Source organism: Bidens hawaiensis, unplaced genomic scaffold (assembly GCF_021521415.1).
Source record: "Bidens hawaiensis isolate Kalapana, Puna unplaced genomic scaffold, B.hawaiensis_p1.1 tig00021268_1, whole genome shotgun sequence".
Classification (NCBI taxonomy): Eukaryota; Viridiplantae; Streptophyta; class Magnoliopsida; order Asterales; family Asteraceae; genus Bidens; species Bidens hawaiensis.
The window spans coordinates 132,565-197,626 of NW_027493292.1; the positions used below are offsets into that span (position 1 = coordinate 132,565).

The 65,062-nt window shown below is 34.6% G+C and overlaps 3 protein-coding genes across 3 annotated transcripts; all 3 read right to left on the minus strand.

The window, feature by feature from the left end:
- Window positions 1-17,730: 17,730 nt before the first annotated feature.
- On the minus strand, window positions 17,731-26,298 carry LOC143563091 (nucleotide pyrophosphatase/phosphodiesterase-like). Its single transcript, XM_077050716.1, has 13 exons — window positions 26,253-26,298; window positions 25,956-26,191; window positions 25,246-25,337; window positions 24,821-24,890; window positions 24,609-24,731; window positions 24,391-24,483; window positions 23,025-23,154; window positions 22,862-22,943; window positions 21,901-22,033; window positions 21,610-21,815; window positions 20,309-20,434; window positions 19,147-19,456; window positions 17,731-18,181 (listed from the first exon to the last, which is right to left on the minus strand). Exons 1-13 carry the CDS (start codon window positions 26,296-26,298, stop codon window positions 17,876-17,878), a joined length of 1,953 nt encoding a protein of 650 aa, XP_076906831.1. The 3' UTR covers window positions 17,731-17,875.
- A 5,542-nt stretch (window positions 26,299-31,840) lies between these two features.
- LOC143563083 (vinorine synthase-like) lies at window positions 31,841-35,519 on the minus strand. The gene is made up of 2 exons (XM_077050709.1): window positions 35,380-35,519; window positions 31,841-32,975 (listed from the first exon to the last, which is right to left on the minus strand). Exons 1-2 carry the CDS (start codon window positions 35,517-35,519, stop codon window positions 31,841-31,843), a joined length of 1,275 nt encoding a protein of 424 aa, XP_076906824.1.
- A 16,940-nt stretch (window positions 35,520-52,459) lies between these two features.
- On the minus strand, window positions 52,460-52,993 carry LOC143563092 (uncharacterized). Its single transcript, XM_077050717.1, has 3 exons — window positions 52,755-52,993; window positions 52,692-52,701; window positions 52,460-52,576 (listed from the first exon to the last, which is right to left on the minus strand). Exons 1-3 carry the CDS (start codon window positions 52,991-52,993, stop codon window positions 52,460-52,462), a joined length of 366 nt encoding a protein of 121 aa, XP_076906832.1.
- Window positions 52,994-65,062: the final 12,069 nt, after the last annotated feature.

The window sequence follows — 65,062 nt, forward strand, 5'->3', positions numbered from 1 at the left end:
GAGCTTGGCACATTTCACGAGGTCGGCACGCAAACCGAGGCTAGTGTGTGTGAGAAAGTGTGTGAAATATGTGTTGAGATGTGAGATGGGAGTGTGCCGTGAGCTTCCCCTTTTATAGCCAAAATTGGGTACCATCGCGTAGCACGATGGTCCCTTGCATTATGGCATCGCGTAGCGCGACCCCCACTTTTTTCTAATTTATGGGGAAAAGCGTCGCGTAGCGCGATGGGTCTTGAAATCAGATTTTTCACTTTTGATCCTTCGGCTTTGATAACTTGCCACTTCTTGGTCATATTTCCATTTTCCCAAAAATACTAAAGCGGCCCTTATGCGGCTCGCGGCGATGCGAGCGTGCGCCATCAAAACGCCACATTACGCCCATCGCCCGAGTCCGAGTACGTTGGGTGCTTCGCACCGCTAGGACTATGAAGAGTGATTAGCCACATTAAAACATTTCTATGGAAACTTGCTTCTTTATAAAGAGCTTCTATTTCTTTGTTTGTTTCCATGTGGGATGAAAATTCAATTCCTTATTTATGCCCATGGAGAATGCTTCCCTTTTCTTCCATCTTTTCATGTGGAATGGATTTTTCTTATTTCCTTAACATAAGAATGCTTTGTTTTTCTTATCTTATTCTTCCCATTACTTGCCTTTGAAATTATTTTTAATCCTTCAACTTTCAAAGTTGACATATTTGGTTCAAAATAAATATGGCTTTTTCCTAGATGTTACATTAGTTTACATCAAATTTGACATACATGACATGTGCAATTATTGTTTTGGCGTCTACGTAGAAAATTTAATGTTAAAAGTGCAGGGGTACACCATCTGGTTCATTCGTCTTCCTTTTTCTTGGTTTGCAAAAATGTGTGAGTTTTCATTAATTTAGTTCTTAGTGATTTCTGAAAGTCAACAGTTTTGTTTGGGTCAAACTAACAATATAAATACAATACAGGTCACAACGGGCATATTTTAATCCACTTAATGTGAATAAATGTAAAACTAGAAGGTGCAAAATATTATCCTTAACCGGTTCACCCCACAAATTGGCAATCATAGGAACAACAACGTCAACGGACCACTATGGATAATGTAATGCTTGTAAAATTTCTTTGAATTGAGATGTAAGAGAAGAAAGTGAGTATGTTAACGGGCATATTTACTAGTTTAGTGTTACTCAACTATGTTGCGGATAACCTCTTTATGCATGGTGCTTTCTGTTGAGGATTTAAGAATTTTGGAAGTTCCCCAAATGAATGGTAAAACTGCATTTCTAAATGTGGATTTAGAAGAAGAGATTACATGGATAACTTGAGGGTGTTTCTCTGCTCTTGGAAAAGAAGACAAAGTATCTAAACTCGTTATAAGAAGTTTGAACACTTCATAATGGAAAGTGCATTCAAGATAAATGAGTGCACCAATTTTGTGAGGTAACGTGCTTCAACGTGTATGTGTGGCTCAATGTTTTTACGTATATTTTTCCCGTTTAACAGCCCGAAACAACGCACTGGTCCTATGAAAACTTAGTTATTTTTTTCAATGTTTTACGTTTTGGTCTAATTTTACGTGTTAACACACTGTAACGAGCGCACGTGGTTGAACATTTTTACGTCTACTTTTTGTTTAGTTTAAAACTCCTATCACAAAGTGGGGTTAACACCCCCTCAACACATAGGTTTGATAAAATGTTTTAACGCTGCCTTTTTCATAATTTAACACCCTTGCCGCAACGAGAAGGCCTAAATACTAGTTTGTTACAAAATTCCCTTTTTAATGTGTATTTTTCAGTAGCTATAGGACCTTGATTTAATACAAACATTTAATTCATTTGACTACATAATATGATATAATAATTATGTTTTATATCAAATCAAACACCTTTTTATTATAATGACGTTTAACCTCTTTGACCATTTTGCTGCGTTTTCTTGCTACCTTTCCGTCCCTTTTCTCTAAAGCCAAAAAATCAACGTTCATTAAATTTCGCGAGTTCATTGTGAAATCAAATAACTAAATAAAGTAGGATATATTCCGTGTGATATACGGGTGGTTAAAAAAATACTAAAAAAATTAAAATGAATAATATATATAATAGCATATCTTATGAATTCATAAGATATAATAATTTTCTAAAATACACAGATTAGTAAGAATAATTTGTATTTGTATTAGAAAATAAAAATGAACGGTTGTGAATCTTTACCAATTAAAAAAAAGAAAATGTTGCCATTAATATATTTTAGTTGAGTTGGTAAGCCACAGCCATTTTAAAAGTAAGCCCACCAATAATATATTTTTCATTTTATCATTCATAAAGTGGAAATTGTAAAAATGAAAACTTGTATAGTTGACAGTATGTAAGGGTCTAGTTGAATGACACATGAAAAGATTGTGTTACTTTAATAATATAGGTAGATATGTTAGTAATAATACATCCAAATGATTTCATTAATTATTTTATGGCCATGCATTAGGAAATCTAATACATCTTTAAGTCGTCTTTGGCCATGCATTAGGAAATCTAACACGTCTTTAACGACGTGTTAGTATAACACGTCGTTAAAGACGTGTTAGATTTCCTAATGCATGGTCAAAGATGAGTTAGGCCTCCAAACACATGGTCAACGACGTGTTAGCATCAAACACATAATCAAAGACATGTTAGCCTTTTGTTTGTTTGTTTGTTTGTTTTTAATATTATATTATTATAACTAATTTTACTTATATGTGATTTTTCTTTTATAACTTCTAATCTAAAAATTTTTATGTTATTTCGAATATACCGAGAAGAAATGCGTATTTTTATCTACATGTTGACAAAAATTTTATTTAAAACCGTGCGGGATCAAATTTTATTGAACATTTCGATATTGATTTGACACGGCTCGAGTTGGAGTAAGTTTATGTCGGTCCGTAGATAAAAATAAGCATGTCTCATCGGTATATTCGAAATAAGATAAAAAAATTTATATTAAAAGTTATAAAAGAAAAACCAAATATAAGTAAAATTAGTTACAATAATATAGTATTAAAAACAAACAAACAAACAAAAGGCTAACATGTCTTTGACTATCTGTTTGATGCTAACACGTTGTTGACGATGTGTTTAGAGACCTAACTCATCTTTGACCATGCGTTACGTCAAAGACGTGTTAGATTTCCTAACGCACGGTTAAAGATAAGTTAAAAGAAGACATTTTTTAAATTATTAAGTTTGGGAGACAAAATTGAAATCTATTTTTAAAATAGAGCCATATTAAGAATTTTCTCTTGTTTTATATATTTTTGACCCCTTCTTGGTTCCAGCATATTAATTCTATCTCCATCGTTTTCTTTCACTTTCAACACAAAAAAGTCCACAGAGTATTATCATCTTTGCAACTTGTGGATGAGTTTGATCCAACACAAAGCCGGGACCTTAGACTCGATCGTCTCAATTATGGGCGTTGTATTATGGCTCATTCATTACACGTGTATATTTCGAGGCGTCCTATATTATTCTAGATCATTTATTAATTATGTTGTCATGGACTCATGGTGCCTTTTTAGAAAGTTTGAATACGATGGTATCAAATATCATGATGGTAAAAGACATTGACGTAGTATTTAGGATAATTTGTTGTGTATATGGTAAAAACACACAAATTGAACGGATGAAGTGGGTTTAAGCCTAATGATTATCTTTTCCAGGGCAGGTGCATTGACTTGTTATATTTTTGGGTTTTCTCTTTCATTTGTTATAGCGAGTATCCTAACAAACCAAACTGATACGCCGGCACATCAGCAAAGAATCGAACACATCTCAATACACTTTTATCCATATTGCGACTATATTTTTAGGTATTATCTTTCGTTTGCTATAGCAAGTAGATACCCTTTTGGCCATATGATCGAACCTAAATTACGTTGCGACGTTCTTGTTTTTATCAACATTTGATTATATTTTTTTTTATTATAAATGGACTTTGCACGATAATGTACAACTCACTAGTAAGTTTTTTTCTTTTTCCTTTTTTTTTCAGGTTGAGCACCAGTGCCTAGTGTCATGGTCGTTGAAACGATGCCTTACAAATTTTAATACGGTTCTCTATTTTGTTTGCTACAATGAGCGTCGCAGTATGTGAGTTTCCCGCCGTGAAGCGAGGATCAAATATCCTAGCTTATACAGCTACAATCGAGTGATTTTTCAACATCATGAAAAAGGTCTGTTGTTAGTTTGGGTTGGCATGCTTACAGAAGTATGTTACATTATTTACAAAATAATATGTATTTAAGGTATTAAATGTGTTAAAGCTATGTTTTATAAACTCATTTGATAGCATTTATCGTGTCATTTTAATAATTTCATAAAATTTGTCCTTACCTTCTTAAATTTATATCAAATAAATATGTATTTGGTTGCACCACGTATCACAAGTATATGAAACCACGTCCAGTGGCTTCTTTTTAGATGTCGTTAATGTGCTGCTAAATTTGTATCATCATTGCATTAGTCATTGTTCACTAATTTACAACTTCATTTAGCACATCACTAGATTTTGTAACCTCGATCCTATCATGTGTCACTAGTATGCGATAACTTTTCCAATCCAAAAACAGGCATATATTCCTAAGTTCACACATATAGCATACACATCCATTTACACTTATACACATGTCCTAGTCTTGCATACATGCGAGTAAAAATAAAAGACAATTCGTGTGATCGAGGTATACCCAAAACACCTTCCAAAGAGAGTCGAAATGCCTTTTGATTCCTCAATAGCAATCACGACATATTCAAATTGTCTGACTAAACTACGGAATATTTTCTCAACTATTCGTTAATCTTCAATGATTTCTCTATTTAACCTTAATTAATTAGTTAACATGGTCACACAAATTTCAATATTCTTCAATGGATTTAGATTCCGTCATCTTTAATCCGTTGGATTCACCTCTTATGGTTTGTAACTTTACAGTTCTGGCCCGTTAGTTCCCCATGTATGCTTTGTGTAATATCTCCCAAGCATCTTTTAAAGTTCTAGATATCATAAATCTTTCAAATTATGGTTCATTAACGGCTTATAGAAGACAAAGTGATCTTATCATGGTTCTTGTTTTCCCCAAATTCACTTATAAGTGCAAGAGCGGTTTCAATTCGTTCCCTATATATGTCGTCAATATAATGCTCTACAGATCTTGACATTCAAATAAGACTTTCATTTGTTTGTTCCAATGGTAGTAGTTTTGGCCGATTAAATTAGACTTGTGGCCCTGTGGGTGTGGATCAGTGGGCAATTCCCACTGGTCCTACGTGGCAGCCCCCTCATTTAAATGAGGCTAGTGAACACCATCACCCCCCCCCCCTTCTCATTTCAGTAGTGACATGAGGCCACTAACCACCATGGTCATGCGGACCATGGTAGGATCGATTTTGTCATTAAAAATGGGGGTGACGGCGCAGTTTGTTATCCGGTTACCTGTCTCTCTATTGTAATTGGATCATTTTATTATAATACAGTAGACTAGCTATTAAAAATTATAATATTAAATAATGAAATGGTGGAGAATGATAGAAAATGAGGGGAATGATCCATACCCCTCGCTAAAGGGCGAGGAAGAATGAGGAAGGCAAAACTGAAGTGGCGAATGAGAGAGCATGGTTCAAATAAACCATACCCTTTAGCCTTAAGCAGTTGAATTTGTAAACCATTTGTGTTGTTTGTGTCATACTTGATCCTTATTGGGATACCAAGACTTGACTTCGATCTTGAACATGAATACTGATGTGTGATTACCAGAAAGATGCATCATGCATAAACAAAGTTATGTTTTTTTTTTCTATATTATTGGCTGATAGAAGCAAAGAGGGAACAATGGGTTGCTTGAACAAAGTAAATTTTGATAGAATATGAAATTGTGTGAATTGTCGATTAGATTCAAATGCCAGACAATCACATGAATATATATGCATGCTTAACAATCACATCGTTCAATAACTATCCTATCTTAAACAGGGTTGACCCTGAGAATTCACGTACCTGGGCCGAGTCGAAAAAAAACGTCTGTAAAGCCTTAACGAACTACATAATGTATACTGTTTTTTTAATGACGATTAAAGTCATAGCAATAAACATAACAATTAGTAAAATAGTGGGCTTATAAAAGTTTGGGTATTCTAAATATATATAATACAAGGGATTGATTAAAATTTTCGTACCCTATAAAGCACATGTCTAGAACGGGCGCCCACATTGCCGACCCTCAGAGCCTCCCATGATCTTAAACGACGCTAATAGGCATGTCATACAAGAATTACCCTTATACAATATGAAACATAGTTCTAACATATTTAATACAATAATTTAAATGTCATATTGTTGTATAAGTTAAGGATTTGTGTATGAAATGTTTTTAGGACATAAGCAAACTAAAAAGACTTTTGAAAAAATTATTATCCATTTGTCCACCTAAAAATTTGGGCCGACTCTTCCTGTATTGGCTATACTTACTTGTAAGACTGGACGCTATGGAGCACCGTGATGGAGGGAGAAGGGTGCGGAACACCGCGGAGGGTGCGGAAGGGGGGAGCGGCCATTTAGACGACCGGCGCGATGATGCTCTCTCCATCTCTCACATACACACATACATACATATATATATATATATGGGGCACCTAATAGGCATTAAACCATAGCAGGACGGGTTTCGATGCCCCGTTTTCTACGAGACGATGACGTGGCGTTGACGTGGCACTGTTGAGGGGCTTCGCCCTCACCATAACGGATAGCCTAAGCACCCACAGAATCAACAAAGAGAGGAAAACCTATCAAATTCAAATTTGTTAACATCTTGTGTGGTATAAAAATTATTTAATTCACAATTTTTTATTGAAAATTTAAAACATAAATCTTAGCCGAAATAAATTAAAATACTTCGTTTTAAAAAGAAAAGGTAATGGAATTTAATTCCCATCCATAACAAAAATAAAATAAATAAATATATTAATAAAAATAGAGGGTTCTAAATTAGTTAGAGAGTTTTTTTGTTTATGGCGGGCTTCCTCTTAAGGATGAAATAGAGATAATCGGGTGGGTTAGTGACTCATCAGTAATTCGAATGACCGTTAAGACAATAGGTTGTAGTCCCAATTCATCATTCCTCACTGTGTCACGTAAACGTTACGTCAAGCTCCACTTAATAAAAACATCCACAATAACATGTCTTTTTTTATTTTTATTTTAAGATTTTACATATCATCATTTTTTTTTCTATTGTGAGCGTACTTATTTATTTATTTTTTTGGTGTGTACTTATTTATTTATTTTTTGGTGTGTGTGTGTGGGATGGGGGGGGGGGGGGTTGAGGTGGGTTCAAACTTCAAAGATGGGATTTTTTTAGTTATAAAAGGTAGAAAAAAAAGTCGGAGTTGGGCTCTTTTAAAGGTGACGGGGGTTGTGCAATTAATAAAAAAAGAATTTGGATAAACGTAAAAAATAGTGATGATGTGGATATATATATATATATATATATATATATATTAGGATATCTTATTGATTGAGTTTTGGGTGTTTCTAAAGACTGTTATTTTTATGCGAGAGCCGAATATGGATGCTTTTTTGTTGTTTTTGCGCCTCTTCTTTATTGTGAATGATCTCGAGCAAATACTCCTCAATTCACCAATTTTTTCATTGTGCCATGTCATTCACCAGCTAATACTTAAAAGCAAAATTAATACTACAAAAAAATACCGACTGAAATTAAATAAAAAACATTAATGATTAAAAAAGGTATAAACGTAAAATTAAAAAAATAAATAAATTTCGAGTACTCATTCTTGTTAGGTAGTTGAAAACGTAAATACTTTGCCAAACTTACCGGTCCGAGCATGTGCCAAAGTCGTTTACAATACCAACAAGATATTTTTTTCAAAGCAAAGATCATTTTCTTTAAAATTTATACCGGGAAGATCAGAAGAAAAAAACATACAAAGTTGTATTTAAGTTTTTTTTTTTTCAATATACAAACTTGTGTATTTTTCAAATGCTAATTAATTAAAACAAACGAGGGATAACATAAGAAGTGGGCAGTGAATTAGTCGGAGGAATTCCCCCGAATATTCTAACAATGGGTGGTCCTAATATATGGTGAGTGGGGGGCAAGTGCTACCGTTTGACTGCAGCATCATCTTAAAATCATTGAATTCGAGTATCTTCAACAGTGAATGTCATTTTATTTTCCAAACCTTTCCACATCATCACCATCTTTTCACTTTTCTATCATTTCTCTCCTCTCCCTTAGGTAGCTTTTGGTATAAAGGAATAAGAAATGGAATGAAATGATTCATTCCAAAAAAATAAAAAAAACCATATTTGATTGTCATGTGGTAATGAAATGAACCATTCCACAAGGAATGATACTCCTTCCAAATATAGGATTTTCAATTCTTTAAGGTATATGTGTTTTTTTTATTCATTCCTTCAAAGAATGAAATCAATAATTATAACAACAATAATAATAATATATTACGATTATTATGATTTATTTTAATAATATGAATATTTATATTATTAATACTTATATTAATATTTATTATTACTATTAGTAATTATTATTATAATTATTAATCATAATAATAATTAAAGAATGATCATTCCATTCCTACATGGTAACCAAACACGACAATAAATGGTAATGATTTATTACATTCCTTTGTCCATTCTATTCTCACGTCCATTCCATTCACTTATCCATTTCATTACGACATACCAACCAGAGCCTTACTTTTATCTCACAAGCATCCACTTTAAAAATACAATACAAACTTTTCTCTTCTCTCTCTTCCACATGACTTTCTTTCCTCTTCATAGATTTCAAACCCTTTATAAATTTATGATTGGAGATGCCTTATTCATACCACAGTCTAGAAAAGAATGAAGAGAAAATTCTTAAAATAGCTTTTTTTAAAGAGAGAAAGCTCAAAATAGTCATTTTTTTCTAAGAATTATTTAGAATTTGAACTCTTAAGACGTGTTGGGAAAAGATAAGAAATATGAGGGAGTAGGCCAAATCTTTAAAGAAAGTTAGGGAGCAGACCAAATTTGGAAAAATATTCAAGGTAAAGTCCAAATTATTTTGAAATGTTGGAGTAAAAGTTCAAATTTTTCCTAAACTTTTTTCTCAAAAAAAACCCACCGTTCGTCTTATACCACCACCACTACCGCCACCATCCACCACCACCACCCACCGTTCGCCACCACCACCACCCACCCATCGTCCGCCACCACCATCCATCACAACCACCCACCGTCCTCCACCACCACTTTACGTTTTCTCATACTTCTGGTCGGATTCAACGTTCGGTCCAGAAGACTTTTATTCTCGTAATGAAATTTTAAGGCTACTGACCAAAACCCGACTTCCGAATCGCTGTTCGGATTTTGGTCAGTACCATCTTGCTTAAATCTTAAATATAACATAACTTGAGTTCTGAAGTTCCGTTTGGATTGATTCCAGCGGCAACGAGTTCATTTTTATTTATAGTGCCATATCTCAAAGTTTCAGGTTCTGATTGTTTATCTCGTTTGACGCGTAGTGGACGACTCGCTTAATTATTAACTCGCTTAAACCTTAATATATTCACTTGCCTTTAATCTAAGGTGAGTTTTATCAATTCCCTATGTTTTGAAGACATATGCGTATATCATATTATATATATATATATATATATATATATCAAGCAATAACAAACGTATAATTGTATGTGATTGATCAAATATACTTGTTATGTGCTTAATTGTTTATGTCCGCATTCGTGTTCGGAGAGGTCCCTCATATCCCCTTGTATAGGGTTCTCATATTATTGACCAACGCCCGATTCGCTTGGCAATGGTTTAATCGACAACTTATTTGCTCATGGTTTGATTTCATTACCGCATTTATTACGTTTTGCTTATTTCTCTTATTTATTATATTAACATTATTTTATTACTGGTGATAAACTCACTCAACATGAGTTGTTGACAAGCTCTGTTTTTTACGCATATACAGGTTGCCATTGAATTGAAGTTGAAGTATGGACACTTAGCAAGACCTTAGGGTTTTATCAAAGACAAATATAATTTAAATTTGTTATATACATTTGTTTGAATTGTTTTGCTATATTTGGATATTGTGTGTACATTTGGAAATAATTAACTTCATAGATATTTTCACATTTTATTTATGATAGTATCTTCGAGCTGTGAGCAATCGAATCGCGCCCCAGCATTTCCGCCTTAGGTTGGGGTGTGACAACTAACACCACCATTTCTTGAAACGCGACCACCACAAATCCACAACAACCTCACCACATCCATCGAACTACCGCTACTATTAAAGTTGAATCATATCATAATTTTGACTGTCCACTCCAATTTTTGACTCCATTATTTGAAATTAGAGCAGATTGAAACAAAATTGATAGTGGGCGGTTTGATTATCACAAAATTATAGTCATCTACATCTCTGTCTTCCCTTAATCATACCTTAAAATCATTAGGGCGATTTTGATTTTACTCTAGCAACGGGAAAGAAGAGAGTTGAAGCCGATGGAAGAAAATGGGAAATGGGGGTTTGTGTGGGTGTGTACGGTTAATGCGGCGGCATTGTGTGTTCAGATCCACGGTGGCCGGAAGTTGGCGGCCGGGAAGAAGAAAAGATGAAGTGGGTCGGGGAATAAGAGGAGGTAGTGGTTGAGGCATGTGGGTGGTGGTAGCAGATTGTGGTTTTTGTATATATAATACACGTATTGTAATAGCCCAGCTACCGCCACACCATAATATTGTCCGCTTTGGGCGGGACGTACCACCATCGCCTCACGGATTTGCTTTAGGTTGCCCAGGTGGAGACTTCCCAGGTACCCATCCTGATACTACTTCCACCTGAGCATGCTTAACTGTGGAGTTCTCCTCTCATCCACTACCATTAAGCGCCCAAAACGCGTTATGATGGGGAAGGTATCCACCTCCTTATAAAGAAGGCTTAGTTCTCCTCCCCAACCGATGTGGGATGTCACATGTATATAATGGTTTATGTATGTATGTGACATATAGCAGTCCATGTTAACATTTGTTCCAAATAAGCTGTAACACCCTGTCTTAAGCAAAAACGTCCGAGTGTGACATACAGATTGTTCAAAACACAAGGGACATTATTAAGTGACAATATTATCATTAATTAATTTACAATTCAAGTACAAAAGTTTGAAACAAGAAATACAAGGAAAATAAATACAACTAAACATTTTGTCTATTTGTTTAAATAACCTAAGTCTAGTGTTTTCTTCAAGTGTCATCCTCTAAAGTTTGTACATGTAGCATATGCATAAATAATGTCAACTATATGAATAGTTGGTGAGTTCACACAGTTTGATATAATACGTAAAAATCATACAATTCCATGAAACTTGTGAGAAATATAACTAAAGCGCATGCGATGTCCTTTCCAGTCGGTAGCAACTAATGTACTCGGATCGGGGGGCCCTTTTCCACTCAAAAAAATGGTCCTGAGTGCAAGGGAGCGCATGATCATATTTATTGAAGAAACCACTTGAAATTAATGCACGTAAGCAAGTACATACACAAGTCCATGTAAAGAATTGTAGTTTGTAAGCGAAATTGTAAATACTTGAAGTTTGTAGGTTACATATGCTACTCCCAAAAGTAATAAAAGGGTGGGGGGGGGGGGGGGGGCGATGTGAGAAACTCACTTTAAAATTGATGAATAACTTGAAATAAAAACCGAAAGCGCGTTAACGAAACTGAAGCGATCAAACTTCACGAACTATAAATAAAATAAAAACGAACATTTAAAGTCTACCTAACGGGATTGAAAATGCTGTAAATATTTGGTTAATGAGAAATATCCATTATTTTAATATTATTTTGAGCCATAGATTATTTTAATATTTTTCTAAGTCTTAATGGAAATGTAATGATTTGAATTGTTTTAATTCCATAACTTAATTGCTAGTATGAACAATAATTGCAAGGCATGGATTTTATCTCGAAAAGTAATTATGTTATGGATTAAAGTTAACGAAATGAAAGCTAGAAAATTATAAACTCATTTTGACGGTTTAAATTATTTTAATACTATAGTAATTTATTATTAATAAAAGACTTTAATATTTATGGAATACGAATTCTATTGGTCAAATCTATCTCGAAACCGTTTACGTTAGTGTATTATAAAGATTAACGAAATGCAATAATAATATAATATTATATTAACGGGTCCTTACGAAACATTACGAATATGAAAAAGTTGAATGAAATTTGGACAAATTAATTTGTAAATAAATTTTATTTTAAAAATAATTTTATTTGATTTTTGATAATTTTTAATGATTTTTAAACAATTATTTTGGTTTATTATGTATAAGAAAAAAGGTTTTTAAAAAAATATAAACAAAAACGGCCTAACCCGGGTTTGAACCGGGGTCCTTCCATTCATACTCTAGTGTACTAACCACACAATCTAGCTTGCAATTTAGTTTAGTAACGAAAACAACTTATTATATATTATTGTTACATATCATCATCTTCTTTACCAAAACCCTAGATTCTAATATGGTTATTTTACTCTATGATCGTTAAAATTAGTTTAGGGCTTTTATTAATCGAGTAAAAACTAATCAAAACCATATAAATTTTACCTCTAAAAGTTCTTGATTTATGGTGAATGACGAGTGGCTGGAATTCTAACTTTGACGAACGATTTCGTGATATATAGAGTATATTAGATGGAAATGAAGGTTGGTACGGGTTTAGACTGTTGTTTGGGTCCTATTTATACTACCCATTGAAACGTAGGATGATTAAAGGTCGTTAATGAGATTTTAATAAGATTCCAACGAGTTTGGTATTATAACGGATGATTGACGGACGTTATAACTCAATTAACACGTTGATTATGGTTGGTTATTGACGTCTAAAGTCGTTACACCGAATTAACGGGTTAAACTGCGAGGTTTGTAGGGTTTTTACGGCCCGCCGGCGACGTTTTCTAGCGACCTGAGTTGATTAACGGAAAACCGAGCAGGGGGGGTGTTGGCTGATTATTATTATCATTATTATTATTAATATTATTATCATTATTATTACTATTATTATTTTAAATACAATTTACATATTTGGTCCTTGTATTATAAGGTTGCTTTAAGATCGACAATAAAATATATTTACAAATGTAAATCTTGAACTTTGAAATATAATTAAAATAAGAAATAAATTATAGATCTTAGATATTTTATTATATTATACCCATATAGTTCGTAATCATTTAAAAAAAGAACTTTAAATCCCGTAGTTTGATTTTTGAGCAAAATGAAAGAAAGAAAGAAATAAACGAACGAACATAATTCCCCGTGAATATTATATTAATACTAAATGATGAACAAAATACATTGAAGTGAAACTTGAGAATATAATAATATATATTTCTACGTATATATTTATAAATAAAATAACCAAAATTTAAAATGGGTAGGGTTTCGGGTTTGAAAAGTAACGAATATTACATAAGCGTTCCAAGTCAGCAAAAAACTAAAGAGATTAGTGTTCAGTTAGTTTGGGATTGTTATAGGAAAACAAGTTGAAATTTGAAATTGTCAAAAATTATGTTTGAAGTTGAGCTTAGCGTCGGCCGATAAGGCAAAATTAGGATTATTAAAATCCAGTATTCCTATAATAAAAGCGTTAGTATACAAACACAATAAAAGTACACAAAGATTTTTTTAATAATTTGAAAATGACTTATAAATCACATATAAAGAACTGTGTTCTTATTTCTTTTCATATTAAAACAAAAAAAAAAAAGAAAAGATGAGTATACCGAAGAAAGAATTAGAACCTCACTCTTAGGTAACTACGGGCTTTACAGCCGGCTTATAGGAAACAAAACTAGGTTTTATTATGCATTCGAAAACCCTAACTTATAACTCTGGTCTCCGGGTACCTCTTATCTAATTTCTTAACGTCTGTGTTCTTTTTAAAATTATGATAAAGAAATTATTAAAATAAAAGGTAATTAACTATATATATCGTCTTGAGTTCAAATCTCTAGAAAACAAAAATTAGCTGTGAAAAAATAAATAAATATATTGTCAGCTGTAATAAACTGATTAATTATGTGTTATTGATTTGTAGTTAAAAAAAAGGATAAAGCATCATATTTTGGTTAATAATAATAATATTTTGAAAAAAAGGGTCGCAAGATAAGTTATATAAATTACTATACGTATTGAACACGATGTTACGTATCGGTATTGCGACTAGATCTGAGGCTCGTAATAACGTATTTACAAATGTATCTTCATGTAGCATATTGATCATCAATAAAGTATTCCATTAACGTATGAACACGATTTAACATATCGGTATTGTGACTAGATCCGAGGCTCAATAACCTTTTTACAACTAGTATCAGAGTCGGCGGTTGCTCGTGATACGTATATTTCGTGTTCATCAAGGTCCGAAAATTGTTTGATCGATTTGAATCAATTTAGTGGACAATTGATGAAATTAATGCTTGATTTGATTTCGTGAGATGAAACCGATGCTTCGTAACATACTCTGATGGTTAATCATGGTGATTTGACGAATCTGCCATGGACGTTTTAGTTATTGTGTGATCGGATTTAGATCAGATTCATAGATTGAATGATAAAATTGATGATGAATTTGTTTTCAGAATCAAAATTCGAAGCATTCTGTATAATTTGGTGGTTTAATGGTGTGATTTGATGAAGATTTCCGCCATTGACAGCCATGGATGAGCTTGAGTTTCCAGATTCCGGCGACTGTAACTGTTTTTTTCCCACGAAATTCGGTTTTCCTGCTACAGTAACCACTCTAACGGCTCATTCGTTAAACTTAAACTCATTCGTTAACGGAGTTTTAACGAATGAGCTCATTCGTTAAAGGGTTTAACGAATGTGAGCTTCATTCATTATGTGCTTATTCGTTACGGAGATGGACTTAATTGTTATTAATACTCATTCGTTATTTTTTTTTCTGACGTCCGTCAGTTCCATAACGAATGTGAGTTAACGAATGTGTTCCTATTCGTTCAAGGGTAACGAATGTGGATGGAATTCAGACGAATGTCACACTGTTCAAACAAATGTGAACAGGATAACGTATGAGGATGTAAAAAAAAGAGTATTTTCGGAAAGTTTTCTTAAACAAAATTTTTCGGGGATATTCAAATTTGTGGGACACTCTTCTGACAAATTTTGATGACAATATTTTTCGACCGACTTTTCACGCATATCGAGGGGCCGAGGGGGAGTAGCTGATTAAGTTAAAAAGGCGTTTATTGAAGATTTTCGTAGATTTGTTCCAAGACTTTGCCGAATTTGTCAAGAAATGGGGGAGATAAAACTTTCAATGAGTTTATTCGATTGGTATCTTCCTACGTTTGAAAGGATTTCTTGAAAAATTACTGCAATTCGAGTGGTAATTCGTGATTGCAAAGCTATGTTTGACCGAGTTCAAGACTGTGTTTGTTCTTCGATTGTTGATTGATTTGTTCGAGATTGAAACCTGACTATGTGGGATACGAGTGTCTGTCCGATTACTTCTTTCTAAGGGACTTTGATCCTGACAATGTTGGCTACAAGTATTCGGCGGATTGCTTCTGTTGAAGGGGACAATTCTTGAATGGGTTGATCTGATTGAGGAATATAAGAGTCTTGTCATCTGATTGAAGAAAATGATCGTTCGGGATTGATTAACGAAGGTTAGAACTCTGAATCATATGCTCAAAACAAAAGCGCATCTTAACGAATGGGATGCCGAAGAGCTTCAAAGAGTGATATTTTGGGATAGACGTTATCGAGAGGGTGAAGACCGAAGTGAAAGATGTTGAATGATCGGGTTATTCAAGAAGATGGTGACGAGGTCAAATGTAAAGACATTTTTACTTTACTAGTGCGACAGATAGACGATGACTTGTTGTTGATTGACTCATTTGATTGAACCATATCATATGCCAGTTGGATGATCGGAATGATCACCTGGAGATGCTTATTTGAGGGGGAGATATGATACGAGTAGCTACAAGTGTTGGTTTGGTTTACAAAGAGTTATAGTTTGTTTGTTTGCACAATCCCGAGAATCATCAGCCAAGGGGGAGGTTAGTATTACGGCTGATGATATGCAGTTAAAGTATTCAACGTTAATGTATTCGTCGCTAAAGTATTGGATGCTAAAGTATTGGAAAGCATTCGACAGATACAGACAAGGGGTAGTCTGTAAGTGCATGGATTTGGTGTCCGCAGCTGTTCGAATAGGATAGGGGTACTTTAGTCTTTACACTTAATGTATAAAGGCTCATTCGCTAAGCATGTTTAGCGAATGAGGCCTCATTCGTTAACGACTAGGCATATTCGTTAATGTAAGAGCCCATTCGTTACTACAGTGTAACGAATGGCGGCTCAATCGTTAAAGTATACCCATTCGCTAAGTGTGTTTAGCGAATGTGTGTTTAGCGAATGGGCTATAGAAAGTCATTCGTTAGTACTATTCTAACAAATGAGAGGCCTCATTCGTTAATACAGTATAACGAATGAGGCATGCCTATAATAGGCCTTCCATGGTAGAGTTGCATAGATTTTGTGCCATATTTATTCTTTATATTATGCTGTCGGATTCTCTCCTCACCATTAATGTATCTTTATGTAACATATTGATCATCAATAAAGTATTCCGCTAACGTATGAACACGATTTAACGTATCGGTATTGCGACTAGATCCGAGGCTCAATAACGTTTTTACAAATTGGAATTGGAATTTGCATAGGATTTGGAATTGGAATTTGAGGGAATTGAAGTTCAATTTCATTCTTGATGTGTTCATTTGACAAATGAATTGGAATCGTTTTCTTTCTTTTTCTTTTCTTTTTTTTAACGAGGATAGCTGCGGAAGCATTTTGGTTTTTTTAGATTTTTTGTTTTTTATTTATATTTTGCGTTATGATTTTTTATTATTATTATTATTATTATTATTATTTGAATTTTTTTAGGGGTTTTTTTGATAAGATCAAAAACCCTCAAAAAAAATTCAAAAATAATAATAAAAAATTCAAAACTCAAAATAGAAATCAAAAACAAAAAAAAAGTAAAAAAAAAACTAAAATATTTTAATCTTTGTTCTCGTTTAAAAAAAACAGTCGAGAAAAGATTTCAACGAACTCACTTGAAATCCTTCACAATTTGGAAGGATTTAGAATCTCTTTATTTAAAGGAATTTGAAAGAATTAAATTCCAATTACTTGACAACCGAACACATTAAAATGTAATTAAGATTCCAATTCCAACGAAACAAACACACCATGTCCTGGGATTTTAATTCCAATTCCATTGAATTCCCACGAATTCTATGAAACAAAGACGCCCTTAAATCACTATAATTGAATAGTAACAGTTAGGTGAACAAATAGTGTGACCTAAGAACTTTTCCCATGTGTAAGATTGTATCAACCGAGATATAACATAATATTGTACGATAAAAAACATTAGGCGACCGAAACAGACAAGATGAGCCTTATGTTTCACTTTAATCTTTGGCAGTCAACTAACACCATACTCCTATCAAAGACTAAACATAAACCTTCTACAAACTTTAAAGTCCTTCCATTTTATCAAAGTTTAATTGGTTTGTCATATGAATACAATAAAGATCATTACATCTAGCAACTTCTATCAAACCGACCCACTCAGTATTCGGTAAAGAAGTCTTTGGGCTTTCCTGATTGGTCGGAAATAAGACATCATTCACCAAAACACAACCTTTAAGTTACAGATAGGAGCAAACCTTAATAATAATGCATGTAACTTGCATATTGGTTTATGATGCCAATGTGGTAGGTTCACACCCATCATGTACGCATGCCAACATGTCTCTATAGTCTCTCATGATTGTGAAATTATCATAAACGAGCCCGTCTCTACTCTTTTTGTACTCAAAAAGAAGTGAAGAGTGGTTAAACGCGGTAAGTTTTACAAACCCCCAATCATGATCTTTATACAAACTCCAAATCGTATTGATCTCAGTAAAATCTGATAGATGGCTCCCGCCTCCACCAACAACAACATGAATCGTTCCATTAACGGTTCCAGAATAACTGTATCGTTCCGGGTTGACACATTGGCTCTACACAATAATCATATTTTTATTTGTCAAAAGCATCAAACTTAACTCGCGCACACTTGAGATCATGTAAACTGAACACGACTCATTTAACCAAAACATGTCAAACTGGTTGGCATGTAATAATCAAGTTGGAAACGTGTTAATCGGATTGATAGGTTGTAAAAATACGTGTTAAAATGGTGGGTCGATATGTTCAACTAAACGGATTAGACAGGTCAACCCAAACACAAACCGTTTAATTAATCAGGTCAACCTAAACACGACTTGGTTTTCAAATGGGTCAGATATGCCAACCCAAAACCTGTTGATTTCCGGGTCATGTTTGGGTTATGTCTAGTCCTGTAAATGAACCGAACGTTTGGTGAACCGTCTGGCAAGAAGTTCATTTATATTTGTTTGAGCACATGTCTTGTTCATTCATTTGTGTTCGTGAGCGTTCGATTACATTCGTTCATTTAAACTTATTTAGTTCATTTGCGTTCATTTAGTTTACGTGTGCTTCGTTTATATATTATAAATGTTTAGGCCCATTACAGCTTAGTCTAGTTGTAATAGCTTTTTAGCCCTATGCATTGTTGTTCACATTGACTTTTAACTTGGTTATGTACGTTCGTGAATACTGTTAACGAACACACGTTCAAATTTAAAGCAAACAAACACAAACAAGAGAACCCCGTTCTTTTAATTGTTTGTGTTCGATTGTTTGTCCGGTTAAAGCTAAACGAATGAACACTCCATTCGTGTTCGTTCAGTTCGTTTGCAAGCCTAGTCATGTCGGAAATTGCCACCCTTAACCTCCGGTGAGGGTGATCGTCAATTGCAAACTTAGTCCAAACGTCAACTTCATCACAAATGTTTGGACTAAGTTCGCAATTTTTAAAAACATGGGGACCAAAGTCGCAATATGGTCAACCACAAGGGACATTTGTGCAATTTTCTCTAATAATTATAATTATGAATAATACCTGGTATACTGGGCAGGTTCTTTCATAATTATGAACATGACCATAAAAAGCAATATCAACTTTATATTTCTGCCATAGTTTCTGCAAATGCTCTCTTCCCATTGGCTCTTCAAAAGCTCCTTCCTGGGCATACCAACTGTTTGACGAATATCCAAGCACGCGGTGAGCTGAAAATATGAGCCATGGTTGTTGTTTTCGGTCAACCGATGCCAGACACTTTTCAATCCATTTATATTGTTCTGAACCCTCTCTCCAATCGTGCTCTGAATCCGCTATGCAAAAGTGAAACATCCCATAATCTGTTGAGTACCTGTTAACGTTAAATAGATTAAAGTCCACTACATTATTTGTCTCTTGCATGCAAAATGAGTAAACTGAAAAATAGTTAGCTTATAGGAAATCAAGTGTGTTTTAAATGCATAAAAAAATCTCTTGAATAATACCTTTTAGAAATTAGATTGTTATATAAGCAATATAATTTTTGCTATCAAACTGGATACGCTAATTATTTATATTTGGACAAAATCTGTTTTGGGTGAACTCAAAGGGGTGTGCAAGGGTCGTTTTGAGCTCAAACCGAACTAAAAACCAAAACTTTGATTTTTGAGTTTTTGAAAAGTGTTCGAATTTGGATCTTTGGGTTCGCGGTTTTGCTTTTTTTAGTTTATGCATTTGGGCTTGAAATTTTTGGGCCTAAAATTCTTTTTGAGCACAACTAGTGAATTTGGGCCTAAATATTTTTTTTTGTTAGTTAATAATTAATTGATTATTATACATTTGGGCTAAAATATTTGGGTTACACTGTTTATCAATTCTTATAAATTATTTAAACTCAAAATTAAAAATTGATAATCCATTAATTCAGTTCGTTTTTTTGGTTTTAAGTTTTTAACTACATCCAAAATCGAAACCGATCTTAACGTTTTGACGAAAACATAAAACCAAATCGTCACTTTTTGTTTGGGATCGGTCTTTTCAGTTGCATCAACCCGTGCAAACACTTTAGTTATTTATAAAAAAAACAAAAACAACAATAAGTCTAATGGATGAAAGTTAAATGAATAAAATATCCAAAATACTTTTTCAAAAATTAGATTATTATTTAAATAATACCACCTAATGAAAGTTGTTGCATAAAATCATTCAAGAAAACTTAGTTTACCAAAATTTTGCTCGATTCTCTGCAGGAACATAGTACATGGTCTCAGCAGGCACACCACACTCACCACCTGAATCTTTAGTAGCATAAAAACCTCCTGAATCGGGCCAAGAACGCTCATGGTTTCCACTGCAAAAAAATAAAACCTAAAGTAAATAATAATTCAACTAAATATTTATCAACTAAAAATGAGGTGGTATCCAACAGTAAATCTTTTTTATTTTTATTTTTTAAATGTTAAGGGTATTTTGGTCACATTTCACATGCACTTAACGGACCAAGTTACCATCTTTCCAATTTAGAGACTGCTGGTGTCACGCTCGTGCAAACTTGAATTAAATTAGTAATTTTGAAAACTTGGGGACTAAAGTCACAATATGACCAAACCACAGGGACTATCGTTATCCCGCCTAATTAGTTCCAATAACAATCTAACTTCTTAGTCAAATGATGAAGGGGGTTTGATGCATTAAATTATAGTAATATACAGTTTGGGTGACTTTCGGTCTGTTTGACCCGTTTGACCTATATAGTGTAAAAGTGTTAATATTGTTCTCAGCTTCTCACAACTTAAAATTGTTTCTATATTAAACGGCCCTCCATTGAAATACTGGCAATTTCATATATACCCATACAAACTTGGAAAATATCATATTTACCCGATTAAAATTAAAATATCATACATGTCCTGACAAAGTGGTTAAAATATCAAATATAGCCAATACTGAGAAGCCAATTTAGTAACTGGCGATTTTACCCTTATTTTTCTAAAACTCTAAAATCTCATAAGTGCCCATTTTTAACTTGCAGATTTTTTTTTAGCTTCATTTTATTTTTACCCAATTTTAACATAATTTTTTTAGTCATAAACAAAAGTTGTCTCAAAATATTAGATTGCTTATAGTCCGATTATCATGCGATTATACCCGGTTCGGTTATCTGATTCAAACATACAGATTCGATCGATTATCTGTCATCGAGAGAACAAAATAGGAGAGACCGAGAGACGACGGTTTGGTTCGCTTGCTTATATTCGATGCAAACAAAATCCAAATAAATATAGGGGTTTAACAAATATAATGGAAAGGGGTAGAATGGTCGATAAGTAAAAAGAAAATTCATCTAAGGTGGGCATATGTGATATTTTTGGTTTTGGTTGGGTATATATGAAAATTTTCAAGTTTGTAAGGGAATATATAAACTAAGTTCTACTAATCAGGAAATGGGTACCTCATAAATTAACTTAAAAAAGAAACGGGTCAAACAGGTCGAAGTGAATATTTACTGCATAAAAGGATTCAAACCTTGCAACCATGTATGGTTTTATTGAAGCAATGGGTTCGGTCTGTGCGGTAAATTGGTCCCACTGTGAGAGATAACCATTTGCATAAGGCATGTCTCCTATATGAAAAACGATATCATAATTATCAAGATCACTAATTAATTGGTCTGTGGTAATTAATGATCCCGGCTGATAAGACGCATACTCATTTGAACCATCTCGTTCTGCCTGAAAAAGAAAAGGCTCAAAAAAATTTCAAAAGTAATTAAAAAAAACGAAGTTCAGAGAAACAAGATATTTTAATTAATATCACCTTCCCCATGTCTCCAAAAATAATAACACGTTGCAATGAGTTTTGCCCCGGAAATGGGGATGATTTGAATGAATATGTTTTACTCCAAATAATTGATCCGTCTAATAGCATATGGCCCATCCTATAACTATACCTGTAAAATTGTTTATAATTAATCTTTGATTGACCTGCAAACATTTTCTTGAAATTGATATATGATGAATGTTTAAAAATTGATTGTAAAAATTCAGAACTGTATCTTATTTGTTTTTAGTTTCTTTTTTTTTCTTTTTAAATGGCTGTATCTAAATTGTTTGAAATTGATTTAAGAAGTCGAAAACATTCAAATGACACTTAGTCTCAATCAAAGACATTAGTCTCAATCAAAGACGGATGCTTTGGTTCTTTGTTTTCTAAAAAAACAGATTCTTCGGTTCGGTTTCAGTTTTGCTATTAACCAAAACCCCCAAAAAAAAACTTAAGTGAACCATAACCAAAATAAGCGATTTTAAGTTATCTTTAAGAAATTAAAGAACGGTGTGACCCAAAAATTATAGGTCCAAACGTGTAATAATCAATTAATTATTTATCAACAAAAAAATTTAAGCTAAAAGTTCTGGACCCAAATTCATTATTGTGGGAAATTTTTTTATTCCGCGCCAAACCAAAACCAAATGATTAAAATCTAACCCTTTCAAAGTAAATGGGTTAATATATACATAGGATTCATTGTAGAACCCAATTTTCATTAAGAGCTCTCTATAGACTATAGCACCTTCAAAAATAAAAACAATGTAGTTAAAATGGTATTACCCTTATCAGATAAATTTGGACTTTCAACTAAATTGTTATTTACAGTTATGCCATTCTTTTATTAGAACCATTAATTAGACTAATCAATGCCTATAAAGAGTTCTTAATAAAAAGACTGTGCGTGCGTGAGTGTGTGTGTGTGTGAATAATTATAAATATGAATACATACATAGTGTTTGGCCACAATTCCTTTAAGAAACTAGTGTGAATAAAACCGGGATCACGCCACCCAACAGTACGTGCAGGAGGACCTGCAGGGCAATTCTGTAAGTACTACAAATGCTATGTTTATGGTTCAGTAATTAAGATTATAAATATTTAGAATTGCATACCACACATGCTACCACGGGTAAACGTCAATGTTCCTGCTGGCGATTGTTTCGGGCTGTGGCCCGTTTGACCCCAATCAACAAATGGAACCGCTTCATCAATGTTGAAGCCGCTTGTCCATGTAACTGTCATCTGCAACAAATATCAAGAGTTAGTTAGCCACTGGTCTGTATTTAATCTCAATGAGCGGAATAAAAAACTTAACTAAAAGAGAAACCGTTCAAATAGGTTAAAGGTAGCTCAAAGATAGGGCTGTAAACAAGCCGACCCGAGCCAGGTTGGGGCTGTCTCGGCTCGTTTATAAACCGAGCCTAGCCCGAGAAAGATTGGGTGTGGCTCGGCTCGTTTATCTTAACGAGCAGAAATGTTGATCTTGAGCTCAGCTCATAAAAAGCTCCACCCGGCTTGTGGCTCGTCGAGCCAGCTCGTTCATTTAAAAAAAAAGTCTAATTTTATATTTTTACACGTGATGATCTATATATAAATAGAAAAAATATATATATTTCTAACATATACATAATGCACAATTAATAAACTACCAACTTTATAATTTATATATATTAAAACTTGGGTTATACTTTAATTTATATATATTAAAACTTAGCTTTAATTTTAACAAGCCAAAGAGCCATTTAAGAGAGCCTAATGAGCAAGCCAACAAGCCAAGCTTACCTTGGCTTGAGCTTGGGCTTGGCTCGTATACAAACCGAGCTGGCTTGGCTTAACTTGGCCAGTTTATCATCATCATCATCGTACTCAGTATATCCCACCAATAGCAAAGCTATGGTAGGGTCTGAGGAGGGTAAGATGTAGACGGCCTTACCTCTACTCCATAGGAATAGAGAGGCTGCTTCCAGTGAGACCCCCGGCTCGATAGTGGTTTTGCATCAAGCCTCGAGGTGATGCATGTACCCTTTTCTTTCGGCTATCAACGCCACCACATGATGCCTGATTAACCTTCCCTCACTTTTAACGCTATTTTCACGAAATTAGTAAAATAACTTCAAAATTAGTGCAATTTCACTTTTGCCCACCCAAGGTTCCACACATATATAAATTATATGTGCGTACCGCAAACAGGGCCAGTTTATAGATGAACCAATTTCGAGCGAGACTAGTACTTTTTGAACAGCCCACTACTCAAATTTTCTCTGAATCATATTATTCAAAGACTTACAATATTACTGTAATATTATTGTTTTAGAAATCATAATTGTCAAACTAATTATTTACAAGAACTTCTTAACAAAAAGGATGCAAAAAGTAATTTCCAGTCAACCCAGCCCAGCCAAGTCTATTTTGGCTCATGCTAAAAATGACTTGTTTCAACATGAAAAAGGTTAAAAGGAATTATAATAGAAAAAATACCTCATCCCAAGCTTTTCCGTGTGCAAGGCGTGGATATACAGGAGCCTTCGGGTTTGCAAATGATATAGAATTAGAAACAGCCACCACCCTTGGCTTTAATCCAAAAAAAATAACAGCAATTAGTCAAGGAGGGAGTAATATCATTAGAAAGTTAAAAACATTAAAACTATGTAAACAACATAAATAGCAAATGTCGTCTAAAGAAGTAATCCACTCACATTTTCCAACCCGCCAGAAAATAATACAAACGCGAAATCCGCACGTTGGTTGATTAACTGGAAACTTAATGTAGCTTTTCCTGTTGTTACATAATTGGAACTCGAGTGGTTTGCAAACATGTACTGTATAATAACCCACATTAAAAAGTTGATAAAAAAACAAGCATATTTCCTTAATTCTACAAACCCTGAATTATATTTATCACGTGTACCTTAATTGGAGCTGTGCAGATGCATGGAGCCTCGTGCGATTTGCCCGATTCAGAGTAGCAATCTGATGCACTGCATATGTTTACAGATGATTCAATAAAAAGTTAACATATATAAATGTCATAAGTATAGGTGGCAAGATAGTGGGTGGCGGGTCAAAATAGGTCAACTTTGTGTGGGTCAAAATGAATCAGTTTGACCTGAATCCCTTTGACTCCAATATTCTACAAATAACTAGTTTGTTAAATATAATTACAAAATGTATGTTATTACAGTAAATAAAAAATCTAACTTTCTGCCACTTTCAACCCATTTCCTGTACCAATTTGACCCACCCGTTTGCAGATACAAGCATAACCCAAATTGACCTATTCATAAGCTAACGGATCAAGATGATGCAAGTATTTATTTAAAATACGAATGTTACTTGAACTTGGCAGGTGAAAAAACTCCAACCCAATCATTCTCAGATGGTTCTGGGTAGTTGAGCTCCACTTTGACCCATTCAGTATCCCCACCCTATCATCAAATCATCAAATTATAAACCTATTAATAACAAAATCAAACAAATCACAAAATTTTTACAGAAATTAAAATAGAACATATAACAACAATACAGTTCTAGCTAGAAATCATCGGATAATCTAAGAGCAGTGAAGTAAAATTGCGATCAGTCACCGATTCATTGCTAGTCTGCTACTGATTCGATTTTACCTACTCGTACCTAAAAACGGTAGCCGGTCAAATCCAGCCCAAATCATTAAAAGGCTGTCAAAGTTCGGTCAAAATTCGCCAAAATTGCTCAAAAATTCGGTCAAAATTGGTGAAAGTCTTTTGAGGTATTTGAAAAACTATAATTATTAATCCATTCTGAATAACAAGTTTGAAAAATTATATATAAAACTTAGTGTGTGTGTAATTTTGAAAAACTACATATATAATTCCAATCCGACTAATTTGAGAAATTATATACAAAATTTGGCACATATATATTTATAAGTTTGAAAAAATACATATAAAATTCCAATCCAACTAATCCTGATTAATCCCTATGCCCAACTAGGGCCTAAAAGTGAGTTCTACAACACTGTCTAATAGTACAGCCCAATCCAACTAGCTGAAGTAAACAACGTATACCTTCAAACCAAGAATAACCGGCTCGGCCCGAACCGAAGCTGATTGATGAATATCAATAAAAGCTTTGCGTATAGCGATCTTGGCGAGTGGCTGTTCATCAGTAGGGTGTTGACCTGGATCGCTGCGTATAATCGTAGAGTAATGGGAAGCACCGCAAAGAAAGACCTTAGTCGCCAGTAGCAGAAACACTGTCAAGAGTTTTTTCATTGTTGGCAGTTCATCCAACACTTGGTGTTCTGGAATCAAAATATTTGGTTGTATTTAACGAGTACCAGTGATTCAAATGGCCACTTGTACCTACTTTGGATTTGGTTGTATTTAACGAGTACCAGTGATTCTCCATTACTCATCCATTACTCGCCATCAAATGACTTGACATTAAAGTTTTATTATATATTTATATTGTGTATACTATCAAATTTGATTGGCACATACTATTTCAAACATTTACCCATATAAATAAATGATGAAAATAAAAATCAAAACGGACACAGTAAATTGATTAACCTTGTTCTTTTAATGGTCAGAAGTTCAAACCCCTGGTCATCAAATTTTTGAGTGGTTAAAGTTGTTTTAATGGTCAGAAGTTCAAACCCCTGGTCATCAAATTTTTGAGTGGTTAAAGTTGTTTTATGCTAATCAAAGGTTAGGTGTTAAAATCTCCTTAATACAACTTTCTTTTGTTTTTAGTATATGTCTTTTTAAGTTAGTTGACACTTTTTACCGATTTTTATTTATAGAAGCCAACAAAAATAGATCGTATTCAATAAAAAAAACCACAAAGTAATTTTTTTTAAGCCAGATTAACTTGATAAAGAAATTCATAATGAATTTTGGATAGGAAAAGTGTGACCAATGACCATTATTCCATTAATTAAGATCACCCAATGTAGTAGAGGAGTGGTACGTATGAAATGCCAAGTCAATTTCCTTTTTACAACAAGACGGGTACTTGAGTGTTAACTAGTGAAATTCCACATGCGATGGGGCGGCATTTCAGTTTTAGAAATTTCTGAAATAGTTAATTTTGACTAAGTCTTTCTAAATATAGCTATGGTTTCAAAAAAATTGCCAAAATTATTCATTCAGATCCAAGGGAAACAAGAACTGATTCGACATATTAATGTAGCCTATCAGAACTCGCTACGTGTTAAGTTTTTCTGGCAGATCCGACGTTTTGGACGAGTCTCCGACGGATGCGTGAAGGAGCCTTCGGAAAATTACACTGTCTTGTCTGAGGTTTAATTCCTGTTACCGTCGAATCCGACAAATTAATTTTCATCGAATTTCTCTTAATTGAAATAAACGGTTCGTCACTTTCTTGCGCAGACTTCTCAACAACAAATGTGATTCGTGGAAAACAAACACTATGGTTGTGTTCTTCTCAAAAAACTAAGCGATTTACGCTATGGATTTGTTTGATTATATGGAAAAATAAGAAAGATGGAGATGGAGGTTGATTAGGGAGGTTTATGGTTTGAGATGTTGAAGATGAACTATTACATCGGCAGATGAAGTATTACATCGGAAGACAAAACAAGTTTCGCCGGGCGACGAATTAGGTTCGTGTTTCGTTGAAAGACCAAACATCATGACACATGACGAGATTTTAGAGGCCCTTCTAATCCATCAGATCAATTCCTCTTTACGTCGGATTCACCGGGAAAATATGGCTATTTTGGAAGGGGGGGTTATTTTTTCCAAAACAATGGCTAAAGTTGAAAAAAAAAAGTTGATATTGTTTTAGGAATTTTCCCTTTCAGTTTTGGTTGGTATTGGTTCAATTCGATTAGTTACTAGCACGGTACTATAACTCAATATAGCAACCAGAAGAAAAAACTTAATAAATATAGTTGTAATATAACAAAAGTGTTATGGTAAAAGATTGTAATGATAATAATCAATATTCACTTTACAATGAGGGGGAAATAATCCCAATATACACAGTTTGTCGGAAATCAAGCTAGGAATTATGCTACACATATGGAAACCAAATAAGAAGGATATAAATGATATTAAAAGGGATTTGACTAAAGGCAATAATCACGGAGGGAATAATGGAGAATAATATATTTCTATACCCTCCCCTCAAGTTGGAGCGTGTAAATCTTGAACGCCCAAGTTGTCGAGTAGTATACGAAACTGATTACTTCACAATGGTTTTGTGAGGACGTCAGCAATTTGTGTTTTAGTATGAATTTGCTTTGGTTGTATTTTTGAATCAACTCGTTCACGAACTAAACAACGATCCATCTCGACGTGTTTGGTTCGCTCATGGAAAAAGGGATTATTTGCAATGTGGCGCGCAGCTTGATTGTCACAAACAAAGGGGTTGAACCCTCGGGAGGTGCATCGAGTATACTTAATAGCCACTGCAAACATAGTATTTCACTAACTGGGTTGGCCATAGCGCGATATTCCGCTTCAGCCGATGATCGAGACGCAACAGACTGTTTTTTTGATTTCCAAGACACGGGTGCGCCCCCCGAGAGCAATACATATTCGGTTCTGGATCTTCGTGTGATTGGACACCCGATCCAGTCAGCGTCACAATAAGCGGTTAGATCGAGCCCTCCTTCTTTGGAATTAATATTCCTTGTCCTGGAGTTGCCTTAAGGTAATGAAGTACCCTGTTGACGGCCTCCATGTGGCTTTGTCTCAGGTCACTAACAAACTGACTCAAAACATTCACTGCATAGGCTATGTCGGGCCTCGTGGCTTGCAAATAGAGGAGTCACCCTATTAGTCTTCGGTACTGGCTTAAGTAAACTCGTGACTCCTCATCACATTTTCCAAGTTTAAGATTTTGTTCCATGGGGAATGAGCTCGGTCGGCAACCCGTCATTCCCGTATCTTCAAGGATGTCAAGTGTATATTTGCGTTGACTTAACACCATTCCCTCTTTTGTCCTTGCAACCTCAATTCCAAGAAAAAACTTTAAAGAACCGAGATCCTTGATGCTGAATTTGTTATCAAGAAAAACTTTAGTTTCTTTTATCTTGCCCGAGTCATCTCCCATAATAATCACATCATCAACATAAATGAGCGTAGTAACGAAAGCATCCTTAGTTTTGAAAAAAAACAGAGAAGGATCGGCTCCTGTTTGTTTAAAATAAAGAGTTCGTAAATTTTTTATACCAATTTCTAGATGCTTGCTTAAGCCCGTACAAGGATTTCTTTAGTTTGCAAACTCGGTTATCATTTGGTTTTCCAAAGCCTTGAGGGATTTTCATGTAGACGTCCTCATGCAAATTTCCATGGAGGAAAGCATTGTTTACGTCCAACTGATGAATATGCCATCCTCGTTTCACAGCCACGGTTAGAAGAGTTTGAACAGTTCCTAGGTTTGCCACCGGGGCAAAGGTTTCATGAAAACAACTCCTTCCATTTGCGTGAAACCTTTTGCCACAAGACGCGCCTTGTATCTTTCGATATACCCATTTGGTTTATACTTTATCTTATAAACCCACTTTGAGTCGATTGCCGGTTTTCCTTCCGATTGTGTTTGTAAGACCCAAGTATCATTTTATTCAAGAGCCTTGATCTCCTTCTTCATATCATTATTTTTCATCCTGAACGGCTTGACTAGCGATAGCCGCTAAAAAAGCTTTGTGTTTGTTAGTAAATTTATCATAGGAAATAAAATGTGCTAAGGATGTACCGTTGAGAACGTGTGATTGGGGAGGTGGAATGCTCGTGGTTTATAGATGAGGGAAGATTAACTTCATAGTCATCGAGGTGCTTGGGGCGGACATGATTTCTTTTCAGCTTTGGTACATTTGCATCATGCCTATTTTGCTCCATGTTCTCATGATCTTGTTCATATCCTTCGGCTTCATTATTATTTTTATGGGGGTTTTCATCTTCATTGTTGGGCTCCTCAACACCATCGGCCCACTATCCAATATTTTCAGAATTGGACTCATGCTCATTTTCAACCTGTGGCCTTCATTCTCATTATTAGGCTCAAAAGAAACATTTTATTCATGCTCAACAAAATCACCAATTTGTGTACTTTGATTTTGTGACGTCACTTGCAGAATAGTGGTGGACTTAGTGAGCTCATCAGTTGGCTCAACTTGTTTTGCCATTGTTTCCATATTTTCTTCTCACTTTGATGGAAAAATAAAGATTTCTTCTTCTTCGGGTTTTTCATTAGTAAAAGGAAAAATATTCTCTATAAATTTAACATCTCTAGATGTTATAATTTTATTAAGACGTGAATCATATATTTTATAACCCTTCGTACCTTGAGGATAGCCCAAGAAGACCCCCAGCCTCCCTCTCACCTCGAACTTATCACCTTTTGTCTCCATATTTTTGTAATAAGCAAGACAACCAAAAATCCTCATATGTTCGTAATTGGGTTTTTGGTTGTACAATACTTCATACGGAGTCTTGTTCTCGATCACTTCGGATGGCAACCTTGTCGGTAAGTTAGCCTCAAACCTTAACACTCGTGCCGTTTCCAAAAAATGTTGGTGCTTTCGTTCCACCACACCGTTTTGTTGTGGCGTGTGTGGACATGTGGTTTCAAGAATAATCCCGTTCTGTGCATAAAAATCAAGCATGCAATTTAAAGTAAATCCCCCCCCCCCCGGTTATCGCATCGTATTCGTTTAATATTATTCTCGAGTTGGACTTGTACCATTTTGTGAAAATTAACGAGGCAAACACTTGTCAAAAAATAGCTTGCCCGTGTGAACGAAGGTGTCCGGTATTTACCCCGCACCTCACAATACAACAAGTCAAAACAAGTATTTGTTTTTGTGGTACTAATAGGAAAAGGCAATCTCATAAACTTAGCTTTAACACATGAGTCACAAAAGTCTTTGGAACTTAAAGAAACATTCTTAAAAAAATCAACGTAGGATAGTTTTGAGTTTGATGGATGACCCAACCGCTTGTGCCATCTACTAACAGTCGCCATCATAGCATGCCTCTTTGTTTCCATCATCCTCATCTTGTATAAACCACTTTTGCATTCACCCGTTCCAATCAATGTCCTTGAACGTAAGTTTTGCATGACACAAAAATCTGAGAAAAATGTGACAGCACATTGAAGATCTTGTGATAATTTACTAACAGACAATAGGTTGCATTTAAATTTGGGAATATGAAGAACATTTTTAATCATCATGCCGTTGGGTAACATGCAACTTCTTCTACCTTCAACAGCAATAGTTTCACCATTTGGTATTGTGACGGGTGGTTCACAATTTCTTTTTATTTTATTTTTTAATAAGGTGTCATCATATATTATATGCTCGGTGGCACCCGAGTCTATAACCCATTTACCTTCTTTACCAAAGTTACCTGTCATGTTGGCTGCGGGTGCTACTTCTTCTGATGTCACATTTTTATTATTACTAAAAAACTTCACAAGCTGTTGATATTGAGCATTGGTTAAACCCGGTATCGGGCTTTTTTCTACTTCGACACAAGCTGCCTTTGGCTTCACCTTTTCTGATTTTCCTTTTCCCGGCTACCATTCGGGATAACCGATGCGTTTAAAACACTCATCTTTATTATGCCCATCTTTACCACAGATAGTGCAATGTGCCGGTTGTTCCCCTACACCTCGTTTTCCATCCCTGAGCTTAGGGAGACTTAGTGACTGACCTTGATCATGCTTGCTGGGCACATGCGCTTGAAAAGCTGCTGGCTCAGCAACTGATCTCTTGCCTCCTGAGATAGCCCTCTGTTGTTCGTCGTCCTTCACTAATTGAAAGGCACTTGTAAGAGAGGGTATTGGCTGCATAGCCAATATCAAGGTTCGGATGGTTCCGAATTCATCATCTAAACCAACAATAATTTCGTAACAAGAACATCAAGGCAAATAACTTGACCAGAAACCGATGATAAGTATGCAAAAAAAAAAGATTTTAAGCAGTTAAAACGTCGGCATCCAGACCTTGTTCAAAGTAAGGGACGTCTTTAACTTCTAGGATGATGTACGCTTCCACACCATTACCTCTCACATCATCGATTAGTAGCACTAAATTTTTAAAGGGCGTCATCCAAGGAACTGCCCAAGCGGGTTTTCCGAAACCAAAGTCAGCTTCATAGAAAGGAAACTTACACCAACTAGTTAATAAAATCGGATTTGTTGATTCATAAATGTTGGTCATATGTAAGAAAGAATTCAAAACCATCGTTTTCCCTTGTTCGCTATTGTGGTGTACCTTGGAGAAGTCATCTATAATTTTCTTGACAGAATCATTTACGAGATTTATCAGTTCTTCGATTGTTCCAAGAATCGTAGATTTCATGGAACAAACTCCCCAAAGATTCCCACAAGAATACTTGGGTATTGAAGAAGCCATTTTTTCTCTTAGATTTATCGGCTGGCAGAGTACAGACTCTCTTACGTAATCATGTGTTACCCTATCAACACCAATGAGAGCCTTCCAAATGGTCGCGGATACCAATTGTAACTTTGAAAACCGACGTGCACTCGTGTTTCCATTTGTGATGGCCTTTGCTCTCATGCTGGATATTGCACTCTCACTAAATGAAACTTTCTTTGTCGTATACTTGCTTAAAAAATAATCGTCGGTTATAATTGGCATTGGAGTGGAACGGACACCACACGCAGGAAACAATGAGGATGAGATGAAACCGGGCCCTGTGAATTTGATCTCATTTTCTTCTCGGTTCATGGCAGCCCATTCATTTAGGAATGTACATAGTGTTGACGCATCGACAACCTTATGTGTTGCACATACATCAAGTGCCACACCTCCACACTCAAAGGTGGTCAGTTGTATAGTAAGAACAACATCGTGACGTTTTCCTTTCGTAGGAATAAATTCATCAACCAACCTAATATTCACCTCAGGGCCGAGAATATGTTCTAGTTTGATGCTAACTTTGGCTTCTATGAACTCAACACCTTCGTCATTACAATGAACGGTTTGACTTTCTTCAACATATCTACCGGCTAAAGGGTATAATCGTTTTTCTAGGGATATTTCTAGTTGGACAACAAACTTTGCAGGGTCGTGTTCGCTATTTTTGTTGAAGAAAAGAACAATACCTACGTCAATGGACGGAGCAAGTTCATCAGTGAAGCCTATCTTGTAGTGTTTAAGGTTTGAAGGAGTTGGAACCAATGGTTAATTTTATGAATTTGCTTGGTTGTTTTTGAAACTTGATTGCCATTTGGTTTGCGGAATTGTCAGGAATTGGATTTGAAATCTAAAAACATTTTTGGTTAGGCAAGAAAGGAAATGGAATTGGAACTCTTTCCATTAAATTCCATCAGTTAAGGATTTCAAGATTCCTTCATATATGTTATGGAATGTATAATTTTTCAATGAAATGTGCATAAATTACCAATATACCCTCCCCGTAATAAACATTCCACCTTCAATTCACAAAACATTTTGATAATTTTATGTAACCAGCAAATCAATTTATGTTTCCATTGAAATCAATGGACCGACAAACTCAAAATCATACATTGTTTAGCTGCCATGGAAATCCGTATGGTGTTCTATCCACAAATATTTGAGAGGGTAAATTTGGGGTTAAATAGGGATCATGGTAATTTGAACTTTTTTAAATCTCAATTCCATTAAAAATATTTATAAACCAAACAGCATAAAAGTTTCCATGGAATTAATTCTAATCCACTCAAATTCCATTAGAAAACATTCTACGGAACAAACACCCCGTAGGGGATTTTATTTATAGTGTAAGAATTAGGTTATTAACTTGTGTACAACACAGACGGAAATTCAGAAATCGTTAAGTAAACACATATATAATTTCAAACAACAAGTTATTTTTAATATATTTTTGAGACATCAACATGAGTTTTAATTGCAATTCATATTCATATGCAAACAAAGTATTGAAATACATAAACTTACAAAGAATGACTTTACATAGTAGATTGTTATCGAAGATCATTTAAAACCCTAAAACATAAACTTTAATAAATAACATTAATTGAAAACAAACAAACTTCACTAACATTAGTCTGGAAATCAAGTAAATCAGAAAATAAGCATCTAGGAAAGATTTCCGATAAGCATCCAAGAATGATTCAGACTTCTTTTTTTCTTGGACCGGAAACACAGTTGATGATATAAACATTCATACACCAATCTAACAAACATAGTGACTAACAGATTACGAAAATTGTTTTTACATTTCATGTGAAAAATCTTGCACCCTAATAAACTGATGCACGTCCAAAGCACATTTAAGAACCATAACCAAATCAAAACCTTTTTAAAATGACATGTTTTGACCGGCCAGAATCAAATCAATATGTTTTGAGAATGACCCATTTTAACACGAACCAAATCGATATCTTCTAAAATTGACCCGGTATGATCTAGACCAAATCGATACAATTTTAAAAAGACTCGTTGGAACCCAAATGAAATCGATATCTTTTTATATTGACTCGTTGACCAGAATTAAACTGATACCCTTTTAAAATGACCCATTTTAACCCGAGCCAAAGCAAATTGAAAGACCACACTTGAAGACTAAGAAGAAAATGAATGGTAATGCATACAATGTTCTTAGCTTTTGAAATCCTTTCTACCAAATACGAATTCATTATTACTGGTTATAAAGATCCAAAAAAATAATAATAATAATAATAATAATAATAATAATAATAATAAAGCGTCAATGACTTCAACTCACTTGAAAGTTGAAACTCATGTGAACATTTCACTTAATTTGTGAACCGTCTATATTCATTCATTTTTCAATAGACACTAATACCAAACACCAAACAAACTAAATACAAATTGAAACGAAACTAAATTTAAAAAAACTAAAACAAAACCAAAACTGAAAACCTAAATAAGACCAAATGCCAATAAAACTAAAACAAAAACAAAAACCGAAATGAAATTCGAAAAACTAAAACCGATAAATCTAAAACAGAACCATAAACAAAAATTGTAAAAATCGAAACGAAAAATTGAAGAAAGTTAAACACATCTAAAACGAAACTAAAAAAATCGAACCAAAACGAAACTAAAACAAACAAATTATAAAAAATAAAACCGAACAAAAACCAAAAACCAAAATTATAAATAAAACTACCATGAAACTTTGAAAAGAAAAACCCGAACTCATTAAGGAACACATGCATTAGTAGTATAGTAGATTAGAATATGTTAAATATTAAGTTGCATGCAACTTAATTTAATTTTGAATTATTTTATTAGCAAAAAATTATGATAATGAATGTTATTTATGAAAAGAGTTACTGTTTTAATAATATAGAAGATAAATTCATATCGTTTATGAATTCAACATCTTCGTCGTTACAATCAACGGTTTGACTTTCTTCAACATATCTACTGGCAAGAGGGTACAATCACGCTAAGGTTTTCTCAAGGGATTTTTCTAGTTGGGCGTCAAACAACATATGATTGTGATTGTTGTTTTGGTGAAGAAAAGAATAACAGCTACATTCATAAATGGTGCAAGTTCATCAATGAAACCTATTTTGTAGTTTTTAAGGCTTTGAGGAGTTGTAACCAATGGTTTTATGAATTTGCTTGCTAGTTTCTCAAACTTCATTGCCATTTTGTTTTATGGTTTGGAGGAGTTTAACCAACTAGAATGAAATGAAAGGTTACAAGGGTACACTATTTATAATGTCCGAAAGTATTTTATCTTTATTTTATTTCTATTTTTATTTTTTTTATATTCCAGATACATTTAGTTGTCCATGCTATCTTGTTAGTTTCGAAGTCTAGAAAGAAGGCGTTTGAGTCGTAGTATGTTTAAGGAGTTAATTAGCATAAATAAATAGTTAGAGATATGTAAGTAGTGTGCCAAGAAAATTATAATAATCAAAGAGAGTCGGCGGTTGAGATCAAAATCTTGTGTTCTTGGCCTTGATTTTCAACAATTAGCTAGGCCGTCTCTGAGTATATTTTATAATTTTGCGGCTCTAGCGGGCAATAAAAAGGGCATTTGAAATCACGTTCTTAATTATGTGATAAATAATTTGACAACTTTACCAATTATGTTGCATTTTAGATCCCATTATTAACCAAAGCCTAAAAAACCTAATAAAAAGCTACGAAAGAATAGTCCATAGGAAACACAAAAGGAAAATTATTCTCATAAAAATAAAAAGAACACAAATGGGAATTGAACCCATGATTTTTGGTTCCATAGGCAATGCGTTTTTAAAAAAAATATTTATTATATATAAAATACATATAATTTTTATTAATGATTTTGGGCCTCTTGAGAGAATAAGTGTGGGTCCATCGACCTCCTTGGCCCCCTTTTGGGCCGGGCCTAACAATTGATATCGAGTTTGAAGGTTTTAGATGGGCTAATATTATAAGCCCATCTAATATTAGCCTTAAGCCCAAATAAATTACTTACTTAAACCCAAGTATATATTCCAATTATAAAGCCCAAATAACATTAGAATTAAATCGAGCCCGCACTCCCGCGTCACCTAACTCGTTTAATATCTAACGTTATTTTCTCGATCGACAAGTTAATCCAATAACACTAAAATAACCAACAATCCTCCCCCATTTTAGTGATATCCATGATTAACTTAACCATCCTCACATAAACACAAACACTATGCATAAATGAAAATGTCCTATGGATTGAATTTTCATCTTAGTATTTACATGTTATAAATATTAGAATATCTTGGGTGTCGCTATGGATTGAACCCAAGTTATCCATTTTTAATACTTGTAGGTAAATACACATGCGTTTCAAATCCAAATTCCACTTTACACTATATTTTACTAGACTGTGTCCCAATCCTTCAAAGAATATATCAAAGCTCAAATCCAAAGCTTCTTGAAGCGGCTAAACTTCATATTCTTATAGGTAGTTCATTATTCTCGCACCCGCACTGCAATTTGTCAATGAACTATTAAGAAGCTATACTTCAACCTACTTTATCTTGCGGTCCGAACACATACCTTGGGATGATTATAATAATGTGTTCCAATATCGTTATGACAAGCTTGCCACATTGAATTCAGCATCTAACGTTGTTTTAGATGGGAATTGGGTGTCTTGACATAAGATATTAAAATGGACTTTAAACCCATCCCCATGACTGATATGTTCACGAGATCTCTTCCTAACTCTTTAGTTAGATCATTAGCTAAATCATACTCATAAATTACAAACTCAACAGATATCACATCTTGCATGATGAGCTCATGAATCATGCTATGTATAATATATAACCGTCTAGACTTTCCATTATACATCTGACTATTACCTTTAGTCAACACTATCCCCCTGATAGATTTTGATGATATCAGTTTGACCATAATAGAATTTTATAATAACAGTTTCTTAGCCATTCAACCACTTTTATCAGTTTGCAAATGCTAAAAACTCACATTCTATTGTCAAATGATGCAAATCCATTCCTTAATTACCTAAGAAATGAAACCTCCCCTAAATAGAGAATACACATCCACTTAGTTATATAACTTGTATCAGAATACTCCTTTTAATCCTTATACAAAGGATCACATATGCCTCCCCCATATCCTTCATTTTAAAATTAGAAAACAATAATTTCTTATTTACCTAGTGTAGGCATGCTATGAAAATCCCATAAGTCTAAATGAACGAGGTAATTCGCATGTATGGCATATCAAAACCGGCATTAAATTCATTTTAGAAATCTCTTTCATTCTAAAATAATTCACATAACCTAACTTGGCATGTTACAATATATAAGCATAATCTACCCTGCTATGAAATGATGATATCATATAAACAAATTCAATAGCAAACGGGACATTAATATTATGTTTAAAAACTTCATCACATATATATCCAAATTCAAAAGATTTCTGTTGAGATAAGATAAACTTATCTAACTCATTGACCTGCTTAAAACCATAGGTAGTTAAAACAAAATCCCAAACATGAGACTCTTTCAAATCCTTGGAACATACAACACATAATCCAAAATAAATGTTTTATAGGAGTAAATACAAGTCTAACTTTTACATTTCCCATCCTAAGTACAGATCCATCTTCACCCGGTTTAATTTCTTCAAACCATTTCAGATCCTTGCATACTTGACTCGTATCAACCAGAGTCTACCCACCATGCAAGCATATCATCTTGTACATAATAGGGATAATAAATAAACCACAAATAATTCTTCACTGAATTATTTTTAAAAAATCATTGACCTTTTTAAGTCCAATAACTAACCCGAAACCCGGGTTTCGTTTATTTCACACCCCAAAGGGTTTCCCGACTTGTATACCTCTAATGGGCTTATCATTACTTGGGTCGTATCCCATCAACTCCATGTGTGTACCATGCATACAAATATTTTAATAATATTTTTATTTCGCTCAAACTATAAAATAAACATCGTTTCTTTGAATCAAATCCAGTTTTGTGTTTTTCAAAGCTTAACATGTCCCGAAAGAAACATTGAATCAACTACAAAACTCAAATGTTTTGTCAAATTTAATGTAGAATTATTAAGCGTACCTTGTGGAACATTTGGGTCCTTCGACATACTTGGACCGCCATGGGAAACTAATATGCTAGATATGTCACGAACCATTTCTCAAGTCATCATTAATTTCAATTGAATAAGCAAAAATTCGAACCAAAACTAATCGTTAAATATAGAGAATAGTAGGATGGTTTTAAAGACAAAATAAAACCAATTGTTTGTCTCTACCAACAACAAATTTAAGATTCGCAGTCAATCTAAACATGCTATTCCTATAATTCCTATAACACGAATCAACGGCATGTTCGAATCAGTGTTATCCTCTGTAAATATAATTTAGGCCACTAATTCATTGATAACTAGTATTACCAAAATAGATAGTGACAAAACCAAACCACCATGCAAACTAGTTTCTTTCTTCTTATTACTATTATTTTATTTTCATAAAAGATCAAACAAGGTTATGTGAACTATCCTTTATTCATTTGTATATGAAATTTGAAATATCCACATCTAAGATCAACAGAATCGTACATAAACCCACATGATACTTTAAATTTCATAAACTGTGGATATTTTATGGATATATAAATTCACATGACACACAAACCCAGATTCTAAATTCTTTCAAAAGTAGGTGAATTTCAAAATTCTATGGATCGTTCCATATGATATGTGGGTAAGTGTAACGATTCCGGCAAAATCAGGTATACCCTAACCGGTATATACTATTTATGTGTTATTTAATAATGAATATATGATTTATAATGCGTTTATACGAGTATGTATGATTCACAGTACGGATTATACTCGATTATACAGTTAATCGTATTGGAAATACGATTAACCGATTAACGGTTATTGAAGCCCGAACGAATCAAGGATTACATTATAGACGAGATATATGATAGTTAGTGATGTTTACGAAGTATTAAAGCTTCGGGATAAGTGAATTAAAGCACAGAAAAAGAATTTTCGATTTAATGGTACGTCGGTACGTTAAACGAAACCTTTAATACCAAACCGAGCAAGAGACGATCGATCAAGCCGAAAAAGATGCGCAATTATTAATAATAGGATGTTTTAAGTTAATAAATGTCATGGTTTAAGTTTTTTAAAGTTTTTAAATCGGTTTTATATAAATTTCATTTTTAAGCCGAAAACGACCGTTTTAGCCTCGTTTTAAGCTGAATTAAACATTTAACCGAAAAACGAACTGAACCAGATTATCCAAAACGTTATCCGGATTTCCAAAATCCAAATGAATGGCTAGAAATGGAAAGGTGGGTCCCACCCCACCTCCCCTTCCCTTCCGATCGGCATGGGGTATAACCCCTTGCCTCTTGTTATTTTTTTTTAAAACAACCATTGCAAGATCTTTCTTTTCTCTCCACATTATGACCTAAAAACCCAGATTTTTAGCAAGAAAAACTCAAGGTAAATGCATATTGTGAAGGCTAAATCTTAGTTTTAGTTCCATATTTTGAGTTATAATGCAAAAGATGAGGTTTTATCTTCAAAAGGGGTGAAAACCCGAGCTATAAACCGATTTTGCTTGACCAAGGGATGTATTTATGATATACAAATGATCTTGGTCTAAGAATGAGTTCAAATGAACTAAAAACGAAATTTTACGGTTTAAATCTTTGTTTTTAAATCATAACCGAACCCATGAAAGAAATGGCTTGATTGTGGGTGTAACTTGCTTGGTGTGGTGTTATTGTGCTTGTAGGTGTTGTATCTAGTTGTTAACAAAGGCTAGAAAACAAGATCTTTGCGATTTGAAGCTAAAAACACAAGGTAGTTCGGTTTTTTATATGGTGTATGTGATTTGGACAGATTGTGATAAATTTAGAGTTAGGCTACGAAATTTCACAGAGATGATCTACACATGAAAATATGAGTTCTGTGAAAATTTGGTAATTTTTGGACAAAGGATAAATATTTGGTGAATTTAATGCTCGGTTTTGGCTAAAAATGGTGAAAAATATTTAAATATCATAATAAATTCTGGAAAATTCCATATAAGATTTTTATAACATTTAAAAGTCACACACAAAATTTTAGGTCATTTGGAGAAGTCTAAGTAGGCTTTTCGGTTAAACGAGCTCTAGGGTTTTCTAGCTCGGTTTTAGTGAAAATGGCATGTAAAAAGAGATTTTGGTTCTGGAAAAATTGCAGGGGACTATGTGGATGGCAGGGGTCATCCAGGAGAAATTTAGGATTTTTCTAAGGTCGTTTGGTATTTACGACATATTTAGTGTTTAAATGGTGTTTAAAAATAGATAAATAAATTTTAAATATAAAAATTAATTCTGGAAATATTTTTATAAAATTCCCCACTGTCAAAAAGTGATTTGTGCAAAATTTCAAGATCCGAGATTTAACGGATAATTATTTGTGCTAAAAGAAGAAAAAAAAACAAACTTTTAAAGTTTAAAACGCGTAAACCGGTAAAGTTTGCCTAAACGAGCTGACTGGTGTATAAAAACCCTAAAAATGAACTATTTTCATGTAACTGAGTTAAACAGGTAAAAAAATAAATCATCCGAAAATAATTCGGATGATTTGGGTAATTTTATCCGATTTACAGTTTCCTGTACACTAATGACGGAAACGGGTCCCGCGGCCAATCGGGGCGTCTAAACGGAGCTCTAATTTCACAACTTTAATTAAATTATTAGTCAACAACTATTTTCGGGTCGTGTGTGACCAAACTCATTTTTGAAACGTAAAAACGGATAACCGTGCTAGGCACGCAAAACGGGAAAATGAACTAATAGTAATTTTGACTATTGAACTCTAAACGATATCACAATCTTAGTCCGGAGAAGTGTTTCTGGGTTAACATTGCCCCCGGAACGGGTACAGTACTGGGTTAACAGTGTCCCCAGATGTACCGGTTAACACGGTTAAAGTTATATTATTAGTGATTGTATAGTAACGAACTTAGGGATCGTATTACAGATCCGGACTAGTAGCTTGCGTACTGTGTTACCTACTTGCTTGCGATAAGGCGAGTTTCACGAGCCCCTTTTTCTGAATTGTTTTTAAATATTTTCCCGGGACGGAAAGCATGTTACTATTAAAATGTTTAAGTACATACTGAACGCATGGATTTGCGTGTATTTATATATATTTTATTGTACGGGAATCGTACGGAAATGTACTAAGATGGTAATTGTCTGAGTTGCTAACATAGTAAGGCCCCGTAACACGAGTGATTAGCTAAAAGCCGGTAGAGTGTGAATAGTACTATTGGTCTGACAAACCCAACTGGTCCGGCATGGATTTGCTGATGTTTCCCAGCTAGTTGCACATGTCTATTTTGTTGTTATTTATTTTGCTATGTAATGTTAGGCATAGCGGTTTGGGGCAGGTTCGTGGGCGGAGTATGCCACGGGGTTGTATGTGGATAGTCAGAGGTTTCACTTGTGGGCTCAGCATAATTACATCGCTAATATATGATTATTATAATGATTTGTCACTGTTTATTTAAATTAGTGAAACTCACCAACTATTCGTAGTTGACCCGTTTTCTTTACATGCTTCTAGGTACCCCCAAACTGGATTAATTGCTACATGCTTGACGGTGCGTGCTTTTTGTGGAAGCTTAATGATCTTTTTGTATTAAATATGTTAATGTACTGTTGGTAAAACTTATGTGCTAACGCCTAGACGGTAACTAAACTCGGAACAATGTAATATGGTGTAAATTAATGTAGTGGTGTTTTCTTTATAAGCAATGCTGTTGATATCAGACGTGTCTGTTGCATCCCATTTATGTTTCCGCTGCGGTTACGGGGTGTTACAGAAGTTGGTATCAGAGCCATTGGTTATAAAGAATTAGGATGTATTTAAAAGATACCTAAAATATAACCAGTAGCTCAAGTATTATAGGATCCGAATATCAACTAATAATTTATAGTGACGAGATCTGGATGAACTTGGATGGACAAGTGAGTTATTATGGTCCGGAACATAATAACAGACTTGTCCGCAAGAGGGAATTCAGGGGAAGTCACGGGGAACATTAATAGGTAAAATCGGCAACATATGTGTAAGTATATGATAATATTTTTATGTGACAAAGTTGTATAAGTATGTGTATATTAATTATAATTTACATTGTGGAAGGAACTATATCTTTGCTAACTTGTGTACAGGTAAGGATGCCGAGATCACGAAGTCTGTCAGTGGAGGAGGACCCGAAGGAGATCAGTTCCGGGAACTCTAGGAGCTTACGCCTAGTATCCAGCACTGAGCCTAGTGAGACTAGCCGTAGAAGTACTAGCCTGTCCTCCCCTACTAGGGTTGCCATATCCCCCACCCCACCCGCACCACAGGCCACCCCTACCCCTCCCAGACCTGGATCCCGCCTCACGGCGCGGATCAGTGTCCCCTATGTCCCACCTACCTCTACCCCACCCAGACCTACCTTCCACAGGGGCGAGTCCTCCCGCCCCCAGCCCGAGCCTGTGCCTCCACCCGTGTGGGGTACCCCTAGGCTGGAGAGGGATGAGCGTCCCTCCTCCGAGGCTGCATGGCTCCGAGTGCTCACCGAGCAGGTGGTTGAGCACACCATCACCTTGACGGTGGGGATCCAGAGGAGGAGGCACTTGGCGGACTGCGTACTGGACAGCCAGTATGCGATTGCTCAGCTGAGGAGGGAGGGCGCATACTCCCAGTGGATGATTGACCGGATGGAGACACGGATCCGGGGTTTGCTGGCGGTGTTGATGGCGATGGTGGCAGTGTTGGTGTGGTTGGTATACCACCATGCTTAGTTGTGTTAGGGTGGTAGTAGTCAGGGTCCGCTTTTTGATACTCTGTGTAAGCAGTTAGTGGTGATGCTAACATAGAGTGAATCTTGGGTAGTTATAGTACAGCCACTAGCCCATAGGGGGTCTCTTTTGGGGATGTCATTGTAGATACTTTTGGTGTATCATTCAAGCACTGACCCATAGCGGGTTATGTCGAAATGATGCCGATGTAGGACCGATGTATAAAAACTTAATCTATGTGATGATGGCAGGAACGTAATGTGTACTGATGTTTATGTAATATGTACTGATGTTTATTAATGAATGGAATGTGTGTTGTGTATCGAGATTGGAATTTGTATTAATTATATGTATTTTTCTTAATGTTGTGTAGAATGGGACCAAAACGGTCAGCTCGAATGTCAGAAGTGGATGTGGACCGTCTGATTGCTCGACAGTTAGAGGCGGCGATACCGGATATAGTATCGCGCATCGCTGCCAGTATTAACAATACGACCAATCCAGACCCTGCGAGCAATCAAACGACCACCAATAATGATGGGGAACAAAATGTTAACCTTCCACCGAACGGTAACCCGATTCCAAGTAATGACGCACCGCCTAGGGTGGTCGTTACAGATAGTAATGGCCCTATACCTAATGTTGAAACGAACCGCACTGAACCGACTCCTGCAACAAAGGGATGTTCAATCAAAGATTTTATGTTGTGCAAGCCCCTAGAATTTAGCGGGTCTGAGGGACCAAATGGGTTGGTTAAGTGGATTGAGAAAATAGAGTCTGTTGTGAACATCAGCAACTGCCCTGAGGATTACGTTGTTAAGTATGCTACCTGCACGTTCACGGACCATGCCTTGACATGGTGGAACACAATAGTGCAAACTCGCGGTCAGGCAGCGACAAACAGCATGACCTGGGCAGAGCTCAAAGCCCTTGTACTGGAACATTTCTGCCCGAAAAACGAATTGTAGAAGTTAGAAAACAAATTGTGGAACCTGGAGATGCAGGGGGCAGACCACTTGGGTTATACAAACCGATTTAATGAGTTGTCGCGATTGGTGCCATGGTTGGTCACCCCAGAGTCAAAGAGGGTTGAACATTATATATGGGGACTAACTCCAGTAGTAAGGAGTATAGTCAACTCTGGGGGACACAAGACGTTTGAGAGTGCGGTGACGCAAGCTGGTATCGTCACATACGATTTCGTGAGTAGTGGGTCACTGAAGGTGGCAGGAGAGTCTGCTGGGGGAAAGCGAGGTACGTATGACAATAGGATCCAGGAGAAGCAGCAAAATAAACGTGCTCGGTCCGCTGCCCAGAACTACGCCATGACTAGTTCTGGCGGAAGGCAAGAATCCCAGAAAGGGACGCTCCCTAAGTGTGGGAAATGCGGTTACCAGCATGGTGGCGAGTGCAAGGGGGTAGTGTGCCACCGGTGTGGCAGGAATGGGCATTACGCACCGAGTTGTAGGACAAACCTAAACAATCTGAACCGCCAACCGCAACCTATCCGTGCGCAGCCACCTAGGACCCAACCATCCCAACAACAAAACCCACAAGGAAACCAAATGATGACCACCAGCCGTGCTTGCTTTGAATGCGGCAGCACAGATCACTTCAAGAGATACTGTCCAAAACTGAACCAGGGAGGAAATGGGAGGCAAACCGTGGGTCAGGCATCGTCGTCCAATCCGGCGAGAGGCCGAGCATTTGTAATGGGGGCGAACGAAGCACGCCAGGACCCCAGCGTAGTGACAGGTACATTCCTCGTCTCTGATCATTACGCTTCTGTATTATTTGATACGGGCGCCGATAGAAGTTTTGTCTCCGTTAAGTTCCTATCGATAGCAAAACTTCCGATTAGTGAAACCATAGAACCTTATACCGCAGAAGTCGCTAACGGTAAAACCATGATAGTAAATCAGATAGTTTGGAATTGCCCTTTTATTCTGAACGATCAACCCTTCCTGATTGACTTATTACCGGTAGAATTAGGTAGTTTTGACGTGATAGTGGGAATGGATTGGTTAGCACGTAACAAAGTGGAAATAAACTGTGAAAAGAAAATCGTCAAGATCCGGGTGTCGGATGACGAAGAGGTGTTAGTGCAAGGAGAGAAGTCGGGCACAATGATAACATTTATATCCCACCTCAAAGTGTTAAAATATATACGCCAGGGATGCGTGGCGTATCTAGCGAGCTTGACGGCCACAGATTCTGAGGAGAAACGGGTGGATGATATCCCGGTGGTACGCGAATTTCCACAAGTTTTCCCAGAAGAACTTCCTGGATTACCGCCAACCCGACAGGTCGAATTCAGAATCGATTTAATACCTCAAGCTGGCCCTGTTGCTAAAGCACCCTACCGACTTGCACCGTCCGAGATGCAAGAATTATCCAATCAGTTGCAAGAATTGTTGGATAAAGGATTTATACGTCCTAGTCATTCCCCGTGGGGTGCACCTGTATTATTCGTGAAAAGAAGGACGGGAGCCTTAGAATGTGCATTGATTACAGGGAGTTGAACAAGTTAACAATCAAAAATAGGTACCCTCTTCCCCGAATTGATGATCTGTTTGACCAGCTGCAAGGAGCGAGCTATTTCTCAAAAATCGATCTTAGATCGGGATACCATCAGGTTAGAATTCAGGAAGAAGATATCCCAAAAACCGCATTCCTGACTCGCTACGGCCATTACGAGTTCTTAGTTATGCCTTTCGGACTAACAAATGCGCCAGCAGTGTTCATGGACCTCATGAATCGAGTCTGTAAACCCTACCTCGACAAATTCGTCATCGTGTTTATTGACGATATTTTGATCTACTCGAAAAGTAAAGAAGAGCACGAGCAACACTTAAGAATAATTTTAGAGCTTCTGAATCAGGAGAAGTTGTATGCAAAATTCTCCAAGTGTAACTTCTGGTTACAAGAAGTGCAATTCTCGGTCACGTTGTAAACCATCAAGGAATACACGTTGATCCGAGTAAGGTTGAAGCACTTAAGAATTGGCAAGCGCCTAAATCGCCAAAGGAAATCCGCCAATTCTTAGGCTTAGCTGGATATTATCGTCGATTTATAGAGAACTTTTCCAGCATCGCCCAACCTTTAACTCTCCTGACTCAAAAGGATCGAAAGTATGAATGGGGAGAAGAGCAGGAAACGGCGTTTCAAACGTTAAAGCAAAAATTGTGCCAAGCACCGATTTTAAGTCTCCCCGATGGAGACGATGGTTTTGTCGCGTATTGTGACGCATCGCGTAGAGGGTTAGGATGCGTGCTGATGCAGAATAATAAGGTTATAGCCTATGCTTCCCGACAGTTAAAAGTACACGAGAAAAATTACACTACTCATGACTTAGAACTGGGATCGGTTATCTTCGCACTTAAAATCTGGAGACATTATCTCTACGGTACGAAGTGCACCATCTTCACCGATCATAAAAGTTTGCAGCACATATTCGATCAGAAAGAACTGAATATGAGGCAGCGAAGATGGGTCGAGTTGTTAAGCGATTATGACTGTGACATCCGTTATCACCCCGGCAAGGCTAACGTCGTAGCCGATGCCTTGAGTAGGAAAGATCGGGTTAAGCCATTGCGAGTGCGAGCGCTGGGGATGATAGTCCAGTCGAACCTTTCGGACCTGATTCGAGTCGCTCAACGTGAGGCTTTGAAAGAGGAACAATTGGAAGAGGAGGGACTTTACGGCAATGAGAAGAATTTCGAACAGCGCGTGGACAAAATTCTCTATTTCTAAAATCGGGTTTGGATCCCGACCCTCCATGACCTTCGTGAATTAATCATGGACGAAGCGCATGGATCGAAATATTCCATACATCCGGGATCGGATAAGATGTACAGGGATGTGAAGGAGTTCTACTGGTGGCCGGGTATGAAAAAGGATATAGCAACGTATGTCGGTAAGTGTACGACTTGTGCGAGAGTTAAGGCGGAGCACCAGAAACCCTCGGGGATGTTACAACAACCGGAAATTCCCGAATGGAAGTGGGAGCAAATCACGATGGATTTTGTGACACATCTCCCTAAGACGTCCCGAGGACATGATGCAATTTGGGTAATCGTGGATCGATTAACCAAATCGGCACAATTTATCCCGATTAGGAATAATTATAACACTGAGAGACTTGCGCAGATTTATATAAATGAAATTGTGTCTCGTCATAGGATACCCATCTCAATCATCTCCGACCGGGATAGCCATTTCACCTCCAATATTTGGCAAGCTGTGCAAGAAGCGCTGGGAACGCGCATTGATCTAAGCACAGCTTACCACCCTCAGACCGATGGTCAGTCTGAGAGGACCATCCAAACCCTGGAGGATTTTCTTCGTGCATGCGTACTGGATTTTAAGTGAAATTGGGATCAACATCTCCCACTCGTTGAATTTTCCTATAATAACAGTTACCATAGCAGTATAAAGGCAGCGCCTTACGAAGCATTGTATGGTCGGAAGTGCCGATCACCACTCTGCTGGACTGAAGTGGGCGACACTCAGGTTATTAGATCAGACCTGGTCCAGGAAACGACCAGCAAAATCCTTGAAATTAGGAACAATCTAAGGCCGCGCGGGATCGGCAGAAGAGTTATGCCGATACCCGTAGAAAACCGTTGTCGTTTGAGAAAGGTGATAAAGTGTATTTGAAGGTATCACCTTGGAAGGGTGTAGTCAGATTTGGAAAGGCGGGGAAGTTAGCCCCGAGATATATTAGACCATTCAATATTACTGCAAAAATCGGTCCCGTAGCATACCGATTAGAACTACCCGATGAACTGAGTGCAGTTCACAACGTGTTTCACGTATCGAACTTGAAAAGATGTCTGGCGGATGAGACATCGGTGTTACCTTTAGAGGGTGTCCAAATAAGTGATAAGCTCAATTTCGTAGAGGAACCCATAGAAATAGTAGACGGGAAAATCAGGCAACTTAGACACAATAAGATTTCATTGGTCAAAGTTAGATAGAATTCGCAACGAGGCCCAGAATATACATGGAAACGAAAGGACGAATTTCGGAAGAAATACCCCTACCTATTTCCTCAAAAGGAAGTAGTCGACGCGTAAAATTTCGAGGACGAAATTTTTTTTACGGGGGGAGAATGTAACGATTCCGGCAAAATCAGGTATACCCTAACCGGTATATACTATTTATGTGTTATTTAATAATGAATATATGATTTATAATGCGTTTATACGAGTATGTATGATTCACAGTACGGATTATACTCGATTATACAGTTAATCGTATTGGAAATACGATTAACCGATTAACGGTTATTGAAGCCCGAACGAATCAAGGATTACATTATAGACGAGATATATGATAGTTAGTGATGTTTACGAAGTATTAAAGCTTCGGGATAAGTGAATTAAAGCACAGAAAAAGAATTTTCGATTTAATGGTACGTCGGTACGTTAAACGAAACCTTTAATACCAAACCGAGCAAGAGACGATCGATCAAGCCGAAAAAGATGCGCAATTATTAATAATAGGATGTTTTAAGTTAATAAATGTTATGGTTTAAGTTTTTTAAAGTTTTTAAATCGGTTTTATATAAATTTCATTTTTAAGCCGAAAACGACCGTTTTAGCCTCGTTTTAAGATGAATTAAACATTTAACCGAAAAACAAACTGAACCAGATTATCCAAAACGTTATCCGAATTTCCAAAATCCAAATGAATGGCTAGAAATGGAAAGGTGGGTTCCACCCCACCTCCCCTTCCCTTCCGATCGGCATGGGGTATAACCCCTTGCCTCTTGTTATTTTTTTTTAAAACAACCATTGCAAGATCTTTCTTTTCTCTCCACATTATAACCTAAAAACCCAGATTTTTAGCAAGAAAAACTCAAGGTAAATGCATATTGTGAAGGCTAAATCTTAGTTTTAGTTCCATATTTTGAGTTATAATGCAAAAGATGAGGTTTTATCTTCAAAAGGTGTGAAAACCCGAGCTATAAACCGATTTTGCTTGACCAAGGGATGTATTTATGATATACAAATGATCTTGGTCTAAGAATGAGTTCAAATGAACTAAAAACGAAATTTTACGGTTTAAATCTTTGTTTTTAAATCATAACCGAACCCATGAAAGAAATGGCTTGATTGTGGGTGTAACTTGCTTGGTGTGGTGTTATTGTGCTTGTAGGTGTTGTATCTAGTTGTTAACAAAGGCTAGAAAGCAAGATCTTTGCGATTTGAAGCTAAAAACACAAGGTAGTTCGGTTTTTATATGGTGTATGTGATTTGGACAGATTGTGATAAATTTAGAGTTAGGCTACGAAATTTCACAAAGATGATCTACACATGAAAATATGAGTTCTGTGAAAATTTGGTAATTTTTGGACAAAGGATGAATATTTGGTGAATTTAATGCTCGGTTTTGGCTAAAAATGGTGAAAAATATTTAAATATCATGATAAATTCTGGAAAATTCCAGATAAGCTTTTTATAACATGTAAAAGTCACACAAAATTTTAGGTCAGTTGGAGAAGTCTAAGTAGGCTTTTCGGTTAAACGAGTTCTAGGGTTTTCTAGCTCGGTTTTAGTGAAAATGGCATGTAAAAAGAGATTTTGGTTCTGGAAAAATTACAGGGGACTATGTGGATGGCAGGGGTCATCCAGGAGAAATTTGGGATTTTTCTAAGGTCGTTTGGTATTTACGACATATTTAGTGTTTAAATGGTGTTTAAAAATAGATAAATAAATTTTAAATATAAAAATTAATTCTGGAAATATTTTTATAAAATTCCCCACTGTCAAAAAGTGATTTGTGCAAAATTTCAAGATCCGAGATTTAACGGATAATTATTTGTGCTAAAAGAAGAAAAAAAAACAAACTTTTAAAGTTTAAAACGCGTAAACCGGTAAAGTTCGCCTAAACGAGCTGACTGGTGTATAAAAACCCTAAAAATGAACTATTTTCATGTAACTGAGTTAAACAGGTAAAAAAATAAATCATCCGAAAATAATTCGGATGATTTGGGTAATTTTATCCGATTTACAGTTTCCGGTACACTAATGACGGAAACGGGTCCCGCGGCCAATCGGGGCGTCTAAACCGAGCTCTAATTTCACAACTTTAATTAAATTATCAGTCAACAACTATTTTCGGGTCGTGTGTGACCAAACTCATTTTTGAAACGTAAAAACGGATAACCGTGCTAGGCACGCAAAACGGGGAAAATGAACTAATAGTAATTTTAACTATTGAACTCTAAACGATATCACAATCTTAGTCCGGAGAAGTGTTTCTGGGTTAACATTGCCCCCGGAACGGGTACAGTACTGGGTTAACAGTGTCCCTAGATGTACCGGTTAACACGGTTAAAGTTATATTATTAGTGATTGTATAGTAACGAACTTAGGGATCGTATTACAGATCCGGACTAGTAGCTTGCGTACTGTGTTACCTACTTGCTTGCGATAAGGCGAGTTTCACGAGCCCCTTTTTCTGAATTGTTTTTAAATATTTTCTCGGGGCGGAAAGCATGTTACTATTAAAATGTTTAAGTACATACTGAACGCATGGATTTGCGTGTATTTATATATATTTTATTGTACGGGAATCGTACGGAAATGTACTAATATGGTAATTGTCTGAGTTGCTAACATAGTAAGGCCCCGTAACACGAGTGATTAGCTAAAAGCCGGTAGAGTGTGAATAGTACTATTGGTCTGACAAACCCAACTGGTCCGGCATGGATTTGCTGATGTTTCCCAGCCAGTTGCACATGTCTATTTTGTTGTTATTTATTTTGCTATGTAATGTTAGGCATAGCGGTTTTGGGCAGGTTCGTGGGCGGAGTATGCCACGGGGTTGTATGTGGATAGTCAGAGGTTTCACTTGTGGGCTCAGCATAATTACATCGCTAATATATGATTATTATAATGATTTGTCACTGTTTATTTAAATTAGTGAAACTCACCAACTATTCGTAGTTGACCCGTTTTCTTTACATGCTTCTAGGTACCCCCAAACTGGATTAATTGCTACATGCTTGACGATGCGTGCTTTTTGTGGAAGCTTAATGATCTTTTTGTATTAAATATGTTAATGTACTGTTGGTAAAACTTATGTGCTAACGCCTAGACGGTAACTAAACTCGAAACAATGTAATATGGTGTAAATTAATGTAGTGGTGTTTTCTTTATAAGCAATGCTGTTGATATCAGACGTGTCTGTTGCATCCCGTTTATGTTTCCGCTGCGGTTGCGGGGTGTTACAGTAAGAGTAATCCACATTTTACATTATTTTCAATTATGAAGTACAAAACAACAAATTTATTTTCATATTTGGAATTACTGTGTCACGAATGCATATTTTCCAAACAAGCAAAATCAACATAATCTTTTTATCCAAGATTACAAATTAAGAAAACAATTCTCAAAATTTGAGTAAGAACTAGAAGTTCTCATATAATATTAGCCAATCACATATCATATTTCAAATACATAGATATATTATTTCATATGAAGCGTAAGTCTAAATTCTTTAACCCTTAGAAAGCTTGCATACCAGACTAATTCAAAAACAAGAAATCAAATTATTTGTTTAATTGAAATCTTGAAAATTTCTACCAAAACACTAGACCATGCAAATTATTCTCACTATATGCAATTAGGGTTTCTAGAAAAGTTCAGTCCGACAACAAACATGTCGATATATTCATATAACCGTGCTATCAGAACTTTGTAATTAAATTAACCCAATTAGGTTTATCTTTGTTGTATATATTTTGGGTAGTCTATAACTCAAAATCAATCAATTAAACAAACAAACCTGGTAATCTTGTATGCCATTGTAGATGAAGAAATTGCAACCTGGATTATTCTCTGAATAGTGTAATCACTATCAGATAAACCTATTTGTGGGATACACACAATGATTTATCGGATAAGACAGAGAATTTCTGTATATGGAATTGAATTTTTATTGTTATTGATGAATATCTAGAGAGAAACCAGTAACCATTGTTCTCCCTATCTATGTGTAGATGAGAGATGAAAAAAACTGCTAGGGAAAATCTCTGATTAACATCTTTTTATTGATTCCAACATGAGCCCAAACAAAATAATTATAAGCGCATCTAATATTAGCCTTAAGCCCAAGTAAATTACTTACTTAAACCCAAGTGTATATTCCAATTATAAAGCCCAAATAACATTAGAATTAAATCGAGTTCACACTCCCGCGTCACCTAACTCGTTTAATATCTAACGTTATTTTCTCGATCGACAAGTTAATCCAATAACACTAAAATAACCAACACCTCATCTGTTTCTAAAGTTTCTAACCATTTGTATACTGGCATCCATTGATCCGACCGTTGGAAACGAAAATGAAAAGGATCTTTTTCCTACCACAAGAATATAAGCACAATCAACAATTAAACACAATAACCTCAATACACACAAATGTATCATTTAACATCCCATAAATTGCAATAGAAATATGTCATTATGCCCTAAAACCACAATCAGTCTATAATAAAGCGCATATCATGATATCAAAGTCTATTGAGTGCTGATGCATACCTCAAATGGACGGTTGAGAAGGAAGTGATCATCTGATAGACGTCTGATGGAGGCATGGATTTGATGTGATCAGGTAATGAACCGTTGGATTGGAGCCACGTTTCCACGTCGGATGGGTTTAAAAGCTTGTTTGCTGGGAGAGTGGATAGCCACGATCGAGCAACTGTTTCGAAATCATTCATGTCGCCGGTAGGGTTTTGACCAACGCCGCCGTTGTCCAGTAGGGTTTCTTCCACCATTGTTTTACTAAAACATAACCAATACCCAGTGTACATGCGTCAATTCGCTACTATAACACAATGCCCGATCTTACCGGTTGAATAAATATTGTTTTAAACTAACGTTGTTACCTGCGCGTTGCGGCAATGCATTTTTTTGGTTGGCTACAAATATCATTTAGCTAAATTACATTTAAATTTAAGCAAATCCAATCTAAAGTTTTAGGTAAATATGTTAAAAAATAAATAAATAAAAACTGTCAAAATTACATTAAAAGAAAACCAAAACACAATACAATTACACAAAGAGAAACCAAAGGGTTTGGCAGTGGAATGCTCCTATGTACATACATCATATTATAATCCTGAAAACAACTCAAAAATATATGTTACACTGGCAATTTAGCAAACAATGAATCAAAAAAGTTATGTATCGTCTCCAATAGAATATAACTCAAATACCCCAATGTAAATATCTAAACCATAGTTCGTATGATCAAAAAGCAAATAGACTAAGTTTTAAAAGTGGATTAGTTAAATATAATGAGAATTTGGCAACAAGAAGTGCAATTTTGACAAAATAAGGTCAAAATTGATTAGAAAACAATATGTAATGTTGACAATGTCTAAATTAAACATCAATTTAAAGGGACAGTTTAAATGTATCCAACAACAAAGTGCGCTTTTTACAAAATAAAGTCAAAATTGAACGTTGATTGAACTCGACAGTCAAATTTGACAAAAATAAAGTCTAAATTTGGGGAAAGAAAAAAAGCAAACGTCAAAGTGCTATATAATTTTAATTTTGGGTTGCCCAGATATACATTTGATAAATTTTAGTTGGGGATATATGCATTGTCCCTGTATGATAATATCCAACCATAAAAAAACTTATCCATGTAAAAATAACTCCAACCCCATTCTAAATATTATTAACAAACTTTATAACTATCTTTCATATTAAACGTTATCATAAGACCCTACTCATGTTTTCTTACTCAATAAGCCCTTCATCCTAAACCAAATCCATAACTCCTGACAACATCCCCAAATCTTGTTCTCAATCCTTCAAACTCTAAATCAAAATCCATACATTAGTCACGTTTACATCAAAGGTAACTAACTCTATGCAATCGATTCAAGCAGATTGTCTTTTCCTTGTTTGACTGTTTTCTCCCCCTTTTCAACAATTATGTTTTCTATATTTGCCGGTTTCGCCATTTTTTAAATCGCAACAAGTTAATCGAAATTTCATCTCAAAATTTGTTTGTTTGTTACTATATCTATACTATATATAATGCATCACTCATGGGCAAATTAAGACACTCCATTTTTAAGTAATTTACAACACTCAAAACATTATGTACAACCATTATAGCATGTAGTATAGGGGCAAAGTTTTTCACTACAAAATATATTTTTCCGTAAATTCAGTTTTGTTAATAGTTACAGCATTGGTCCTTAAACTTTACTAACTTTTTGTAACTTTAAGAAAATGTTACAACTTTTACCCCTCAACGATTTGACAAGTTTATATATTTTCTTGTTTTCGTCTATATCTCTAAATATATTACGTTTATAAAAAAACCGAGCTTACCGATGCATCGTACTTATTTTTGTCGACGTTTCGATATAAAATTTATTCAATACCGAGGTACATATTATAATGTACAAGTCACTAAAGCATTAATGTACAACTTAAATATGCAATTACAAAATCAATAAAATGTTTAAACACATGAACATGCAACCCATGTTCTATTTTAGTTTATAAATTATGAAATTACAAATTCAGTCCTTCCATTTATATAGCACACATTACAAAAACAAAACAATAAATATTAAAAAAAGAATAAGATAAAGAGAAAGGAAATATCTAAGTGAACTTTTACCTATGGTAGTTTGAACAATTCAAATATCCAGCCAGCCCATCCTTAGCTTCCAGTCCATATTAGTCATCCAGGCCATCAGAATTAAGTTCTCAATTTATACCTAAAAAGATAACAAAGAAACTTTAGTGTTTTATTACCTATAACATAATGAAGAAGGATATTGAATTGTAAAGTATAGAAAATAACATATTACCATGTATATTTTCATAAGCAGAAAATTCTATACGAAAACACACAAAGCAAAAAATATCAAACGGGCATCCAAATGAAGGAGCCTTGGCCTTGACCAGCTCTGGTCCACCAAGCTTCCAAGCTCCACTTGAGTTAATTAGCAGCCTCAAATAACCAATGAAGAAAATGATTAAATGAAATGCTAACATCGACTATAACGATCAATAGGTAAGATCAAATAAGCTTTTGTATACCTTAGGCAACAGACCGTGATGAACGAGGTGAGCATTATTATGTAGAAATTCCAATAATTCTGCTACCTGAAGTAACTTCATAGTAACCAATACATACACATTATCATAACCTCAAATTCCGCAAATAACCAAACAAACAACCTACAATTCATTGCAGCTCACGCAGCACTTAGCAATATTATCCAACATCCCAACGGCATTGGCCACGGATGCAAACAACGGCTCAGTTCTGGGGACCTTTGCATCTGGTGAATAGAGCACAGCTTCAGCAGGTGGAAGAAATAGTGCATCCCAAGACAATGATATATTAAGATAATAAAAAACGAAATTTTAATATTAAATAAAAACAAAATTATAGGAATCTTTTAATACCTAAAATACCGAAATTAAGGGATTTTTTAGTATTAAATAAAAACAAAATTATAGGAATATTTTAATACCTAAAATACCAAAATTAAGGGATTTTTTAGTATTAAATAAAAACAAAATTATAGGAATATTTTAATACCTAAAATACCGAAATTAAGGGATTTCAAATTAATAACTGATAATGGTCATTATTTTAAGAAATAATTTGAAACTAATAACCGAAATTAATCAATTTACTTTCACTCCAATTTATTTTAAATCCTATGATATGTGGGTTTTAATTATCTTGATTTTTAAGCAATTCAATTTTTCAATTTATGTAATATTAACAATCAGCTTATGAAATCCCACCTAATCACGAAATTATAGGGTTTATCAATAAAAATCTTTATATAAAAAAACCTCCAAAATTATGGTATTTGAAATTAATTAATGAATGACCATTATCTTTATGAAGGATTACAAACTAATGACCGAAATTATGGTTCTTTGCAAAATTAATGCAATCTTGATAAATATAGGAAGTACAATTTCGTGAGACACAATATTATAATGTGATATTTGTTGATTTTATTTCAATAACAACTAAGTTTTGTTTTTTTATTTTTATTAAATTGTTAAATATTTTAATATTTAAACAACTTCCATAACTGCTCCTATATCACGGTTAAAAGAAAGTGGGGCAATGCAGTTTTTAAATTTAACCCTCTATATAAAGATATTAAAAGTAATAAGTGTTCAACTTAGACACAATTTCTTGTTTTACTCATGGATCATCCGACTGAAATCATTAAACAACATAAACTAAAAGAGGATTCTTTACATCACACTGCCTACAAGCTTGAAGACAAGCAAAATCTTCAATCTGATAAGGTAAATTCTTAAATTAATTTTTTTTTTAATTTTCAAATATTTCATGTCTGCTTTTGTTAATTTCAGGGGCATCAGCCAAATTTTTTCAATGATTCTCCCTTAACGTGTATCAAATCCATACACTTAATCCAAAAGCATAAAGTTTATGAAGATATAAATTGACGGAATTAACATACCTATCAATGTATTCAAAATCTTGCTGAAGACACAAATAACAGAAGAACATGCACCCCAAGTTACTTCCATTTAGGCATACTTGAAGGTAAAGCTCACAGATTTTAGATTCTCATATTTAAAGAAATTTGTCATGGATTCTTTCTTGTTACTTGATATTAATGAGAAACCTGGTGCTTAAGTTCTAGATTTTTCTGGTAGAGTCTGCAATAGGCATACTATAAGAAACAATAAAGTAATTCAGATGTAATACACACCGAAAATAATAATGCATAACACAACAATCAATGGTGTGGACTAATTTATCATCACACCCAGATTCTAAGAAACCCTAAAACAATGAGAAAATGGAATCCTAAAACAATCTAAGATCATGTAGGGAGTCGGAGTGGACCTTATGGCCTTACGGATCTGCAAATCGCCATAGTTGAGGCGAAGGAACGGTGGTGAAAGGCTGACAACGTAGTTGAGGCGGATCTGCAAATCGGCATGGTGGAGGAGGATCTGCAAATCGGCGTAGTGGAGACGGGTCTGCAAATCATGTGCCGGAGGAAATAATATTTCCTTAATATCTAAAAAAATATATGATCTTACCTTATTAAAAATATATAAAAAAAAGTTTCAAAATCCATAAATTAAAATTTAAAACATACTAAATAGTTTCAAATTATAATCTAATCTTTAAAATAGTTTAATTTTTAATATTTATAGAATTTTTTATTGAATAAAAGATAATTTTAAATCATATTTATTTAATTAAAATTGATTTTGGTTAGTTTGTGAATGAGAGTGAAAATTTAAGTTTGGTTGGATTGTAAAAGTGGAATTGAGATAAATTAGTTTTTTTAATGAAAAGTATGGTTAGCTTGGGTTGAGAATGAGAATAGAAACAAGTAACAAACCGTTCCATTTTTAACTTCCAACTCATAAGAACAAATTTTCATCCATTTGGTTTAAACATCTTACCCAACTTAACCCATAGAATTAAAAAATATATATATAAAAAAAAGCTCACACTGACCCAAATAAAATAGTTTTAGGTTAGGATTGACACCCCCTAAACATAGCTAACTTTCATTTACATCTCTAGATAATATAAACTCGTAAATTAGGAAATTCAATTTTATTTATATAGTTAGAAACGACCAATTTTATATTTCTTATATACGCAGGAAAACTCTTTTTGGTTTTTATAATTACCAAATATAATTTTGTTATTATTATATATAATAAATTTTACATGTAAACTAAACATGATTTGTCTTTTTCCAAACTACATTGTTTAGATCAAAATGACTACATCATCCCTTCCGATTATGGTATTAATGCTGGAGATTATTGCAAAACTCCCTCCAAATGTTATAGCCCAATGCAAGACCGTTTGTAAGGAATGGTTAACCTTCATATCAACGCCGGTGTTTCTAAATCCATATCATTATTCTTTTATAAAGATAGATTAATTACATTAATGAGCGAGATAGTTTGACCAATATAGTAGGAGAAAATTAAGCTCGAGATTCAAACACATGTCCCCATTCAAACGTTTCCTAACTACGTTGTCTTGTCATTACATTATGTTAATTAAAATCTACGTATTGGCCATATGAAACTCCTACAATTATTTCGATGTAAGTTTGGAGTGAAAAAATTACGAATCATTTGTCACAATGTTTGATTTAGCTGTCTTTTCTTCTTGTTTTTCAACATACTAAGCTAATCATTTTTATATTACATAAGTTAGGAATTTGTAATGGACGAAATGCAACAAAAGTTTGAAGCTTTATCATGTATGTATACTAAATACTTATAACATCACTACTTTGATAAAAGATATTTAAGAGACTAAAATATTATTTTTCCAATATCGAAACTTGTTACAGGAGATGTAGCAATGCAATAAGCCAACACAAAATAAACTCAACCTCCACCAAATGTATCAACGAAAGCTGCAGATCAACCTCCTTGTCAATCTATTGATAGCATTCTCACCGATTATGAACGGTGGTTGAAAAATCAAGATGAGATAATTAGGATGTGCGAGAAGTAAGATTAAAATTTATTTGTTGTTTTACTTTATTGCACTGTCATAATAGTTTATGGATTATGCAATTATTTTCTTGTTAATTTTTTATTTATTTCACATGTTTATAAAAAAAACTTATGAAGTAGATGTACCACATTGATGCTACTAAATTGGAACTGTAATAACAGTAAAAAGAATTATATACTAAAGTTTTGTAAAAACATTATATGAATAACAAAACTAACTCATGTACTATTATACAATATATCACGATTTTATTTATGAAGCAACATAAACGAGCATGCTGTTACAAAATGTCACCCCCGCAACATCGCGCGGGTACGCTACTAGTATATATATATATATGGCCTCTATGAAACCACCGATGCCAATCAGTCGCTCTCTCTGTAAGAATGATTTATCAGTTATCATCCCGCCTCAACGTGCGGGTTGGCGTCACATATGACAGCACACGATAATAGCACTTATCATCCTCTGGAGGAGTCCGGGGTTCTGTACGCTTCGGTGGCGGTTCATCATCCGACGTGGTCGGCGCTCGCGCTATCCTACACATGGACGCATCTGGTACGGGGACGTTGTAGGCGGTGCCGAAGCCACGGGCCACCATTGTAAATTTGTAATGATTGATTGATTGAATATCGGATTCCCCATTATCGGGTGCTAATTGGTGACTGTTCGTCGAATGCTTTGGCAATGGGGGCGGCGCCTAAGGATGTTGTGATCAGGTTGTTTCCGCCATTGGGATGGGGAGGTTGGATGGATATCATGATGTATTTATAGGTTTGGGAGCGCTAGCGATTAACGGTTAATAAACTAAAAGATGGTTATTAGGACACGACGAATGATAAATTGTATCTAAAAAAACCTCAAGCATCTAATCTAATCTAACTATATATTAAAGCAACATGATTTTTCCACATGGTATCATTCTAGGGCTTCCACATAGAATGCCACATAGATGCCATGTGAGCAGTTTCCTGTTTTATCATCTCTTCTTCTAAACACAATATGGAGCATAAACCCGTTTAGTTATGTTATAACCCATGACCCGGTTTCTCGTCAAATACAACCATCTTCATATGAAGATTGACCTCATGTGTCAAACTAAAGATACTTACCAACTCCACTTAAGTAGTTATTGTGTTGGATTTCTTGACTTATAAATGATATATTGTTAATTCATTTATAATTAATACTAGAAAATGATTAAACAATTAAGTTAGCATCCAATGTTGTATTCAAAGAGACTTTTAGAGATTTATGAATTGTAAAATTTTGTTTATCATTATTAATATCTTATGAATCTATAACGTATGTTATCATGTATATTACTAAATTTAACTTTTTTGTTGTTTTTAATCACCCGTGTATCACACAGGCTCTATCCTAGTTACAATATATGTCGGTTGAGTGAATTACACGTGTAAGATTTAGGTTAACAATGTTGGCATCAATTATAAATGTAATAGAGAATAATATGGTAATTTCAAAAATAATATGCTATACAGTGCTGCTGTTTTTTTAAATATGTTAATATGATGAATTTATTTTTCAGTTAGTTCCGGTAACGAACGTAGTCAATAAAGACAGAATTCACGTTGACTAAGTTTTACCTACCGAATTCATCGCGTAATGCATAGGTAAATCACTAGTTGCCATACTAAGTATAACGTGAAATTCTAAAATATTCCTAAACACAAAAATGCCAAATAATTTATTGAGAATGTGTAATGACAATAATGCCCTTTTGTTAACATTTAACGAAAGTTAAAGTTGCTACCCAGCATTGTTATAAAATTAAAACCTTAGTATCTATATTTGTGACATTTAAACCTTTGTACCTGTAACATTCGTTAATTTTAAAATATGAAAATCCGACCCGTTTTTAAATTTTGTTATAATTCGATCCACATTTATTATTGAAAGTATTGAATTTCATGTCAATTATAACTCATGTATAAGATTTCATTGTTATGATTTTTATTTTTGATGTTTACGATGTTACGGACCCAATCGCAAACTCTTTTTGATGTATTTTATTCTCAAATTTTATTTTATCAAAGTCCATATATTTAAACTTGTCAAAAATCAAGCTTTATTTCCTTTTAACTTTTTTCGAAGATATTTCATGAACCTAGACATGTCTCTATCATCAATTCATCATTTGACTCATTTAATTGAGTCAACTTCATGATTTTCTCCATAAGACTTAAAACTTGACTAGCCATCAATTTAACTGCTACTTCATAATATTATATATTTGTTACATGTTACACTGACCACATACTCCTCGTGGTTCGACACCCTACTTACCCTAGCTTTCTTAGGTGATAAGGGCTTGATTTTAATTGTTTTTTACTAGATAGCGACAGTCTAGCTTCAATACACTTATTGCTGATTAGTAAGAGAGATAGCTGCGACCTAGGAACACGTTAGTCTTAGCACATTTTTTGAATAAAGCTGAACTTACAAACTTCTGTAAGTAAATACTATGAGGCTTTGCTTATAATATCCATCTTGTTGCTTTTACCAAAACATCAATTGATCTGAGAACTTATTAATAAGAGCATGTTGAATTGAGTTTAATTGTTTGTAATTGTGTAGTGTCCAACTCTGTCGGGAAGTTTAAATGTGGTTATTCAATGTTAAAGTTCATTAAAGAGAACATTGGTGAAGGACTTGAAATACTCGTCATTAACAATGTAAGTGTAATTTACAGGTTTGATTATGTTTATATTGGTTTGTTTTGCCAAATTTCTTAACATTTTCTTTGTTTAAGTTCTTCTCAGGTTGGGGGAGGCATACATGAACACCGGGAGCGAATTTTTATGAAAGACAAGTAGAATGGTCGAGTTATGTAGCACAATTTGTTTTCCGGTGATGTATTTTATTCACTATTAAACCAAAATTTTTTTAACTTGGGAATATTTGTAACTTTTTGACTTAAGATGTTTGATTATGAAATGAAATGGATAGTAATAACGTATTTACAACTTATCTTGCGACCCTTTTTTTCAAAATATTATTATTATTAACCAAAATATGATGCTTCATCCTTTTTTTTAACTACAAATCAATAACACATAATTAATCAGTTTATTACAGCTGACAATATATTTATTATTTTTTCACAGCTAATTTTTGTTTTCTAGAGATTTGAACTCAAGACGATATATATAGTTAATTACCTTTTATTTTAATAATTTCTTTATCATAATTTTAGAAAGAACACAGACGTTAAGAAATTAGATAAGAGGTACCCGGAGACCAGAGTTATAAGTTCGGGTTTTCGAATGCATAATAAAACCTAGTTTTGTTTCCTATAAGCCGGCTGTAAAGCCCGTAGTTACCTAAGAGTGAGGTTCTAATTCTTTCTTCGGTATACTCATCTTTTCTTTTTTTTGTTTTAATATGAAAAAAATAAGAACACAGTTCTTTATATGTGATTTATAAGTCATTTTCAAATTATTAAAAAAATCTTTGTGTACTTTTATTGTGTTTATATACTAACGCTTTTATTATAGGAATACTGGATTTTAATAATCCTAATTTTGCCTTATCGGCCGACGCTAAGCTCAACTTCAAAAATAATTTTTGACAATTTCAAATTTCAACTTGTTTTCCTATAACAATCCCAAACTAACTGAACACTAATCCCTTTAGTTTTTTGCTGACTTGGAACGCTTATGTAATATTCGTTACTTTTCAAACCCGAAACCCAACCCATTTTAAATTTTGGTTATTTTATTTATAAATATATACGTATAAATATATATTATTATATTCTCAAGTTTCACTTCAATGTATTTTGTTCATCATTTAGTATTAATATAATATTCACGGGGAATTATGTTCGTTCGTTTATTTCTTTCTTTCTTTCATTTTGCTCAAAAATCAAACTACGGGATTTAAAGTTCTTTTTTTAAATGATTACGAACTATATGGGTATAATATAATAAAATATCTAAGATCTATAATTTATTTCTTATTTTAATTACATTTCAAAGTTCAAGATTTACGTTTGTAAATATATTTTATTGTCTATCTTAAAGCAACCTTATAATACAAGGACCAAATATGTAAATTGTATTTAAAATAATAATAGTAATAATAATGATAATAATATTAATAATAATAATGATAATAATAATCAGCCAACACCCCCCCCTGCCCGGTTTTCCGTTAATCAACTCAGGTCGCTAGAAAACATCGCCGGCGGGCCGTAAAAACCCTACAAACCTCGCAGTTTAACCCGTTAATTCGGTGTAACGACTTTAGACATCAATAACCAACCATAATCAACGTGTTAATTGAGTTATAACGTCCGTCAATCATCCGTTATAATACCAAACTCGTTGGAATCTTATTAAAATCTCATTAACGACCTTTAATCATCCTACGTTTCAATGGGTAGTATAAATAGGACCCAAACAACAGTCTAAACCCGTACCAACCTTCATTTCCATCTAATATACTCTATATATCACGAAATCGTTCGTCAAAGTTAGAATTCCAGCCACTCGTCATTCACCATAAATCAAGAACTTTTAGAGGTAAAATTTATATGGTTTTGATTAGTTTTTACTCGATTAATAAAAGCCCTAAACTAATTTTAACGATCATAGAGTAAAATAACCATATTAGAATCTAGGGTTTTGGTAAAGAAGATGATGATATGTAACAATAATATATAATAAGTTGTTTTCGGTACTAAACTAAATTGCAAGCTAGATTGTGTGGTTAGTACACTAGAGTATGAATGGAAGGACCTCGGTTCAAACCCGGGTCAGGCCGTTTTTGTTTATATTTTTTTTAAAAACCTTTTTTCTTATACATAATAAACCAAAATAATTGTTTAAAAATCATTAAAAATTATCAAAAATCAAATAAAATTATTTTTAAAATAAAATTTATTTACAAATTAATTTGTCCAAATTTCATTCAACTTTTTCATATTCGTAATGTTTCGTAAGGACCCGTTAATATAATATTATATTATTATTGCATTTCGTTAATCTTTATAATACACTAACGTAAACGGTTTCGAGATAGATTTGACCAATAGAATTCGTATTCCATAAATATTAAAGTCTTTTATTAATAATAAATTACTATAGTATTAAAATAATTTAAACCGTCAAAATGAGTTTATAATTTGCTAGCTTTCATTTCGTTAACTTTAATCCATAACATAATTACTTTTCGAGATAAAATCCATGCCTTGCAATTATTGTTCATACTAGCAATTAAGTTATGGAATTAAAACAATTCAAATCATTACATTTCCATTAAGACTTAGAAAAATATTAAAATAATCTATGGCTTAAAATAATATTAAAATAATGGATATTTCTCATTAACCAAATATTTACAGCATTTTCAATCCCATTAGGTAGACTTTAAATGTTCGTTTTTATTTTATTTATAGTTCGTGAAGTTTGATCGCTTCAGTTTCGTTAACACGCTTTCGGTTTTTATTTCAAGTTATTCATCAATTTCAAAGTGAGTTTCTCACACCGCCCCCCCCCCCCCCCCCCCACCCTTTTATTACTTTTGGGAGTAGCATATGTAACCTACAAACTTCAAGTATTTACAATTTCGCTTACAAACTACAATTCTTTACATGGACTTGTGTATGTACTTGCTTACGTGCATTAATTTCAAGTGGTTTCTTCAATAAATATGATCATGCGCTCCCTTGCACTCAGGACCATTTTTTTGAGTGGAAAAGGGCCCCCCGATCCGAGTACATTAGTTGCTACCGACTGGAAAGGACATCGCATGCGCTTTAGTTATATTTCTCACAAGTTTCATGGAATTGTATGATTTTTACGTATTATATCAAACTGTGTGAACTCACCAACTATTTATATAGTTGACATTATTTATGCATATGCTACATGTACAAACTTTAGAGGATGACACTTGAAGAAAACACTAGACTTAGGTTATTTAAACAAATAGACAAAATGTTTAGTTGTATTTATTTTCCTTGTATTTCTTGTTTCAAACTTTTGTACTTGAATTGTAAATTAATTAATGATAATATTGTCACTTAATAATGTCCCTTGTGTTTTGAACAATCTGTATGTCACACTCGGACGTTTTTGCTTAAGACAGGGTGTTACAGCTTATTTGGAACAAATGTTAACATGGACTGCTATATGTCACATACATACATAAACCATTATATACATGTGACATCCCACATCTGTTGGGGAGGAGAACTAAGCCTTCTTTATAAGGAGGTGGATACCTGTAACACCCCGACCGATGACGGATTATACATCGGGGCGCCACGTATTTGTTTCAT

Coding starts and splice junctions, on each gene's coding strand:
- LOC143563091 (XM_077050716.1), bottom strand. CDS start 26,298: ATGGAGAATCACTGGTACTCGTTAAATACAACCAAATCCAAAGTAG. Junction 25,338..25,955: donor CGGTTATTCTTGGTTTGAAG/GTATACGTTGTT, acceptor ATTTGATGATAG/GGTGGGGATACTGAATGGGT. Junction 22,944..23,024: donor TACCCGTGGTAGCATGTGTG/GTATGCAATTCT, acceptor ATTGCCCTGCAG/GTCCTCCTGCACGTACTGTT.
- LOC143563083 (XM_077050709.1), bottom strand. CDS start 35,519: ATGGCAATGAAGTTTGAGAAACTAGCAAGCAAATTCATAAAACCATTG. Junction 32,976..35,379: donor GCTGTTATTCTTTTCTTCAC/CAAAACAACAAT, acceptor TCTTTTCTTCAA/CAAAAATAGCGAACACGACC.
- LOC143563092 (XM_077050717.1), bottom strand. CDS start 52,993: ATGGTGGAAGAAACCCTACTGGACAACGGCGGCGTTGGTCAAAACCCT.